This window comes from Carassius auratus, chromosome 16, assembly GCF_003368295.1.
Source record: "Carassius auratus strain Wakin chromosome 16, ASM336829v1, whole genome shotgun sequence".
Lineage (NCBI taxonomy): Eukaryota > Metazoa > Chordata > Actinopteri > Cypriniformes > Cyprinidae > Carassius > Carassius auratus.
Genome location: NC_039258.1, coordinates 23,906,211 through 23,973,711, shown reverse-complemented (window position 1 = coordinate 23,973,711; position 67,501 = coordinate 23,906,211). Strand labels below are relative to the sequence as shown.

At 39.2% G+C, this 67,501-nt stretch overlaps 1 protein-coding gene across 1 annotated transcript; it reads right to left on the bottom strand.

Moving 5' to 3' along the window:
- Nucleotides 1-6,781: 6,781 nt before the first annotated feature.
- LOC113116585 (lysophosphatidylcholine acyltransferase 1-like) lies at nt 6,782-53,645 on the bottom strand. The gene is made up of 14 exons (XM_026284825.1): nt 52,484-53,645; nt 37,310-37,449; nt 29,555-29,769; nt 28,016-28,128; nt 27,315-27,375; nt 26,526-26,584; nt 26,234-26,268; nt 26,036-26,090; nt 25,113-25,195; nt 11,599-11,724; nt 10,770-10,923; nt 10,532-10,630; nt 10,279-10,420; nt 6,782-9,897 (listed from the first exon to the last, which is right to left on the bottom strand). The coding sequence occupies exons 1-14, from the start codon at nt 52,592-52,594 to the stop codon at nt 9,746-9,748; spliced, it is 1,545 nt and encodes a 514-aa protein (XP_026140610.1). The 5' UTR covers nt 52,595-53,645; the 3' UTR covers nt 6,782-9,745.
- Nucleotides 53,646-67,501: the final 13,856 nt, after the last annotated feature.

The following is a 67,501-nucleotide window of genomic DNA, read 5'->3' as shown; positions in this document are numbered from 1 at the left end:
AGTTGTCCTGGTCATATGGTCATACTTCCTGGTTCTAGTAAGAACTCTTGCTGCTGCATTTTGGACTAGCTGTAGTTTGTCTACTAAGCGTGCAGAACAACCACCCAATAAAGCATTACAATAATCTAACCTTGAGGTCATAAATGCTTGGATTAACAATCCTGCATTTTACATTGAGACGCCGTAATTTAGATATATTTTTTAGATGGAAAATGCAGTTTTACAAATGCTAGAAACATGGCTTTCTAAGGAAAGATTGCGATCAAATAGCACACCTAGGTTCCTAACTGATGACGAAGAATTGACAGAACAGCCATCAAGCTCTGCTACAAAACTAGAAGGAAAACCTCGAAACAATCGGATTACCCAATGCTGACCACTGCATGGACCACGACTACGAATTAGCGAATCCGAACTGGCTATCCTTGAAGTGAACATCAGAGGACTACGGTCCAGTACTGGGGATCTTGCCAACTGTTGCTCAGTGAAGAAACCCTCCATAGTCATCATAGTTGAAACATTCCTTGACTCCACCATTCCAGACGGGGCTGATTCCATCCAGATCCCTGGCTACTCACTCAACTGTCGCAGAGACCGCACTGGAAAAAAACTGTGGTGGTATAGCAGTATACTGTCTAGAAGGAATATCCATCTATCATAATCCAGCTAGAGATCCTGATGACTTTGAGCTCATGTGGTTCACTGTTGCTCTGAAAACCAGGACACTCCTGATAGGTGCTATATACCGCCCCCCCAAGCGCCTCCTGTGAAATCTTGGACTACCTTGACTACCAACCTAAGAGCCAGCGTATTGCCCTTGTATACTTGCCTGTATGCCCAAAGTCAAGCTCCAGTTGCCCCTGTATACCCCTCTGTACGCCTAAAGCTAAGAGCCAGCGTATTGCCCTTGTATACTTACCAGTATGCCCAAAGTTAAGCTCCAGTTGCCCTTTGTATGCCCTTCTGTATGCCCACCGCTAAGAGCCAGCATACTGCTCTTGTATACTCATCTGTACGCCTCAAGCTAAGAGCCAGCGTATTGCCCTTGTATACTTACTGGTATGCCCAGAGTCAAGCTCCAGTTGCCCCTGTATACCCCTCTGTATGCCTAAAGCTAAGAGCCAGCGTATTGCCCTTGTATACTCATCTGTACGCCCAAAGCTAAGAGCCAGCGTATTGTCCTTGTATACATACTTGTATGCCCAAAGTCAAGCTCCAGTTGCCCCTGTATACCCCTCTGTACGTCTAAAGCTAAGAGCCAGCATATTGTCCTTGTATACTTGCTTGTATGCCCAGAGTCAAGCTCTAGTTGCCCTTGTATACTCACCTGTACGTCCAAAGTAAAGATCCAGTTTTCCTTCTGCATACTTACCTGTACGCCCCGAGTGAAATACCAGTGCATCGCCCTTGCATACTCACCTGCAAACTCCATCCGTAGGGTTAACCTGGACGAAAATCAAAGTTAAGGATTGTGTATCTTTCTTGCATACTTGCCTATACACCGAAGGCCCAGACCCCAATATATTCACCTGCATACTTACCTGTGGACCTTTTAGACATTTCCAACCGTGGACCCAGAATCTCGTGGCGAACGGCGTCAGGTACGCACCCCACCCAATTCATCAGAATTACTTACCTTCTTTGCTCTGCGTGCAGGGACTGGAATGGCCCCACCGACGGTTCTCCTGCAGGAGAAACACAAAGGCACTACTGAGAAAAACCCTGTTGAGTCACGTGAAGGAAAGGACACAAATTACTGACAGGCTTACCTGAGACTCACGACATCTGTGGTCCGCTCCGACCTGTGACATGTGCTCTTCTAGGAGTACTGGTTGAAAAGCGAGCAGCAGCATTTTGTACAAGTTGCAGACGGGAAAGAGATGTTTGACTCAGACCAACATAAAGAGCATTGCAATAATCAAGTCTTGAACTAATAAAGGCATGTAAAGCTCTTTCCAAATCGTGCCTTGTAAGAAAAGGCTTAACTTTACTAAGCAGATGAAGTTGGAAGAAGCTAATTTTTACTACATTGCTAATCTGTGTATCAAATTTCATGCTGCAATCGAAAGTCACGCCCAAATTCCTGACAGTTTGTTTGGCACATGGAGTCAAAGCTCCCAAACTTAAATTTGAATTTACTGACATGCATCTTGTATTGAAAACAATGCATTCAGTTTTATCTTCGTTTAAAGTAAGGAAATTATGAGAAAGCCACAGCTTAATTTGATTGATGCAATTTTGCAAGCAGTTTAATGCGACACTGTCATTTGATTTTAAAGGCAGGTAAATCTGCAGATCATCTGCATAACAATGAAATGACAGATCATGTTTATTATAGCCCCTAGTGGCAACATATATAAAGAAAACAGGGTGGGGCCCAGAATTGAACCTTGGGGCACACCACAATAGAGGGGGGCGTACGATGATGAGCAATCTCCCATTGTAACAGCAAAACTCCTATTTGTTAAATATGACCTGAACCATTTAAGTGCGGAGCCTTGAATGCCTACACAATGCTCAAGATGTGCAAGAAGAATTGAATGGTTCACTGTATCAAATGCTGCCGTTAAATCCATGAGCACTAATACAGTAGGGTCCCCTGAATCTACGTATAGTGCTATATCGTTTTGAACCCTTAACAGTGCCGATTCAGTGCTATGACGTTTTCTAAAACCAGATTGAAACTTCTCAAACACAGAATTATGTTGTAGAAAAGCTTGTAACTGATTAAAAACAAGCTTTTATAACACCTTCGAAATGAAAGACAGATGTGAGACTGGTCTAAAATTCGACAAAACATTAGGATCAAGATTTGGTTTTTTAAGCAGGGGGCTAACCACGGCATGTTTAAATGCATCCGGGACTGAGCCAGAACTGAGACAAAAATTTTAAAAACGTGAGTAAACTCGGTTCAACAGTGATAAAAACTTCCTTGAGCAACCAGGCAAGAACAATATCTAAACTACAACTGGTAGGTTTCATATGGTGTACAACCTAAGAGAGCAACGACAAAGAGATAGGTGTAAATTCCCCAAAAACAGCTGAGTGCAAAGGATCATCAGGCACAAACTCACTAAGATCAACACTGGCATTTTGCCTAACTGAAGCTACTTTATCAACGAAGTAACATAAAAACTTTTCACACATACTGGTTGAAGACTCTGTCAAAGCTAACGTACGTGGATTTAAAACAGAGCTTATAGTGTTAACAAATTGTGCTTCGCAACCATTTCTGTAGTTGAGAAGCATATAAAAATCAACGCATACCTAAAGGAGGAAAGTTGTAACAAAAAAAAAAAACAAAAAAAAATAAGTAAACCTGAAAATAAATGAAAATTAAAATGTTTAATAATAATAATAATAATAATAATAATAATAATAATAATAATAATAATAATAACTGAATCATAAAAACTAAGGTGAAAACTGAGTTTTAAAGTTTATTTTAAATTTATAATAAAAAGTATGCAAAATAAAAAAAAATACTAATATAGCACTCTTTAGTACCTTCACAAAATGGCATGGTAATGTATAAATAATGGTGTTTATCAAATGGAACAGGCGGGTGGTAATTCATATCCCAGCATGGCCTTTGAACAAATATTGTAATCATTAGTTGCTGACAGGGCTAATTCAATAATCAACAGCTTTCAGAGATTAATTTTCAGCACACGCCATCTGCTAACATGATCAAGCACATTGAAGGTTGGATGTGGACCTATAGATTTTACATTTAATGCCAAACCGAGTCTCTCGCTGCTCGGGTCTTAAAGAGTTAGTTCACCCAAAAATGAAAATAAGGCTTTGTGTTACTCACTCCTGAGGTGTCCTATATGACTTTCTTCTTTCAGACGAATCTAGTTGGAGTTATTTAAAATCTTTGAAGACCTTTCATTGCAGTCAGTGGGCATCGCATTGCTGCAGTCCAAAAGATTTTAAATAAAATGCGCCCATCCAAAATAAATAAATAAATAAAGTGTCTCAAATGGCTCCAGGGGGTGAACAAAGGCCTCCTGTAGCAAATCGATGCATTTTTGTAAGAAAAATATCCATATTCAAAATGTAATAATCACTTCTCAAATCTATCTTGCGCTCACTGTTATAAACTAAGCATTTAAGGGGGAATGACGAATGGGATGTTGGGAAAACGCAGCCAAATTTTCATTTTTGGTGAACTAAAAATGGTTAAAAAATGTAAATAAAAATAAAACAGGACTATGACAGTAGAATGCAGTGAGTGAATGGTATAAGAATGATCTATGACAGAGTGGTCATGGTCCAGACGTCTCTTTCTCTCTCACAGACAATGAGAGATTCCTCAGAGCGACGCTCATGGTAAGACTCACTGCTTTTAAACAATCCTCCATAGAACCGCTCTCCTCTGCACACCTGACTGGAGCCAATTAAAAGAGCAGTTCATCCATCATATGATGAAAACACTTCTGTGAGAAGACGGACGCTGTGGGAGAAACTCTGTTGTCAATCAGTGATCTTTCTCTATTGATAAGATCCACTCGTGCATTTAGAAGAAAAGCAAGAAAAACACAGTGCTGAGCTTCAGGAGACGCTGATCCATGACCGATCATTCAATCACATCAGTCCTTTAAAGAAACATGACGTCCAGCATTCTATACACTGTACAAATGAATCAGTTAATTCAGAGACACATGAGAGAGAGAGAGAGAGAGAGAGAGAGAGAGAGAGAGAACAATTTTTGACTTTTTCAATTTGTAACTCCACATGGGGTTCAGAGAATTTTTTTTCCATACTAATTTCACTCTTGTCTAGTACAAATATGTGGCTTGTTTAATAATTACAGTGCTTTTTTTTTCTTTATGTACCCCATATGTGGGGCATGTCATAACATCTGGCACATTGTGGCATAACTTGGTAGCTTAAAATATAATTTATTTCAAATAAAATAATGTTGTTTTTAAGAATTAAAAGTAAACTAATTTTGGAATTTGACAATGAATACATTGCAACCAGGGTCCCATGCTTGGGATGACCCAGATCCCAACACAGCTATACAGCTCAAAAAGATGAGAAAAATAATCAGAAAAACAGAGATGAACAACTCTCACAGAAAATGAGACAAATAACAAATCAGAATTTTTCTTCATTCACCCGTTTCAGCAATATCTTTAAAAGATTTTTACATTTAGGCAAACATGTTTAAACCATAATTTTTCGATATTCCATCCATCAAAAGTGCTCAGATGAGATTTGTTGTGATCGATGGTCAAGAGAACAAAATATTTAGGAAATCTTACCCAAAAAATTATGTACAGTCAAAACCAAAATTATTCAGGATAGCAAAATTCAGTAATCTGTGACATATTATAAGAAAATAATCTTCATACAGCGGTCTTCCAGTAAAACTGATAAAAATTTGCTTTGCTAAAGTGATTTTCTTTAATTGCTATTGTTATCTTTTCACACCACAGACTGAACAAAATGAAACATTGCTTGGAAATTGGTTTCAGTTAAATTGGTATAATCTAATTGTGTTCTTGACATATTTTATTGCCATTTTCTAAACTATAGCAAAATAAACTGATAATGTGAGAAATGTTGAAGGTGTCTGAATAAACTTTGGGACATCAACTCCAGGCGGTGTAAAAGGAAATCCTGGAGGATCAGTGACTCCAGCCTCTCGTCCCACAGACCGCTCTCTCTGCTGCCCTCAGGAAGACGTCTCCACAGCATCCGATCCCACACTAGATGACTGAGGGATAGCTTTTCTGAGACAAATGAACAGTCAGAATCCTACAATACGGTATGCCACACTACACTTTAACTCCAACACAGATCAATACTGGACTATACTTACATAGTAAATACAATAATCTATCTGCTACCACTGGATACACCCAGTGCACATCCATGACATTTTGCATATCCAATTCATGTATAATCTGTTTCACCTTCACATATTTTATGTGTATGTCTACATAATGTAGAATGTGTACACACGGTGTATAATGCGTATTGCTAACTGCAAGTTTGTCTAATAGTACACTGTGTGAACTGATTATTTGTATGCGTATATTACAGATTATCATCTGTTTAAGTCTGTATGTCTTTATGTAAATTGTTTCTGCAATGTCTGCAGCATGCTCCAAATAGTTCCATTCAGCAAGGCACATGTGTTGTGGTGGATAATTATAATGCATTAAACCCTCTTATAACCCATAGGACACCCTAAAGTGTTATAAAAAACATCTAAGATTCCTTAATCTAAATTTAATTTACATGAAAAGCAAAATGACAGAAGAGAAACTAATGAAATGAAGTGAGATTAAGACTAAAGCAAGAACAAAATTTGCTACCTGCTCAGAAAAATCTAATGAATTCAAAAAGAAAACAAGTTTTAATTTCCCATTGACAGATATTGGTTCTCGTTTTAAACATAAACTCAATTAAATGTGTCAAATTTCTCAGAAAACAAGACGTCTTGTCTTTGATTCGCATCTCAGGTCAATCGATGATTTAAGGATGTTTGGATATTTTTACTGGAAAACACCAACAATACAGAGGGAGATATTCATTTTTTCTTTCAGAACTATTAGACTTAAATTTGTGGAAGGACAAATTATGACTTTTCATTATCAGCAGAAACCTCGAAAAGAAAATATAATCATTAAATACTACTTGAGCTTTTATCATTATTGTTTGTTATGATGAAGATCTGAACCCATCATCACAAGCTCTCTCCGTCTCAGAGAAAAAGCTCATCCTCTCCTCTAGAGGGAGACAGAAAAACAAGCAGAGCCAGAGAGAATGTGCTCCCTTTTTTATTAAAGAGTCAGAATAACAAGTCATTTCATAGCAGTCAAAACAGACAAACCCAGGAACCTTGTAAATATGACTCTTTTGATACATTACAAAATAAATGTCAGGGCAAAATAGAAAAGATCTACTTGAGCCAGAAGAGTGTCAGAAGAGCCATCAGAAAGACACGTGACCTGGAGGAGTTCAGCCTTTCTTCTTCAGCTCAGTGTTAGACATGCGCCACAGACACCAGAGAAATAAACACAGGACCTTTACGAACACAGAGGAGAGCAGGTCTTCTGTGAGGGATTTCAAAGAAACTCTACGCTGAACACAATCAAGTTCCACACCAGAGAGATGCTGGCTCCTCATTTCATTAGATTACAATGAAAAACAAAACTCTTCACGCTTCTGATTGTGAGAAAGGAGACCAAGGTTTGCTCAGATCACACATTTCTGATTATTACTTATGATTTCACTCAGTAATATTCTGCAAATTAAACAACTGGGATACTTTGTCATTTTCATGTCAATTTAATACACTTTGGCTGTTTGTTTTGTTATCCTCATTAGTCTAATTTAAAACAGCAATTAAACAATTGTTTAACTGAAAATAGCATTACGTTTTATCTTCTTCAAAGAAATAACACTTTGCTTTATTATGAGAATATGCATTTTGGGTAAAAGTGTTTGTTACACAAATATGAGACTCCTGAGATTCACTTCTTTCCAACATATAAGCTGGACTAGATCCAGAGCAAACCCACAATCCCCGTCTGCACAATACAGTATCATCTGTGTGGATACATATCAAAACAAAGCCCCTGTAACACGCTAACTGATCACTGTAACAGTTAGAGTTCAATCAAACACAAACTGTAACACAGTAACAGTTAACTGTAACAGAGTAAACCATCACTGCAACACTAACTGATTACTGTAACATGTAAAGAGTAACCAATTACTGTAACACAGAAAGTGATCACTGTAACATGTAACCGTTCACATAAACACCAGCAAACTGTCACATTTGTCAGAGGATTCGTGAAAAGAAAGCTTAAAAATCGAAAGTGCCAGCACGAGAAAATAGAGATCAGATTTAGAAAAAGGGAGAGAAGCATGGAGTGAGAGGAGCCATCATGAGCACAGAGACTCTGTACATCAGGCTCCAGATCCAGCGCCACTCACGACTGCTGATTGTGATGGATTGTCAATACATTCTCTTTTCATCAGTACAATTACACTCAAATTCAAGGCCAACAATAATCTTTGTGAAATCTGTAGATTCTGAAAAAAAATTAAAAAATAAAAGTACATACATAGCGCCATCAGCAGGGAAAACATCACAGTATGTGTAGAAAGACAGAAGCTAGTCGTACTAGTTCACCAGGTCAATCTGAAAATAAGACTTTAGATCACAAATCTGTCATGGCAGTGAGAGGACATTTCTTTATGTATATCAAAATTCACAAAATGCCCAGCACTCGGAATATTCAAAATACATATCAGAAATCATTTTCAAAAAGGTGGTGACATCGATTAAATATTGCTTTTCCAAAAATGTGAGTTGAATTGAGAGCCGACAGTGAAGTCAGATTTCACTGGAGAAGTAAAGTGTGACTCGAACATCTCCGATTGGAAGAAACGCAGACGTCTGAGGTGTTGGTGAAATGTTGTGGAGACTAAACTGATCAAACCTGCATCTTCACATTAGCTCAGCGACCATAAACACATCTTAATAATAGAAGAACGCTATCTTTTAGCTAAATTATCCGACAACAGATAAAATCTAAGTGGTAAATCACATTTAAGACCAAACTTTAAGAAAATAACGGCACATCGCTTAACTTGGGCCTTATTGTGTGGTTCAAAAATAAAAATAAAATAATAATAAAGTGATTTTATATAGAATTTTTTTCATTCCCATCAGGCAGTAGATTTATTCACTAAGGTAATTTTCCGTTTTCTCCAAAACATCTTTCATGAGGATTCAGACTCTGATTGTTCGTGTGAAGAAACCGGAGCTCAAACGGAGGAAGGAAGACTTTACTTGACATGAAATGCAGATAAAAATTCACTATAATTTTAGAATAAGCCACTTGTATTGGCCAAATGATTGGACCTGAAGTCAATTTTTCACTTGCCTCTATGAGTGAAAAATAGAAAAATACAGGAATATGTTTATCAAAAGGTAAACGCTCTGTTTTTGGCTATAATGGATAACATTGATCAAATTAATCTAAACCACAGTCGTTATTCTGTATTTGGTCCTTATTAATGCAAGATTTTAGCAGTTTATTTCAGTACCTGAAGTAAATCAAAATGAAACAGCTGATTGTGATGAGATCATGAAATGATTATTGGACATCCATAATTCATAATGTGCAACTGAATGTATAAAAGAATAAGAGAAAGAAAACACTCACACACTCCCAAAACAAACACCGTTAACCGCTTTCCCCTGAGCGAAGGGACGAAATATGAAGGAATCGGAGATATAATAATATAATAAAACTGGCTGATTCTGATTGAGACCAGCACTGGATCCAGTCGTGTGTGCACCTCAGATCTGACGCTCAGTCGTCCCGCAGGAGGAGACCGAGATCAGATATCTGTCACTGGCGCTCAACGATCAGATCAAATACTGAGTAATACTGCCATCAAGCATCCAGCCCATGCACATACTCACTTATCAATTCAGAAAGACAGAAACCAAAGACATGGAGGGAGCGCAGGAAACTACAAAAACATGCACAGTCGGTCAGTATCAGTCACACAGATAAATCCCCCCAAGAGAAAAGAAATAAGTGCTTGGCTTTCAAGTATATCTCTGACCAAAAACAAAACACAAATAACTAATTCCCTTCAATTTGCTTTTGAAATAGTGATGCTGAGGGGAACAGAAAACCAGCAAGCATAAAGGAACCGATCAGATGTCACGGACAGCAGGAAGTAAACGTGGCGGCGGCGCTCAGACGAGTTTCTTCTGCTCTCTGGGACTGAAGTCGGCGCAGAAGCCGTTGGCGGCGTGGGACGGGGAACTGCTGCTGAAGCCTGCGTTGTCTGAGTAGAGGAACTGCTCGCCGAAGTCTGGATGCTGATCCACAAACTCCCTGAAGCTCTCTGTCAGCGGGAGACAAGAGGTAAATAACTGTACATTTCTACACCACACATGATTCAGATGCTTCTGTTAAGAGCAGCTCGTGGGAACTAAGACAGAAGAGGCCCAGTGGTTACATATGCTTGTGTTGCCCTGCAAATCATAGCAGAATAAACCCTTTCACCCCGAAACATTCAGTGCATGGATTTACTTCATTTAATCTCAGTGATTTAATAATCATACTGAGCCATATTGTTTTAAGTCATTGTGTTAAATGCAAACTTTTTATCATCTACACAATCCTAGGTGACGTCAGGTGAAACGGAAATAATGACTTAATCTCCAGAAATCCAGGAGAAGAACAGAGAGGGCAGGTCAGTTGAGAGTATGAACGGATCTCTTACCGAAGGTGATTTTCCCCGAGTCCTCTTCATCGATGGCTCTGAACAGACGGCTGACTTTGAGCTCTCCGACACCCAGCGCCGTCCTCAAGATGCACATCAGCTCGTTCTCGGTGATCGCACCGTCCTCATCGGCCTCAAACATCTGAAGACATCACAGAAACCAGCAGACTCTCAGAGCTGAGCATCATCATCACCATCATCATCATCATCACTGCAAGTGCAGTCATTCAATCATTCAATCTACTCATCTGACCTGGAAGGCCAGCCTGATGGTGTCCAGTGTTTTTGCAGGCCGACACACCACAGAGAAGGCGATCACAAACTCCCGGACGTCCATCGAGTGGTCTTCATTCTGCTCCGAGAGAGACAAGATGGAAATATTTCATGGCATTGAGCACAATCAACGACTGAGGGAACAGACATCTGATTCACATCTGATCATGAACCATTATATATCCTGATCAGAACTGTGTGGATGGATATTCATTTACCTCGTCAAAGAGAGCAAACATGTGTCTGAGCTCGCCTGACACGGACAGCTCCAGGAACTGGGAGAAATCTTCCAGACTCAGTCTCTGACCCTGCAGTTTACGAGCACGCTTCCCATAATCCTGCAGGAGCTTCTCTGAGTTCACACGCTTCAGCCTGAAATCCAACACAAGCTATTCAGTACAAACCTCATCCAGAGTCAGCACGCATGCACTCACATCAGCACAGCCACGCAGAAATCACAATCTACTGCATATGCAAATGTTGTATGAACACATCAAGAGCAGGGCTGCACACTCAGTCAGATCATGATATGCACTAGTGTCTGTCAATATGGAGAGTAGAATGTACTCATCAGTAATACAGATAACCGTATTAAACCTTCAATTAATACTGTGATTTCTCTTTCATGTTTTGATTTTCACAGCAAGACTAATACAAAATAAAAAAAATAAAAAAAATAAAGCTTATTTCGCAGTGTCCTAAAAATGCCATTTTTATTGTTCTTTAAATAAATTGATGTTAAATTGTACGTTTCAATATTTAAATTAAATTGATATGTTTTTAGATTACAAAAACTTTACTATAACAAAAAAAAGAAAAGAAAAAAAGAATGCAATGGAAACGTATTTTTCCAATGGACAAATTCATTCAATTAAAAATTAATTTCATATACAAACAAATAAATAAATACATGAATAAAAATACAATTGAAAAATAAGAATTTAGTGAAACCTAAAATGGATTGACAGTGCCATTTCATCTTCTGCATGCTGAAGTGCGTACAGGTTAATTCTCCTCATAAATGTCTGTAATGATAACGAGACTCACCCCAGACTGCGCACCAGTTTAGCGAACTCCAGCAGACACGTGTCGATGGGCAGCCGGATCTGACCCTCTGCCATGGCGAGCTGACAGTCTTCATACGAGTAGTCTGTGACGGGGACCTGCAGAGCCCTTCAGACACAACACATGAGAATAAGACACACGCAATCGCTAAACTCACCAACATCTCACTATAGGATATTTCTGTTTTCTGTGAGTTTCTGTTCTCCTTTATTGTTTTTATTTTATTTTATTTATTTATTTTTTTTTTTTGTGCTTCCAGCACTGCCTGTACCAAGACTTTGTAACATCCAATTTATAAAATCTCACAAATGTATGTAGAGGCCCAGTCAGCTGCTGCACATACATTTTCCCTAGAGATGCCTTTATATAACACCCAAGACGTGGTCATTCCTCTTGTAGAATGGGCTCTTAGGTTTGCTGGTAATTGCTGACCCTTTGCTGAATACACCAGCTTTATAGCCTCCACTATACAATGAGACAGTCGCTGTTTTGACAGAGCCTTGCCCTTCTTAGGATTCACAGTAACATAGGTCTGGTAATTGGTCTCAGATGGTGCACACCTTCATAAGTCTACTTACGATAGGATGCTTTCCTACTGTTTCACCATTAAATCCCATATGACATGATGAAATGGCTGCCAGGTACACTTTGATTGTAGAGAAGGCTTTGCCGCCTTCTAGTATCTTTAAAGGGAGGTAAGAATGTCCAACACTGATGAAAGAAACCGTATATTTTGTCTTTTGCAACAGAAAGAACCTTTTCATATTTCCTAGAACTACTGGCAGAAGTTCCCACTTTTTTGCGTCTTTGCACCACAAGAACTAGAAATGCATTTAGTTCTAGGAACTCCATTTAGGGACGTGCTAATGCATTCAACTCTAGTGGTGCATTCATCCCCTTTAGTGAGAAGAACAGGGAACAATGGTTGTTCTCCTCTGAGGCAAATAGATCCACTCTTGCCTGAACATATTTGTCCCATATTCCCTGAACCACCTCTGGGTGGAGCCTCCAGTCCACTGGATGAGGACTCCCCTCAACAACAGGTCTGCCCTGATAGTTATTTGTCCTGGAACATGTGTTGTTCCAAGGGTCAGCAAGTGCTTCTTGCTCCATTACAAAACTCTCTTTCCCAGGGCATGTAGACTCCTCGATCGGACTCCCCCTTGCCTGTTTATTAGGGGTGCTCCGATCACGTTATGCGCATCTCGTCATTAAAGCCGGTTCTCTAATCAGCGTTTAATTCCATCAGGTGCATGATTTCACATAGAGCAGCTGTTACTACACAGAGCCATTGTTAATAGAGAAGATGTGCAAATCCACTTAATTTTCAGCGTTTATTGGCACATCTTCTCAGTTAACAATGGCTCTGTGTAGTAACAGCTGCTCTATGTGAAATCACGCACCTGATGGAATTAACCGCTGATTAGAGAACCGGCTTTACTGACGAGATGCGCATTAACGATCGACCGATCGTGATCGGAGCACCCCTACTGTTTATATATACAACCACTGTTGTGGTGGGGTGGTGTTGGTGCAGTTGATAAGGCACATGCCATTGGTGTGAGAGACCCGGGTTCGAATCCACTGCAAGACACCAATATGTCAACCCCTAGTTGCTCCAGAGGCGTGCGGTATAGCAATTGTAAGTCGCTTTGGATAAAAGCGTCAGCTAAATGAATGAATGAAATGAATGAATGATCTGACTAACACGTCAGCCTTTAATGCACAGGAGGAAGTGTTTGAGGGCAAAAAAACTGCAAGGAGTTCCAGACAACCCGTTGGATGTCGCACTGGGACGTTTTCAGGAAATTCTAAAAATAGGTTGTATGTGTATTTGTCGTCAAAATTAGGCTTTCGTTCAATTATTATTCTATAACATATTGTCTGTTATCTCTGAAAATATCTTGGCAAAATTTATTTAGTACAGAAAAATGCAGCAAGCAGAAAAGACTTTCATGTTGCAGAGGTGCTTTCTCTTAACAACACAAAAACCGTTAACCTATCAAAGTAAATAAAGTAACGTATATAATAAAGGTGCATCAATGCACATTTCCCGCCAGTCCTGTGTAAACTACAGCACGCAAAGTTTTTATTTATATTTTAATATCGTAAGATGGCAGAGCGCAAGAAAACAATGCAGTCTGGCGTAGCTGCTCATTTAGACGGTCTTGCAAATATCTCAATCTGCTCAATCTTGTTGATGTCAGTGCCGTAAAAGATGTTATAATGGACTATTAAACATCCAGAGATGAGGATCAGATGATGATGTTGCTAAAGAGAAATCAGAAGACAGTCTGTTATACAGGTGTGCTGTGCTTTCTACCTACAAGGTACACTATTCATGCTATCAAAACATACAAGGGGTGATCAAAAAGCCAGAGTCTATGTTCATGATAAATAACGAACAACTGTCCTCATCAGGGTAAAGTTAGTCTGTTTGTGTAATGATTCAGTATAGCGCTCCTGACAGACAGTGATCGTGAAGTAAAAGTGAAAGATGAACCTGTCTCACCTTAAGCCTGTTTTTTTTTTTTTTTTTTTTTATGGAAAATCATAGCAATCAGACAACTTCAGATAACCATGACTTTTGTTATGTTCAAAATGAAAAGAGTTTTGGAAAGGGCTTGAACTCAGCTTTCCTATGGCACCAAAACCTAAAAATAAATTCTGTCCATGCCACATGTTGTCGTTCCATTATCACTCCCAAACACGGTGAGGATGTGTCTGTGGTGACCACCTTGCGATTTGAGACCACTCCCATTGGCACACCTTCCATCATGAATTTCCTGTCCCGCCAGAGAAGTACACCCTCCTGTGCAGATGTCTGGAGGCATTTAATTTCAGAGAAGCAGTCCATCTCTCAAAATATCTCATAAAAAGCAGCCCCAAAGGCACTACATTTACTAACCCTAACCCTATAACTGAAGCCATGAGGTCCAGCAACCACAGACACAGCCGAAGAGACCGCTTTCCCTAGATGAAACTGATTCACACGGTTCCCTAAAGTCTCTCCTCTCTGTTTTGACAGGGATGCCTGGTAAGATACTGAATTTAGGTTTAAACACAGCAACGCCACTGACTTTGCTGGAGTTAATGGGCTCTTTTTCTAGTTTACTACAAATCCCAGAGTATTAACACTGCCCTTGTATGCAGCCTGTATTACCTAGCAAACAATTAGCCAGTCATTGAGATACGCTAATATCCTGATGCCCTGCATCAGTGTTGTGAAAATCTGGGGTGCTAGAGGCAGGGCAAATGGTAGAACACTGAAGTTGTATGTCCTCCCCTCTAATGCAATCCTTAGAAATGACCTGTGCTAGGGATGGATCTGAAATAAGCATGTTTCAGATATATTGAAACTTCATTCTCCTGTCTGTGTAGAATGAAGCAGGGACTTATGTGTCAGCCTTCTGAATTTGTATTTCTTCAGGTATTTGAGGTCTCTCTGAGGTCCAGAAAAGGCTGTATGCCTCCCCTTTCTTTGGGATCAGAAAGTACTGGCTTGTGTGATTGTTCTGCTGGCACCTCCTGAATTACTTCTTTGAGAAGGAGATCCTTTATCTCTTCCCTCAAAATGTTTACATCCTCCACTTGCACTTTTGCCTGTCTTATTCCTGAGAGCACTGAAGGTTTTCTCACAATTGCACAGTTGCAGTGTCTACCCCTTTTGGATCATGTTTAGTAACCACTGAGAGTCTGTGCATTTTCCCCAATTGCGTAGATGTACCGATAAGTATCGATAGATACAGATACAGAATTGAGTGATGGAAACTGACCAAATTAGATTGGAGACTAACAGCCAATCACACTTGACCTTTAATTTTCCGATTGGTTGATTTTGTGGCACACTTGTAATGCCGCTGTAAGTTGTGCGAGCTTGTATCAAGAGTCAAGCCCGCACAGAATTTAGAGGTTGAGAGAGAGAGAGAGAGAGAGAGAGAGAGAGAGAGAGAGAGAGAGAGAGATGGGGGGGGGGGGGACTTGACAGGAGCGCAGAGAATGCGTTTGTGAGAGAGCACCTGAGTAAACTGCGTGAGAGGGGTTATTACTGCATGTTAATATGGATAATAGAAAACAAGCAAATACATTTATTGAGCACGGAATCATTTTTTCTTTGCTCAAACAATTTTTTTTTTTTTGCAATTGATCATTTCTGTTCAAAATATAATGTAATGTGCTTGCAAAATATAGTTATCGGTGCTCAAAACGTCCAATTACTCGCTTAGGATTGAGGCACACTTTTAACGGCATAGTTTTAAAGTTATAAATGCATTTTTTTATTGTTGTTAGCATAACAAATAAACCTACATTTTATCTTTAAAAGTTTTCAAAATATGCTTATATATATATATATATATATATATATATATATATATATATATATATATATATATATATATATATATATATATATATATATATATATATATATATAAAAACTAATATGTATTAAACTTGTATAATATGTATAAAAATTTATATTTTTTATGCTGGTGTCCATCAGCGAATCTGCTGACAGACCACGTGCTTGCGTTGTCAGGGAAACATGCCAACTGAAGATGAAGAAATTGTCACTCCCTTTCCCAAGTGCATTCCAAAATGACTAATGGCACACACATGCCCTGCTCACTCCAAAGTACAAGACAGTTTGCTGCATTGATTACAAGAGACCAGTGACTGTAATTCTGCTTGGGCATGCACAGACATGCCAGACTCAGACATGCCAGGCATACTAAATGCAGATCCCGAGCTGCAAAAGTAAATCCATATCCCCTAGGACAAAGGGGGAGAAGGTGCTCTGGACTTGCTTGACTTCATAGAAGAAGCCATGTTCAACTGCTATGTTGATTTTTGTCTACTTTATATGCTTGTATATATTACTTTAAAGCACTTCGATACACTTACTGTTCTTATTTATCCAGACGCCCTACAAACAAGTGGTAACTAGTCTTTTGGATAGGATTTGAATGGATGGGACTTCCCGAGAGTGTGGGCCTGATGGGCATGATTGTATAGGGCTTCAAGGATGGCCACGCGGGAGGCATTTCCCATAGAGAGATGTAGAGCAAGTCGAGCAAAAGAGAAACAAAACACAAATGTCTTGAGCACAAATAGTCAAAGTTCACCCAATATACAAAGTTTCAGGACAGTTTTTTGCATTGTTTCCATGACAGCTGAGCACATTTTATGCTCTCAACTGATCTGTGAGTCTTCTATAATCAGAATTATACAAATATATTTATAAAGATAGAGAGAGAGATTTATCTCGTTTTAAATGTTTATTTTGTCATATATTTGCTATATCCAGCAATGTAAACCGAACGATTAAAGGGTGATTCTCAAAAATCTGTATTTTCTGCAAGCCTTTTTTCTATATTAATTTGGATGTCTTTACAAAAAAGGACCCTTACGAACACCAAAAGGACACCAAAGAAGCCCATATAAGCACATATGAAACTCGGAACTTGAATATATGAAATGTATGTGTACAGTGCAACAGCAAAGAGCCTTTTTACATTTTAGAGAAGTCTAGTTGCAATACTGAACAGGACCACATGGAGATGCCTAGGCCTGTAGCAATAGTCAATAAATTAATTAATCGCACAATAAAAATAAATTAAAAAATAGCTCAATAATTTTTCCGGCTGTGATAATTTCCATTTGCATGCTTGTTTGTTTGAACCCTCTTGTCAGTCACATGGTCTTTGTGTGGGAAGGTGGGAGTTCTTGAGGGGACTGCCAGGGGAGAGAGAAGATGCTAGTTGTGAGTTGGAGAAATACAAAAAGAAAAAGATGGGATTGGTCTCAAAGTCAAACGCGACAGCTGCAGTGTGGGAGCACTTCGGATCCAAACCGAATGACCATGGTGAACCACTTAACCTGAGCGGGCTGGTATGTCGCATTTGTTGTAAAACAGTAGCAACTAAAAGCGGAAACACAACAAAAATGCATATGCACCTAAACCCAATCATCTGTTGCAGTTTTCCCAGCTTAAAAAAAAAAAAAAAAAAAAACTACAACTACTCAGTCTTCCTGACACTGCAGAATCACTGGGGCATTTGGTCGACAAACAAAATACAGACAGGACAGTGCAAAATGGTGTGAAATCACCGACAGTGTAGTGTGCTTAATTGCTAAAGAGATGCTGCCCTTTTGTATCGTCAAAAAGCCAGCATTTTGATGACTGCTGCAAACATTTGACAGCCAGTATGAGTTGCCTGGGAGAACATACGTGTCACAAACGGCAATTCCACAACTGTAACAACAGCATAAAAGATGACATACTAAAGGAGATCAAATACATCCAATTTTTCTCTGCCACTACGGATATGAGGTATAACTGCTGACTGGAACCTGCACTCCAAGTGTTTAGAGACCAGATATGTCCCAGATAACCATACTGCTGACACCCTTGGAGAAAACCTGAAGTCTGCTGTAGCAGACTGGGGACTGGATGAGCACAAACTAGTTTGCATCACTACAGACAATGGTGCTAACATTGTCACTGCAATAAGGGATCTTTCCTGGCCCTGGCTCAATTGCTTTGGTCACAACCTCCATCTTGCTGTGTCCCATGGTCTGGACAGCAAAAAAGATCGGACAGCACATGCCATAGGACTCTGTAAAGGTTTGGTCACCACATTCAACCTGAGCTGGCTCAAGAGGAGAGACCTGAGGAAGGCACAGAGTGAGGATAATATCCCCCAAAACAGTCTAGTACTGGTGAGTGGTGTTTAATTCATTGATAGTTTAATTTGCAAAATAAAATATTTAAAGAGTTTTTATTTTTTATAGTAGCCTTTACTGTAGAATAACCCAGTATCTAGTCTTTAAGTAGGCTATGCACTGGCATTTGGGATGTTCATTTCAGTTATTTTTCCCCACTGACAACCGCCACTCGTTATCTGATTATTAACTGGAGCGCAGCCTGTAGACAGCCCGTGGGAGAAAACACCCTCTCCGATGGCACAGATGTCACGGGAGTAAAGAGATAACGTCTCGCTAGAGTGGCCAGCTTTGGGAAGCAACTTTTATTTGCTTGTGGATGTTTGCGTCTCAACTGATATTGCATTGTACTTGCACTACTGCTTTATTTTAATACATAGCATAGCATATTTTGCAAGTAACTATGTTGCCCTTTCTGTCAAAATGGTCCCACATAGTAGCCTACTCTTCACTTGCTTCATTTGGCTTGCTCAGCTAAATATGTCTGTAGGTGGTGGTTGCGTGTTTCAATGCACCCAGTGGGTTAACAAATATAGGCTTTTTTATATTATATATATATATATATATATATATATATATATATATATATATATATATATATATATATATATATATATATATATATATACACACAGTATTGTTCAAAATAATAGCAGTACAATGTGACTAACCAGAATAATCAAGGTTTTTAGTATATTTTTTATTGCTACGTGGCAAACAAGTTACCAGTAGGTTCAGTAGATTGTCAGAAAACAAACAAGACCCAGCATTCATGATATGCACGCTCTTAAGGCTGTGCAATTGGGCAATTAGTTGAAAGGGGTGTGTTCAAAAAAATAGCAGTGTCTACCTTTGACTGTACAAACTCAAAACTATTTTGTACAAACATTTTTTTTTCTGGGATTTAGCAATCCTGTGAATCACTAAACTAATATTTAGTTGTATGACCACAGTTTATTAAAACTGCTTGACATCTGTGTGGCATGGAGTCAACCAACTTGTGGCACCTCTCAGCTGTTATTCCACTCCATCATTCTTTAACAACATTCCACAATTCATTCACATTTCTTGGTTTTGCTTCATAAATAGCATTTTTGCTATCACCCCACAAGTTCTCAATTGGATTAAGGTCTGGAGATTGGGCTGTCCACTCCATAACATTAATTTTGTTGGTTTGGAACCAAGACTTTGCCCGTTTACTAGTGTGTTTGGGGTCATTGTCTTGTTGAAACAACCATTTCAAGGGCATGTCCTCTTCAGCATAGGGCAACATGACCTCTTCAAGTATTTTAACATATGCAAACTGATCCATGATCCCTGGTATGCGATAAATAGGCCCAACACCATAGTAGGAGAAACATGCCCATATCATGATGCTTGCACCTCCATGCTTCACTGTCTTCACTGTGTACTGTGGCTTGAATTCAGAGTTTGGGGGTCGTCTCACAAACTGCCTGTGGCCCTTGGACCCAAAAAGAACAATTTTACTCTCATCAGTCCACAAAATGTTCCTCCATTTCTCTTTAGGCCAGTTGATGTGTTCTTTGGCAAATTGTAACCTCTTCTGCACATGCCTTTTTTTTAACAGAGGGACTTTGCGGGGGATTCTTGAAAATAGATTAGCTTCACACAGACGTCTTCTAACTGTCACAGTACTTACAGGTAACTCCAGACTGTCTTTGATCATCCTGGAGGTGATCATTGGCTGAGCCTTTGCCATTCTGGTTATTCTTCTATCCATTTTGATGGTTGTCTTCCGTTTTCTTCCACGTCTCTCTGGTTTTGCTCTCCATTTTAAGGCATTGGAGATCATTTTAGCTGAACAGCCTATCATTTTTTGCACCTCTTTATAGGTTTTCCCCTCTCTAATCAACTTTTTAATCAAAGTACGCTGTTCTTCTGAACAATGTCTTGAACGACCCATTTTCCTCAGCTTTCAAATGCATGTTCAACAAGTGTTGGCTTCATCCTTAAATAGGGGCCACCTGATTCACACCTGTTTCTTCACAAAATTGATGACCTCAGTGATTGAATGCCACACTGCTAATTTTTTGAACACACCCCTTTCAACTAATTCAACTAATTGCCCAATTGCACAGCCTTAAGAGCGTGCATATCATGAATGCTGGGTCTCATTTGTTTTCTGAGAATCTACTGAACCTACTGGTAACTTGCTTGCCACGTAGCAATAAAAAAATATACGAAAACCTTGATTATTCTGGTTAGTCACATTGTACTGCTATTATTTTGAACAATACTGTATATATATATATATATATATATTAGGGGTGTAACGATACGCGTATTCGTATTGAACCGTTCGGTACGAGGCTTTCGATTCAGTACGCGGTACGCATTATGTACCGAACGGTTCGTTGGACTAATTAATTATATTTGGAAAATAAATAAAAAATTGTGAAATATAATGATATGCGTTCAACAAGGTATCCCAATAACCCAAACGACGTAACAGGCAACGCCCCTGACACCCCTGAAGAAAAAAAAAACCCACCAACTTATATGTTTATGTTAGGCTACTCAGTCAGGTGCTCGCTCACTCAGTACGTGCTGAAGGCTCGTTGCAAAATGGCCAATGCGTTTAACAGACCAGAAATAGTAGATCCTCCAATAACCAAAAGGTCTGGTGTTTGGGTGCACTTTACCAATCGATCGGGCATCCAAACAAGCACGGAAATCAAAATGGACTAGGACTAGGGGCGGCAGTGGCTCAGTGGTTCATGTAGGTTGTCTACAAACCGGAAGGTTGGTGGTTCGATCCCCGGCTCCACCTGACCAAGTGTCGAGGTGTCCTTAGCAAGACACCTAACCCCAGCTGCTCCCAACGAGCTGGATGGCGCCTTGAATGGCAGACACCGCAGTCGGTGTGTGAATGAGTGAGTGGATGGGTGAATGTGAGGCAAATTGTAAACCGCTTTGGATGGCCATGTGGTCTGTTGAAAGCGCTATATAAATGCAGTCCATTTACCATAAATGCAGTCCATTTACCATTTACTGGACTGTGTTCAATTTCCTGAGCAGTACGATACAATTAACAGGCCTGCACGTTATTAGATAGAAGAACTGTTATAAATAGAACGTATGCACGTGCAGTTTTGAAAACTCCACCTACTTTGCTCTTGGCATAGTGCAGCGCAAATCACGTTGTATCTGAAGGGCAACGCTGAGCCCAGGGTCCAGCACCGCGCATACCGCGTCCTGTGTGAAAGACCCTTTAGCCATTCTGCAACGAGCCTTCAGCGCGCACTGAGTGAGCCCCGTTACAATATTCCTTCACGAGCCCATTTCAGCCAGACCGTAATTCCTGCTTTGTTCCAAAAACATAAACCATAACATAAAACATAAACCCTATAGAGAACCAATTGAGTAAAAACACTCAATATAAAGAGTTATAGAGTTCCATATAAAATGTTACATCTTTGTATTTGTTCATAACTACTACAACAATTTCATATTTTTATTTTTTTTTATAAGGAGCTGTTTTTCTTTCATACAGTATGCTGCTAAGAAAACACCATAAAAGATGGGTAAAGAATAGCTCCATCATTGCTTAATGTAAAAAAAAAAAAAAAAAACATACTTTGTTAGTTTTAATAAATAAAACATTTTTTTTAAAATCAAGGAAATTTATATGCCATTTTTTTCTTTTTGCTGTATCTAAAACGTACTGAACCGTACCGAACCGTGACACCAGTGAATCGTATCGAACCGAACCGTGAATTTTATATATATATATGGGTGTAACACCCTCTCAGCAAAAAAAAAAAAAAAGAAAAAAAAAAAAAACCTTTAACTGATTAATCAGTCAAAATGTTTATTTTAAAGTTAAATGGTTAAATGGTCAATATGAGCATCCCTAACTGGCATATAAACATAATATAACATACAAACATTCAAATTGATAATGATGAATAATGGACATGTAAAAAGTAGGTATTTTGTTTAAGAATGTTGATAGACTAACTAATGAACAAGAACAATATTATCTTTCACACAGGGTGTTGTCACATGATGGGGCACTAAGCAGAAGATGGTACAGAGGGTGCTGGAGCAACTCCCAGCCATAAGATGTGTCCTGAATGAGGACCAAAAACACAGCCACCTCAATCCAACCTGGCAGGATGTTTCTGTGTCGGAGTCCATCAGTGCAGCAATAAAACCACTGGCTGACTTCACAGACATCCTCTTGGGGGAAAAATACGTGTTGGAACTGATTAAAGATGACCTTCTCTCTCCAGGCCCTGATGACACTGCACTGACAGCCAGTATTAAACAAAACATGTACAGGGTACTGACTGAAAAATACAGCTCACATGCAATCCAAGTCCTCCTGAAAAGGCCACCATCTTAGATCCAAGGTATTGTGGCAGCATGGAGGAGGCAGGTGCATTGGATGATGTCAAACATCAGCTTGTGCAAGAGCTACTGGACTTAGGACCAGAAGAAAGTGGATAAGGTACCAGTGGTGAGAGCTGCTGCACCAAGAATAAGAGGCTGAGTGACCTTCTCCAAAACAGAAGAGCTCGTAATCTCAGTCAGGCCCAGGCTGCATTTCCAAAAAGAGTGCAGGCTGATGCAGAGCTGACCAAGTTCCTTCAAGAAGATGCAGTTGATGCATCTTGTGATCCCTTGATGTGGTGACACGACAATCAAAAAAGATATGTATTTTTGGCCCAACTTGGCCATCAAAGGATGTGTATTTGTGCTACAAGCACCAGCTCAGAGAGAATGTTTAGCACAACTGGCAACATTCCTACTCCTGAGAGATCCTGCCTTAAGCCACACAAAGTCAACATGTTGGTATTTCTTACATACTGTAGACGGCAATTCACTTTTGCTTTATTTGAACAAAGCTTTATGCTGGAGAAATTAATTTTCAAAAGTTTTTTTCTTTCTTTTTGCATATGGCCTGTTGATGCTTTGTTTGTTTGTTTACAAAGGTCCTAACTGGCGCTATTTATGACTTAGCCTAATGTTTAAAATTTTCTAAGTGCAATTTTGTTTACATCCGTTTTCTTTATTATTTTTGGTATTTATTCAAGTGCATTTATTTTTTATTTTTACAGAGACTGAGAGTCCATTGCTTTTATTGTTTTTGGTTGTTTTGTTCATTTATTGTGGATTTTTAAAAATGTTTTCCATTTTCAGTGTTAAATATTCTTAAGAAATACATTTATTGATTTTTGAAAAGGTGTACCTTCATTATTATCCCATTATCATTATATTAGTTGAAACTGGTCTTAGAATGACAATATTATCGTTTATCGCAATAATTTCAATAATAAAATAATAAAAACTAAACTCACCACCTGCTGACTGCATATATATACTACTGTAAACAGATCCATTCATTACCGTGAATGTGTGGAAACAATGTGAATGTATGGCAATGTCCGTGCTGTGTATAAATACAATGTGCGATCAGTGTGTCGAGAGCACTCATACATGCATCATTAATGGACTCACACATGCTTACTGTACGACTGCTGGACACTAACACAATCGTCTTTACCTTGATTGCAGTCTTCATCCATCAAAACTTTAACTTTAAACGTAATTAGATGTAATTCAGTTGAGACCGTAGTTTGCGTCTCATCTCGCCATACAGCGGTGGGATGTTCACAATCTATTCAGTCTGTACTTCACACTGCGCGGGTGACGTGTGCGCTCTATCTCTCATGTAATCAGCCTGGTTTCCTTTATATTAGCACTGTTTTGGACTGATTGTTTGAATAAATAGCACAGAAACTGCACCTGTAAAATTACAAGTGACCTGCTTCTTGCGTCAGATCAAGGCTGCATCTCATTGCTAGTCTTACTTGATCTTTATGCTGCGTTCGACACCATAGATCATGACATACTCATAGATCGATTACAAAACTATACAGGTATTCAAGGGCAGGCTCTAAGATGGTTTAGATCCTACCGGTCCGATCGCTACCAACTTATTTAAATGGGGAGTCATCTCATTTATCACCAGTAAAATATGGAGTGCCACAAGGATCTGTCTTGGTCCTCTGCTTTTTTTTAGTATACATGTTGCCCCTTGGTAATATTATTAGAAAACGGGATCAGATGAAACTTCTAAATTACCTAAGCTAACAGTTTGTTAAAAATCTGAAAGATTGGATGACCAATAATTTTCTATTAAATTTGGATAAGATGTTACTTATTGGACCAAAACAAAAAAAGACAGTACACATATTTTACAATTTGCAACTAGACAGATCTACTGTTACTTCCTCTACAGTCTGGATGTTATATTAGACAGCAACTTGTCTTTTGAAAACCATATTTCCCATGTATACACACACACACACACACACACATATATAATATAATTGATTAACAGACATTGCAATAAATGAGCAAAAAAAAACAAACAAAAAAAAAACCTTATGCCCTATAAATAGCTTTTAATGTTATTTATGAAAAAAAAAATAATTAATTAATTCATTCACTCATTCATTCATTTTAAGGCTTATATTTTCACAGGTTCTGTGAAATTCATCAATAAAAGGCCTGTTTGCTAGCAGGTTTTCTGCTGCTGATGAATTTGTTGTTTAAAATAAATGAATGGTTAAAAAAATAGCACCACCACCACCAATAATAACAATAATAATAATAATGCTGTAAATAATGAACTACAGTAATTAAACGAGAAACAACAGATAATCTTGTAAATATTTAAAATAAAAATAAAATAATTTTAAATGGAGAGATTGAGGCCATGAGGAGCGCTGAGATCTTACTTTGCCATCAAGCGGCGCACGTTGTGAGCGAAGAGCGCTGGGTTCTTCTTCTCCTCCTCCGAGGGCGTGTATATGGGCAGATACTGAGAGAAAGAGAAAAGCACACTGAAGACACGTCTGTGTGAATCAGCTCAAGTGAAGTCCAGCCACTTTGCACAGTCTGCCCATGCTGGACTGCAGCTCACGCTCAAGCATTTTTTCTTTAATAATTTAAATAAATATAATTGTTTTAATCAAATTGCAATCTTTGAAAAGTCTATTGAACTGAATTTATACAACTTTCTCTATATTTGGAAAAAAGGGGCTCTATGAATATATATATTTTTTTTTCTGAAATTTTCTGGATTTATAATGTATTTAAAATATATTAGTGTAAAAAAAAAAAAGTAGAAAAAAAATCCTTGAAAACAAATGAAGGCATTAACAATTTAATGCATTTCTTAAAATCTGATCAAATGAAAATGATTGCATACAAAATGCTGCTCAACACAGCTTTACTGTTACAAATAAAACATGCCAGAAAATTGTGATAATCCTTACAATACAAAATGTGAAGTGTGTTCATATAGTGAGACGCAGACAAGCATCACATGTGTTTCAGTGTCACCAGCTGATTAAGTGCACAGCCTGACTTTTGAGTCGTTCATCTAAAGTTAACCAAATTCCGTGACACTTCTCTTTACACAATACACTCCATTTTATGCCTAAATACTGCAGAAATCATAGGTCTCTATCCAAACTGATGTTAGGAATTAGGGTTAGAACTAGAATCAGAATTGATCAAATTCTATCGAGGCCCAACCTTTGCTAAACCCCTGCATGCACCTCACTGACCCTCACGACACCCAATCAAACAGACACACATCTCTCATACGCTGTGGTTCAGAAGATGACCGAACACATGCCAGAGAACAGAGACTCACCTCGATCTCGAACTCATTGTGAAGCTGACACAGAGTCAACCACAGGATCTTAAACCTGCAAAAGAGCAGAGTTACACTGAGGTGTGCCGCTCTCCAGGTGAAGGTCCCTTCCTTTAATATATTCTGCTCCACCTGCACTTCTTACTGTATCTTCATCTAGCACTACAGCTATGAAAGAGCCCAGTGAAAAGCACTTACGCTCCGGGCCCCTGCCACGTCCACGTGATGGTGTCCTGTAACGAGAAGCACGACGTCAAACCATCAGCATCCACCACACACACACACAGATATCAGTATCTACTGCACATCAGTGTGTTAAATGATGACAGCTTTCATTACTGGACTAATTATTAGTTATGATGTGCACGTCCTTTTAAAGAAACACACATTACTTTGTCCCGCAAGTGTCATAAGCCCAGTCTGAGCATATTAGATCAAGAACAATCTTTCAGTTTTGTGTGTAATAACTGAATAAAGTCAGATCTCTCACCAGTTTGTTTGGGTAGCGGATCACGACGGGCTGAACAGGAACCGCAGGAATGAACGCTCCTGAATCACACACACAAACATCAACACATTAAGTTGAACAGCACGCCAGCTGCTTCTGAACACAAACACACACACACACACACACACACTCTTACACACTGGGGTTGTGCTGGTAGATGACAGATATCATGTATCAATGATTGTCAGAGATATCGCCTGTTGCTGATGCCTTTGACAATAACAAGACTATTATTATCATTATTATTATCCCTCAAAAATGGACTAGGCGCCTATCTTTAGCGAAGCAGCATGGACAGCCAATTCAGAAACATGCAGAGTCTGGTATAAACACAAGGCTGTGAACAGCTCCAGTGGCCGTGTTGGGGCTGAAACACACTGCGGACGTGTGCACTCAGTGTATTCATCACTTTCACTGATGATAACAGGAGTGTTTTTAAAGAGCATAAACTCGCACTACAATAAAGTCAGTGATGATGTTCTTTGACAATATAAATGTTCTTTGCTCGTTTTCTGTAGCTGCTGTTTGAATAACAGAAGAAATGTAAGCATTATAATTGGTAACTTACTATGTTTCTATTAAAAAATACATTAGGCTTCTTCAGCCTTACAGTGGTGTTGGTTCACTTTCCAGCAATGAAACCAGTTAAATAATTACATAAATTAGCATGATAATATCATTTATCGTGATCTCACAGAATGATGATATGAAAATGGAGCATATCACCCAACACTAGCTCACACACACACACACACACACACACACACACACCTGGTTTGAACGTAATCAGGCAGGTTCTGTTGGTGCACGTCCCTTCTGGAAATATCATTATCTGAAAACACAAGAGTTTTCTGATCGGTTCACAATCATGAATCAATTCACCAAACCAACAGTGAGTCAAATCTGGAAATAAACTGAGTCACTATAAAGCATTGCATGTGAGGAATGGATTTAAAGAGAACTACAAACTCACAAAGTCCCAATCATACACAGGGAAAACTATTTCAGTGATGGGATATAAACTAAGAAATAAGTGTAACTGCAACTCTTCCATCTCACGATACAGACCTTCTTTTGTTTTTTTTGACAAAAAATTAACACTAAAACTTTTACACCTGCACATCATCAACACATCGGTACAGTAAACCAGGAATTAATCAGATTTTCTTTTATTTATTTTTTTAAGATAAATGTTCCAAACATACATTTTCTTGAGATTAGTGTTGTAATTAACCACCTATTTTTATGTATTTGTCTTCAATATCTTCAATATCACTTTCCACCCTGTTTGTGTCACTTCCTTAACTTTCCATTATTCTGCAGGAAGTGACATCCTTTTAGAAGTTAATCTAAAACAGCACAAGCATCTGTAAATATTATAACTGAATCTGATGAAATCTGGGATGTTTAGTGGTGTTAGTTTTTAGTTCAATAATGATATTCTCATTAATAACGCTGGAGTCTCTCTGTACCTGTGGCCACTCTCCTCCTGACTGAGCTCTTCTCTTGATCTCCTCCACCGTCTTCCTCCTGGAGTCCTGATCCGAGCGCGACACGAACACGGGCCGGATGTATTTGATGAGAGCTGAGACACAGACAGACACGTTTCAGAGACGCTGTGGCTATTCTTACTCTCCAGACCCTAATGAGCCGCCTGATCGCATCCAGGACAGAGCGACACAAAGATATCGAGCCAGTCTCTCAAACCTGTCTCACACAGAACGAGCATCATTTAGCATGAAGAATCATGTTTTAGATGTGTTCATGTGTAACTAATTAACAAAATCTTTTTTTTTTCCTCACAGCATCAGATAAAAACTGAAAATGTGTCAATGAATTATTGATCAATTGCATTTAATTGATCAGTAAAGACAATTAAAATGTAACAAAAGATTTATGTTTCAAATAAATGCAGTTCTGAACTTTCTATTAATCTTTGATCCCACAGTTTCCACACAAACATTGATAATAATGAGGAATGTTTCTTGAGCAGTAAATCATCATATTATTCTGATTTCTGAAGATCATGTGACAGATCTTCCTCTTTCACTTCCCTACAGCTGCTGAGACTCGTCCTCGTCTGACGGAGAGAGACGGACGGAGATCTGGGGATTAGAGCATGATCAGCGCACACACCAAAATTAGCACTAACCAGCTTCATCTAATCAGCACAAAACCAGCCGTGAACTGATCTGCAAACCGTGCACGCATCGTGAAGCACAGGTCTAAAGCGTGGGCCAGACTCAACTGGAGTTCATGTGAACGCTGTCATGTCAGACTAATAAACCCTACAACTCTGTACAGAACAGCTGCTTGAGGAAAACTAACAAAGCTAGAAGTGTCTTCCTGAAAGTAACGGGCTGTGTTTGAGGAGAAAGACACCTGTGTATCTGTCACTACGCTGATGCACCGCTGCTTTTCTGACACAATCCCCCAAACACTACTGATTTGATACTCTACAGCTCTGAAGTTCAGAATAACTAGCATTATTTGTGTTTTATTTATATAAAAACAAATGTTTTGCTGCTTGTAGAAACTGGGAAAAAGTACATGTATACAGCGGTGGCTGTAACAGAACACTAGTATTTTTATACCAGCTAAAATGGTTTGAAGTCAGTTATTTCTATCTTTCGCTGCCATGTGTCAGTAGGAGATATCGGTTTACATTCCCAAACATTGATTATAATAATGCAGTGAGGTGTGTGTGCTGCACACAGAGATGTGATCTGGAGTCACATGAAGAAACAGAACACACTGAGACAGACTCAATCCTGTGTCTCCAAGACACTTCTAGAAGCTCCTGAGAAACTCTGCCCCGAGGGCCACGAGGATGCTCACACCAAATGTTGATTTCATTTAGTTAAGAGAAGTTAATTGATAAAGAAAAATATATTCATTGCATTGTTTTTGACAATTCAATTAATTAGTAAATTAAGCATTTCATAAAGCAGCAGTGATGGTAGGAGGAGGATGGATGGAAGATCAGCAGCAGAAGAGAACAGAGGACTTACTGCCCCACACCGGGATGTCTTTACTCTCCGCTTTCATCACGATCGAAGCCATGGTCATGGTGACAGGAATGGCGTCGAAGTAGGACGAGTGCGGGCCGAGGGTGAGGATGGGTGCTTCGGCGGGCAGAGCCTGTCTGCCCTTAATGCTGATCCAGTGGAAACCTCCGGCGAACCACATGACCCGCATGATGGTCCTGAGCACCACGTCCACCAGCCTGCAGAAGAGCCAGCACACCGCTCACACCTGACCCACAATACATCAGTGACCCCACAATACATCAGTGACCCCACCAGACACCGGTGACCCCACCAGACACCGGTGAGCCCACCATACATCATCATGTTAAATAAAAACAATAAAACATTAAAAATCGTAAAACCCTTGCAGTAATCAGTAAGTGAACCAAGTTAATAAAAAGGACCCATTTCTGATTCATTTAATTTTACTATAAAATACAACTTTTATTATGCATTTTTTTATGATTATTGTTACATAAAATATAAAAAGAAATAAAGCTATGTAAAAAGTAACAAAAATCTAAAAATAAATAGATCATTTATTGGACTCAATTATAGTTATGTGTTTGAGGAAAACTGTCTCAGGTTACATATGTAACCATAGTTCCCTGAGTAGGGAACGAGACACTGCGTCCTCTAGGGGGCGCTTTGTGGAAGTGTCTCATTCCCTACTCAGGGAACTATGGTTACATATGTAACCTGAGACAGTTCCCTTTCGAGGGAACTTTGAACTGCATCCTCTAGGGGGCACTTTGGGGAACAGTATACCCACGCCGCCATGCTGAGGGGAGTGCAGGCCAGAATCATGGCAAGCACTAAGTACCAACTCTACCATTTCCATGGGAGTTACCCCTAGGACGTTTAGACGGCTGTCTGTGACTGTACCCCTTACGGCCAAAAGGCCTAAGCTGCATACCCAACTTAATTGTTAGGGCCTCGGCCCAGGGTAGAGCTGAAGGCTTGGAATCAGGAAAGATTCCTTCAAAGGGATACGGCTAAGAACCTAGCATTTTTACCAATTCTTGCCTGTCACACAGGGGCTACCGCTAGCTTATGCATAAGCTTGCTGAAAGAGCTGTCTCAACAGTTCTCTAGTAGCAACACCCTGTTTAGACAGGTATCCGAGGATACATACAGTATTGTTCAAAATAATAGCAGTACAATGTGACTAACCAGAATAATCAAGGTTTTTCGTATATTTTTTTATTGCCACGTGGCAAACAAGTTACCAGTAGGTTCAGTAGATTCTCAGAAAACAAATGAGACCCAGCATTCATGATATGCACGCTCTTAAGGCTGTGCAATTGGGCAATTAGTTGAATTAGTTGAAAGGGGTGTGTTAAAAAAAATAGCAGTGTGGCATTCAATCACTGAGGTCATCAATTTTGTGAAGAAACCGGTGTGAATCAGGTGGCCCCTATTTAAGGATGAAGCCAACACTTGTTGAACATGCATTTGAAAGCTGAGGAAAATGGGTCGTTCAAGACATTGTTCAGAAGAACAGCGTACTTTGATTAAAACGTTGATAAGAGAGGGGAAAACCTATAAAGATGTGCAAAAAATGATAGGCTGTTCAGCTAAAATGATCTCCAATGCCTTAAAATGGAGAGCAAAACCAGAGAGACGTGGAAGAAAACGGAAGACAACCATCAAAATGGATAGAAGAATAACCAGAATGGCAAAGGCTCAGCCAATGATCACCTCCAGGATGATCAAAGACAGTCTGGAGTTACCTGTAAGTACTGTGACAGTTAGAAGACGTCTGTGTGAAGCTAATCTATTTTCAAGAATCCCCCGCAAAGTCCCTCTGTTAAAAAAAAGGCATGTGCAGAAGAGGTTGCAATTTGCCAAAGAACACATCAACTGGCCTAAAGAGAAATGGAGGAACATTTTGTGGACTGATGAGAGTAAAATTGTTCTTTTTGGGTCCAAGGGCCACAGGCAGTTTGTGAGACGACCCCCAAACTCTGAATTCAAGCCACAGTACACAGTGAAGACAGTGAAGCATGGAGGTGCAAGCATCATGATATAGGCATGTTTCTCCTACTATGGTGTTGGGCCTATTTATCGCATACCAGGGATCATGGATCAGTTTGCATATGTTAAAATACTTGAAGAGGTCATGTTGCCCTATGCTGAAGAGGACATGCCCTTGAAATGGTTCTTTCAACAAGACAATGACCCAAAACACACTAGTAAACGGGCAAAGTCTTGGTTCCAAACCAACAAAATTAATGTTATGGAGTGGCCAGCCCAATCTCCAGACCTTAATCCAATTGAGAACTTGTGGGGTGATATCAAAAATGCTGTTTCTGAAGCAAAACCAAGAAATGTGAATGAATTGTGGAATGTTGTTAAAGAATCATGGAGTGGAATAACAGCTGAGAGGTGCCACAAGTTGGTTGACTCCATGCCACACAGATGTCAAGCAGTTTTAAAAAACTGTGGTCATACAACTAAATATTAGTTTAGTGATTCACAGGATTGCTAAATCCCAGAAAAAAAAAATGTTTGTACAAAATAGTTTTGAGTTTGTACAGTCAAAGGTAGACACTGCTATTTTTTTGAACACACCCCTTTCAACTAATTCAACTAATTGCCCAATTGCACAGCCTTAAGAGCGTGCATATCATGAATGCTGGGTCTTGTTTGTTTTCTGACAATCTACTGAACCTACTGGTAACTTGTTTGCCACGTAGCAATAAAAAATATACTAGAAACCTTGATTATTCTGGTTAGTCACATTGTACTGCTATTATTTTGAACAATACTGTAGGTGGAGTGGCGCCCAAGATGAACGGTGCTTTTACCAACTCAACCAACCTTACCAGCGCAACCGCGTGAAGCCCTCACCATATAGGATTTTAGAAAGAACGCAGAATACTAGCGTGCGAACTTACCACAGTGTGGATTTCAGAAAGTGTGCAAAGACTTCACGTACACACTTACCATAGCATGGATTTTCAAATACTGTTCTGAGGAGAGGCTCTCGTGGCACTCTTATAGAGCAGCTCATAGACTGAATGGTACATCTCAAAACAGCATGATTGAGAGTCATCAAATCGATCTATGGAAACAATACTGGAGCGCTCTGGGGGAAAAAAACGGAGAACTCCGAGCTCAGAGTAACGCGCTCAAAGGCGACCCTTTTTTGGAAAAAGGGGAGCGCTGCTAAATTACCACAAGAATCACTCAAGTAGCCCATCATGTTGAGGGAAGTGATGCTTGAGGTGTATAAACAAATACACACTGGCTGAATGCAGCCCAAGGAACCAATGTCTAATCATCTCAAGAAAGGGAACGAAGTGGAGCGCGTAACCCTTATCGTACAAGATTTCAGAAAGTTTGCAGAGTGCGTGCAAACTTGCCACTTGTGGATTTTTAGAAAGTGCGCAAAAATGTTCACGTGAACACTGACCACCATGTGGTTTTGAGAAAGTACACAAAACTTAGCGTGTGTACTTAAAGGTTCCTAAGCATCGCAGAGGTGCTGAATCTCACGGGAAAGGCAAGCTCAATTTTACAAACCTCGGGCGAGGGGAGCCTCACCTGAGGCCGCATATACAAGAAGACTTCTGTAACTGCCACCTCCACTTCCCGCTAGATCCGACAGCACCCCTTAGCGGCCAGGAGACCCCTCGCGGTGACCTGGCCGGACATCCATGGAATTCCCTGCAGTGCTGTGCCAGGCCTGATGATCAAGGAGGCTCCCTCAGAAACCTGTGATCTCAGCCGCCTAATACCAGAACATGAAGCCGGATGGCTGGTGCTGGCGAGTGTTTAGTAAACACTGTAACTGAGCACTTCAAAGGAAACTCACAGAGTTTATTAGTAGACATGTAACCACCAGCAATTAAATACACATTAGTATATACAGAGAGGGTTACATTTACATACCCACCCTCCTGCGCTGGAGCCCCGCTCAAGGGGTGCCTCCTTTTAGTCTGGACCATCAGTCAGGTGGTTGCTATGAACATAGAACCATAAAAACATTATAGGTCCAGCATAGGAGACTGTTATGCGAGAGGTTTCCACCTAACCTCGATCAGGTGGAGAGCTGGTGGTTACAGGGGAATTAGGAAGGGGAGGATAAAAGCAGAAGTTAAAAATCCCCAAAGGGAACGAGTAGATACCTCTGTATCACTCCGATTTGGACGAGAACGCTGCCTTGTCTAGATCATACCCCTTAGGTTCTGCTTACCTCCTCGTGACCCACGATTCCTCTAACCCCTGTCCACAGGTGGGGGAGGAGCGCGAGTTGCGACACTAGCCTTCTGTGCCCGTCTTTGATCCTCAGATCGAGACAGGCCAGGACCCCTATGTTGTTTGGGCTCAGACCTGGACCTTCGTGGAATGAAGGATCTGAAAGCAACAGAGCAAGCTCAATGGAAATACCAAAAAGTTCAGAAGACGAAACCGGAGCATCGAGCAGAAAGCATTTTCTTTCCTCCCGATGTCTGCCATGTTCATCCACATCTTTCATTTCTTTTTAATCTCTGTATGGGGATCATGCACAAATGAAAGGCTCACCTGAGCTGGAGGGCTATGGTCAAAAGGTAATTTTCGCTCAATAACCTCCGACAGCTCTACATACGCAGGGCAGGAGAATTGAGAAGGCTCAGCCTCAGCTTCTTCACCATCCTCAAATATCTCCTGCTTTTCCTGGGTAAAAACCCAGCAGAGCACTAACCTCAGTATGAGAAAGTGTTAAAGATATAACATCATCCTCCCGAGGCTCTCTCTCTCGTCTGCCGCCCTTTTTCTTTACGATTTTGCGCAAAAGGGAAAGTCCCTCTTTAAAGCATTCAGACAGATCCACCTGTATTCTCACAAGCTCATTTTCTTTCCCGCCTCAGCGTGGACAGATCCTGAACCACAGAAAAAACGCTCACAGTGCACGCAGATTGCCTCCTCAAAGACATCGCGTGCGTGCTCTTCACCCAAACAAATGACGCAAAGATCGCGTGTGTCATCGGGTGTCAAATAACGCTGACACGGATGCACACATCGTCTAAACGCTTGCTAGTTGTCACCATTATAAACAGAGAAAGATCGCCCCTACCGGTTCTTTCAGATGTACGCTTCAAACAAAACAGTTAGTGAAGAAGATAATGACGTGCTGATTTATAGTCGCGCCGGTAGGGTGACGTCATGTTTTCAGACATTTTTTTTATTCATTTTTAGAAAGCACAATATCTAACATTTTAACTTTAGTAAAAAAAAAAAAAAATCCATATTTGGATTTTTAATCACAAAAATGAAAACATATGCCATTTTGACCAGTTGTCATTTTCTGTATATATATATATATATAAAAAAAAATTAATTAAATGGCGGTTTAATAAAACATCAAATCTGAAAGAAAATGTTTGCAAATAGGCCTACAGCTAAACGCTGAAAAGAGAAAAATAAAAAAACAGAACTTCATGGGGCCCTATGATTTTGTTGTGTCTCCTTGATTGAAAGACAGATGTGTTCTTTATGTAGCATGGTGCACATAGTGTTTCTTAAATGATTTCTATGAGACATTTGATGTAAACCACTATCTTTTGTTAAGTTATGATTCTTTTTGTTAAATCCTGGGGTCTCATTTATATAACTTTTCGTACATTTCATCCTAAAATGTTATGTAGGCACGAAAGCTAGATTTTGCGTAGGTCCAAAAGTTTTCAGATTTATAAAACCATGTGCACGCCAGAACCTGCAGAAAAATCTCTTTATAAATCTCAGTCAACATGCAAATCTTACCCTTTTCTCCTCGTTATGTCCTTCAAATATAGTGATTTTTCATAATGTAGTAGAGATGACTTTACGCGACATTAACACTGTGTGCAGCTGTGGTTATACAGTAATCCAGCAGTGTCCGCCGTGATATCACAGTAAGTGTGCATCATCCATCATTGGTCTCGCTAAAATATTTCTCATAACATGTGATCTGTAGTTTAGTTTAAAGATTAATTATTGTGCACCTATAGCACTCCTTGCTTCAATAAAAATAATGTCACAGGAAAACTGTTTATTGTTAAATTATGCAATTATGCTGTTTGTAAAATTATGTAATTTCTCTTTCAATGCGAGTGGAATATTTAATGTAAATGTGTGTATCGACATGAAAACAGAGTTTAAAGTCGTTGTTTTCTTCATTCATTTTCTCATCTCATGAAAAAGAGTTTGTACTCTTGGTTTATAATCCATACAGTGCGTAAGTATTAACGAAAAGAAATAAATGTGCGTAAAGAAATGCCCGTTTATTTTAATTCTAGGTTAGTATCTTTAAAACGAGTTCGCTCTGTTTGGTTATTTGTTTTGGCTTTTCCCCCTTCTGAAGCTTATATTGCTCTTTAACTACTTCTGTTTGATAAATGTACTTTAAAACACATTTTTCACTTTAAAGAGTGTTTTTGGTGTTTTGAAGCCTTGGGAGTGAGAGGGGACTCCAGGGAGTCTGTTTGCTATGAATGTTTTTTTTTTTTCTTAAATACTCTTTGAGTAGAGATTTGACCTCATTCGTAACAAATGGGTTTCTCTTATTGTGAGCTAATTGAGCTAACTGCATGTAAATGAATACAGCACCACACTTCACTCCATACACATAGACGCACCATAATCAGAAATGTTTATTGAGCAGAAAATAGGACTGTTTATTGTTGAATTTTATCAATTCTTGTGGGATTACAAAATTCTAAAATGTTAAATATAGGTTCCAATATAATAGTAGACTTTCTGGGGTAATAAAGCTGACATCCAAGAAGCTCAAATCAGGAAAATCAAGTGTCTGAGACATTAACCTTTTGTCTTCATGCACGTCCTGACGACAGGGCAAGGTCCCAAGATAAAGGTGCCTGCTAAACTCAAGGCACAGCTGTGAAGGTATGGGTGATACTATCAGGCACCTCTGTATTTAAATGACACTGTTATGCTGACAAGATCAAAGATGAGAAAATGGCCAGTCTCAGGCTGATCCCTGTATTGCATTTGCATGCTTTGTTTAAATTGTCTCCACTTCTACTGTATGGATCCCTCCCACTTGAATGTATAAAAACTACAATGTCTTAAGGACAAGTTAGACTTTTGATGACTACAGCGCCACGCAGAGCGTTCTCAATAAAGAATCCTGCTGAAGATTACCCAAGAGTCTCCTGGTCTTCGTTTCTGAGTTCCCAACAATCTCTTGAAAAAACCCAAAGACTAACACATTTTTACAGCCTCTGTTCACCACCTTCTGTTGCGACGATGTGATGATAAATCTTTATTTGAACTAAATTACTTTCAAAAGTTGATTGACTCTATTTTGATCACTACTGTACACATCATAGTTTATATCCTAACTCTAATCTTTTATCCCAGCACTTCTATGATTATCTGAATGTCTGTAAAACATCCTGGCGGATCGATTCAACTCAATTTGATTTGAGATTTAGATTTTGCTTTTGAACCATAGTGTAATCCTAATATTTAAGAATACGTGTGTCCCTTTAACACGTTAAAATACAGACGTGAGAACATGAACGTGTTTGCTGACGCTGACTCGTTGGAAGTGTGCATTGAGTGTCAGAAACAGAAGCTGTTTGGCTGCGACTGCAACTTCCTGATTTACCAAATAGAGGATATGAAGTCAAATCCATCCCACCACAGACAAACTAGAAACTCTAGAGCGAGAAGAGTGAAGGAAATACACCAATCAGCATTGTAAATCTGACAGAATTGAAAGAACGGCTGTTATTCTCAGCTCTTTACTTTCTCCAGAAGCACTGCGGCTCCACCGCCGTCTCGGAGCGGCCCACCGAAGCGATGAAGGCAAACGGCCAGGCCAGCAGCATCATGAACGCCGCTATGAAGAGCCGGATGGGGAAGAGCGTCACCGTCATCAAACCGATCTGCAGAGAACACACACCACACAAAAACATGTTAAATGAAGCATTTCTACAGATCAGAGAGACGTGATTCCTGTTCAAAGCTGCCTAGGGTCAAACATCATTATACTATCAAAACCTTCAGAGCTCAACACTTCCTTTCAGCAACACCTTGAGAAACACGACAGGAGTCTTGAGGTCATTCTCCAGCAGACCAGTGTTACCCAAACACTCATTCACAAGCGTGTCTCTGGCCTCCGCTTCATAGTGAGGGTGGAAAATCATCACTCAAACATAAATGACGACTGATTAAACCACTTCACTGACATCCAAGGTGGATTTTAGGGAAATAATTATAAAAAATAGTATAAAATATTTAAAAATGAAATAGAAATGTGGTGTGAATGGTTTCAGACACTTTAGATGATTTCTTCAAATGTTAAACAAAGCTTCCACATCCAAGAAATTCAAATCATGCATTAAAAAAAAAAAAAAAATCACTGTTGGTCCTGAGAATATTTAAGAATTCATTAGATGTTAAGGAACATGTAACTGGTGATTGTTTTCAAATGACTTGGATCATGCATTTCCCCAAAAAAAAACTAAACAAACAATGCATAAGCATGTCAACAACACATTGCTCTCAAAATATGCAGTCATTTATTAAATGTCAATCTATTAAATGTTGTTGGGATCAACAGTGTTGCTCTTTTTGTACTTTTGCATGACAACTTCATCGGTCTGTCAGTCATATAACACCAATTTAATTTCTTTATTTGAATAATAGAATTGAAACTGATTGCTGTTTGCATTTTATGACTTTTTCAAATGTTAAAAGATATTCTCTAGACAAGAGTGCAAAGACAACCATCAAGCCATTCAACCCTGAATCAACTGATCTGCAGAAGTTACTCATATGTTTTGTATTGACAAGGCATTTAGCAGACTGGATCATGTCCTGGCTGTTATATTAGTTTATTGAAGGCTGTCTGGAAGCAGGTTAGTGTGACACAGGACACATTCAGCAGATTACAACACAAACAAACACAAGCTTCGTGGAGCCCTGAACCCGTGATTATCAGACACAAGCGGCTCTTATCAGTGCTGCAGATACGGGATATCAGCAGTCAATATTTGCCTTGCTCTTATCAGCACTCCACTGCATCTGCACACTGATAGCTTTCAGAGTGACCAATTAACAGCACTGGAGGACGATCAGGATGCCTTCATGCTTTCCACTGAGCTGCTTTCATTGAGTTGATCACAGACCAACAGGCTGCCAAATCCCGTATCAGCGAGCAGAGGCGTGGGACGAGCGCGCTAAAAATACAGCTTCACAGTGGAAATATCACTCAAACCAGCCACTCACTCACTCACATCACTCTGAAGAGCACAAGACAAGAGTCCTGCGTGAATGGAGCAGCACCGCTCAAGCTCAATGGTGCAATACAACACAACTAACTTCTACATCCATGCAGCACTGGAACTTTAAAATGCTCAATAATCTGGAATGGAAAGAAACTGCATAAAGAAGAAGTGCTGCCATGTCCGTGTTACTTAACAGCTCAGTGTGTTCTCAGTTGTATGTGTCTGTCCTCAACAGACAAGATAAAAGAAGCGAAGAGGAGACGATTCCATGTCAAAGAGGCGGAGTCACAGAGCCACACCTTCCCATTACATCATTGTCACCGACCAATGGGAGTTTGAAGGTGTTTTACCAGCCAGAGTGAAAATCTGTTATGGCAAGCCGATTAAAATCCCTAAATTTAGTTAAATTTGGCTTCATTTTACAGCTCTACGATTTCTGTGATCATTTTACGTGATTAACCCCTTAACCCCTTAACTGTGTATCACTTGAAAATGTTTTCAAGTGATATATCATTTCTGATGATTTCTAAAATGTGACAGAGAAAAAGGCAGCAAAGAAGACTTTTTTTTTTTTTTGACAAAGGCCAGAACTCCTGTTATGATGTCGATTTTGGGGTGCACTCTTGCCATAAATTAATCTATTACATTTCCTACATAATTTTTTAACAAAAAAGATTGGTAAAATATCTATTTAGGAGTCTTAGACCTTTCAAACGATATATAGTTTGTCAAGATTTAGTCAAGTAAACATAGGCGTCCTGTATATGGGAAGGGGTGACAGTTAAGGTGTTAATACAATTTGGGCTACATTCACACGAAGCCAGAGCTTTCCCTATCAGTCATTTTTTCCCCTTGTCTCAAGAAATATCTGTGTCCACACAAAACCACATAACCGAGAATAAACGATGTAGTATTCATGCCAGTCCAGTATTTGGCGCTTCAATACTCACAGAGATGCACTAAAAACAGAGAAGACTTGGACTATGTGCATAAACCTTGCACACGGTACACAAACGAACTTGGAACAACACATTGATTAATCTGTGTTCATGTTAGTTAATAAAAGACAATCGTCAGTGTTTTTTCATGTTTTTGTTTGAGTTGGTTTGAGTTGTTCCTTCATCACGTGACAGACCCATAAACTTTGACCATAGACCGTATAAAAGGAGTTACAAGCTTTCTTACAAACTGGGTGCATAGTCATTTTTTTTTTTCCTGATGAACGATAAAAACATTGACAGCCAATCAGAATCAATCCTGCTGTAACGAGCTCGAGAGTTTAAAGAGACAGACACGTGTGTGCTGTGTGTAAACAGACAAAATCATTCACTGGTGTGGACGCTAATATCGTTATCGTTCTCGGTGTGAACGGGCCCTTACATTTACTGCGTTTCTGGTCCAAAATAGTATCTTTTTACTTCTTACAGTTAATAAATGTGTGAATTTCTGTCATGATGGTTATTTTCCATACACTGAATGTTGTAACAAAGGTAATAAAGTATGGAGTCAAAATAATGCCGTACATATATACGCAAAAAAAATAATAAAATAAAATAAAAATAAAAAAGTTTTGCAAAAGAAAAAGTTTTGCAAACAAAAATTAAAGTATTGAGGAACATATTTTTTCTTTTTGCATACAAAATAAATAATTGCAAAATAAAATAAAGAATTGGGAGGAAAAAAAATAAAGTTTTTCAAACATCATTGCTTTTGCGCGGTTTCATTTATGTTTTGCAATTATTTATTTTTGTTTGCAAAAAGCAAAAATATTTTCCTCAATACTTTAATTTTAGTTTGCAAAGCTTTATTTTCTTTTGCAAAACTTTATTTTTTTGCGTATATATACAGCATAATTTTGACTCCATAATAAAGAGTTGGTTATTATTATTATTAAGTCTCTTTCCGGCTCAGACTACATTGACTGAAACAGTTGATCGAGACTAATTCCAGAACAGAATCTATGGAATTTTGCGCATGCACGACTGAATGAATCATTCCCTGAGACGACTCATTCTTCCCAAGTCACACTGAAGATTCGTTCAAAATGAACAAGTCTCTTTTTGGGTGATCTGTCTCTTTGAAGACACACACCAGTCATTCAGAAAGACCGCTGTCTTTTTAACGTTGTCCTCAAGAAACCAGCATCTCCTTGAATGACTACAAACCATCAGGCCTGAAGTGAAGACTCATTGTGCATCATCTGAAATAATCATGACTCATTTCCTCCACATCATTATGCACTGCTGTGAGCGATTCCTCGTGCTCGCCTCACCAGTGGACGCTCATCCATCAGAGGGTGTCAAACCGTCACGCATGGACAGAAGCAGACTTCCTCTCACTAGAAGAGTCAAAACCTGCACCCATCAACATCTTTCTGTGCTCAGGACATTTTCAACTGCACCGTAAGCCTGGAATTAACTAATTATTAACTAATCTAACAGTCATTCAAATGAGTTCTTGGATGATTTTGTGGATAAATATTTTTTATGTTCCAATAAGTACATAAGTTATGCTGTGTTCAAAGTAATTTTGTGTGCTCCAATACCAAAACTAAAATAGAGTAAATCCATGATTTCTATTAATTTCCTCAAAAGAAGAAAAATCTGAGTTATATTGATAACACTGATCAGAAACCAATGATATTTTCTGTTTCTCCATCAGCCCGTGTATCAGAACACTCAGTTAACACATTTTCTGTAATTCAGGACAAAGGGAATACAATACAAGATAGAAAAGTCTAGTGTTACGGTATAAATGTCCATCAATAAATAAATAAATAAAAATAAATAAATAAATATTACATATAATACAAATATTACATACACATATATACACACACACACACACACACACACACACACACACACACACACACACACACACACACATATATATATATATATATATATATATATATATATATATATATATATATATATATATATATATATATATATATACACACAAATATATACACACACATATATATATATATATATATATATATATATATATATATATATATATATATATATATATATATATATTAGTGCGCTACCGATTTTTTTTAGATTTAAACAGAGAGAGTGTGTCTGAACCCCTAACATTATCAGGAAGGCTATTCCAGAGTTTGGAGCCAAATGTGAGAAAGCTCTACCTCCTTTAGTGAACTTTGCTATCCTAGGAACTACCAAAAGTCCAGCGTTTTGTGACGGATTGTAGCATGGTAGAAGACTAGTTAGTTACACAGAAGTTAAACCATTAAGGGCCTTATAGGTAAGTTATAATTATTCTGTAACTGATTTTGTAAACATTTTAATGAGACATTAATAATACATAGTATAGTGAATAAATGAATATCATACTGCTTGAGACTTGCAATAAAAAAAAAAAAAAATTGTTTGTATCTTTTTATTTTATTCTATTTATCCTTTGCTTTTTTTATTACTGACAATTTAATTATTTTCAATAATTTTGAGGACTTTTTTGTTTGTTTGAAATTCCGCTGGTCTCTACAATGTAGATGTCATACAACCTTATTTACAGGTAATAAATATCTTTAAATAAATTATTCATAATGTTTTGGTCAAATGGCCCCCTCATAATAGTGTTACGGAATTTGTCAAACTTTGCATGAATTAATCAAAAGTAGGTCAGTACACTTAAATCATATCACGATATGGACTAAAATTTGTACAGATTAAGCCACAGAAAGACTATTTAAATATGTTGTGCAACTCTCTGTAAATGAATTGAGCAGACGTGCGGTTTTGTTTACTGCACACATATTGAAGTGTGTGTAACATTCACAGTGATATCAGCGTCTGTCGTCTCACTAAATGAGGACATAAATACATGAATTAGAGACCGACTGTTTTTTATAGAACATAAAGGCCTAACGCAGACAAAATGCACAAAATGGTGTAATTACTTGGTTTGTCCAGCAGAGCACACTCCATTGTTTGTTACTGGCGGCCTGGTAGAAACGCTTTAAAGCTTAAGTCTATGGAAAACCACTGAAACTTTGAACGGCTATATCTCAATAATGGTGCAGTAAATCCACAACAAACTTTCAAGTGTACTTCTTGAAGTCCCGTTTCAAATAAGACCACCCCTGCGTCGATAGCCCCTGGGGTTGGGGAGTTAAGGGAGGTTCAATTTGTGGTCCATCGCCGACTGATCTAGTGATCCTGGGGGATACTGACGCACTGAGGGTGCTGTTCGAGAGAGCTCATTGAGCTGAAGGGATCCCTGAATATGGTGGAGATCTTCCGCCGCGTCTGTAAGATAGTGACACCAGTCAACATTTTCCCTTCAGTAAGGACGTCTCTTGTTCAGGCAGCATTCAAGCATCGTCTTATTCGACCATAAGTGCCCTGCGAAGTGGACTAAAGTTGAAATTCCGCCATGATTCCAGTTCCACGGGAACATACATTTTACATTCAAAGGGAATGAAAGTGCGTGAGATTTGAATTAAAATTGAATGGAATTCAAATTTAATAAACTTCAACTTTACTGTTCAGTGCACTGATGTCAGACTCATTTTGGATGGCAAAGTTTATTGCTAAATTGTTAAATGCTAATGTTAAGTCCTTCAAAGTATCTTGGAGAGGGTAGGTGTCCAAGTCACAACATCTAACTACTGGTGTGCCTCAGGGCTCAGTTCTTGGTTCATTTCTTCCTGGATGATGGACCATCACCTTCAACTCAACCTCACCAAGACAGAACTGCTTGTGATTCCAGCAAACCCATCGTTTCATCACAATTTCACCATCAAGTTAGGCACATCAACCATAACTCCTTCAAAAACAGCCAGAAGCCTTGGAGTTATGATTGATGATCAGCTGACTTTCTCAGACCACATTGCTAAAACTGTCCGATCCTACAGATTTGCTTTATTCAACATCAAGAAGATCAAGCCCTTTCTTTCTGAACATGCTGCACAACTCCTTGTTCAAGCTCTTGTTCTGTCCAGGCTGGACTATTGCAATGCTCTCATGGCAGGTCTTCCAGCCAATGCTATCAAACCTTTACAATTAATCCATTGATGTTTGCCTACAAAACTACCACTGGCTCTGCACCCATTTACCTAAATTCATTACTTCAGACTTATGTGCCTCTAGAAGCTTGCGTTCTGCAAGTGAACGTCGCTTGATTGTGCCATCCCAAAAAAACACAAAGTCACTTTTACAGACTTTTAAATGAAATGTTCCCTTCTGGTGGAATGACCTTCCCAACTCAATCCGAGCAGCTGAGTCCTTAGCCATCTTCAAGAATCGGCTTAAAACACATCTCTTCCATCTTTATTTAACCTTTAACTATAACACTCACTATTCTAATTATATTCTTTAAAAATCTAACTACCTTTCTAATCTTTTTGTATTCTATTTTCTTATTTATTATGCAATTGTGTGTGTAAAGATCTCTAACACTAGCTTGCTCTATTCTTTGTTTTATTCTATCTGTTTTCTTTTTATTTATTATATTATTTAAAATCCCATGCTACGTGTACTGTGTTAACCTAACTGAGACTTGTTATAGCACTTATATATCATTGCTCTTTTTGTTGTTTTTGATTGCTTCCACTGTCTTCATCTGTAAGTCACTTTGAATAAAAGCGTCTGCTTAATGAATAAATGTAAATGCCCTGCCTCCATTACATTTCTCTGTCACATCATTATAAGTGTTTGATCACCACCATTTGAGTGATCATTGCAAAAGATCCTGTTCTCTGTTCCAGTTTCGAAACAAAAACACAATTATTATAAAATGCCTTGCACTATATTTGTGTCGGTATATATGCCATCTCATTCTCTGCCAGCAGGAGGCGCTTGTAGAGCGCAAGGAGAGGTTTCTCTGGTAATGGCTGTAATCAAATGAGCGCTGCAATCAAAAATAATCAGATAAAACACTGCTCAGCCATTACAGGCAAGATTAAATAAAAATGACATCCATCATTTTCTGAATTTTTTGATTTGTGCAGTGCTCATCTTTATTCAACAAAGTCAAAGGTATATATATATGGGGTGGGGAGTGCCGCCACAAATAGATTGTAAGGCTGTGGGAAACACTGATGTACAGGACCAGTTAAATGTTTGTACATACACATAGATACATACAAATGGGAAAATATCTAAACTTCTGACTGGTACCATACTACAATATACACAAAGAATATCGGCCGATATATCGATATCAGTATTTTTTTACTCTAACATGAGCAACATCTCCAGAACTGCTCTGAGTCACTTCATGAGCATCTGAGTAAAACTAGTGTCATATCATAAACACACAAAAGTGTACGGTTATTCACAGCAACCCATCAAAATAAAAGTTCTGTTTAACTTGAAGACATTGTGCCAGAAATATATAACTATTATTCAGTAGACTTTACATAGTACTATTACAACTACTTTTTCTGCATTAATTAGGTAAACCAGAACCGGAAACACTTCCCATAACACCTGATGTACTTTCTACATCATTAGAAGAATGGCATCTACGCTAATATTAGTCTGTTTCTCTCTTATTCCGAGGTCACCGTGGCCACCAGATCCAGTCTGTGTCCAGATCAGAGGGTCACTGCAGTCACCCGGATCCAGTACGTATCCAGACCAGATGGTGGATCAGCACCTAGAAAGGACCTCTACTGCCCTGAAAGACAGCGGAGACCAGGACAACTAGAGCCCCAGATACAGATCCCCTGTAAAGACCTTGTTTCAGAGGAGCACCAGGACAAGACCACAGGAAACAGATGATTCTTCTGCACAATCTGACTTTGCTGCAGTCTGGAATTGAACTACTGGTTTCGTCTGGTCAGAGGAGAACTGACCCCAACTGAGCCTGGTTTCTCCCAAGGTTTTTTTCTCCATTCTGTCACCGATGGAGTTTCGGTTCCTTGCCGCTGTCGCCTCTGGCTTGCTTAGTTGGGGTCACTTCATCTACAGTGATATCGTTGACTTGATTGCAAATAAATGCACAGACACTATTTAAACTGAACAGAGATTACATCACTGAATTCAATGATGAACTGCCTTTAACTATCATTCTGCATTATTGACACACTGTTTTCCTAATGAATGTTGTTCAGTTGCTTTGACACAATGTATTTTGTTTAAAGCACTATATAAATAAAGGTGACTTGACTTTTTTTTTTTAAGCAATAGGGCCTAATCACACAGCATTTCCTTGCTTAAATTTTAACCGTGAATCCCTTTTGATGGCCTTTTTTTAATTTTCAATAATTAAAAGATACATGAAATTAATATGCTATGCCTTCATTTCATAACCAGAAAAATCAGGCATTTTCAGAGAGAAACCTTGTATCTCCATAGTGAATAGTTTATTAGTTTTTTTCAACACTGTTGATGATGTGAAGTAATAGTTTCACCCTAGTCTGTGGGTTTCACAAATACTTCACCAATGAAAACTGTGACTGGAGTGTCAGCAAAAGAAGTACAGCACGCTGTTCGGAGAGGTACAGGGTAAATAAAGAACCGGTTCTTTGACCAACTGCTGCAGTTTGTTTACTCAAGAAACATTCGCTCTATGAAGGCTAATGTTTTATGTATTTGAGGAGCAGAGAAGAATGCCTTATTTGTCATCTATTCATAGCCAATACTGTCTTAAACAGGACTTCATCTGTTATAACAGAATATTTTGTTCAAATGTGTTTGATAAGAGGAACAACTGAACGCAGACAGGGAGTAATGTGCTCAATGAACTCAAGCACTTCTCAATAAACATGTAAACAGCTGGTCTTTTGGGAACTGAATTAATTCTATTATCAGAGGTTGAGCAGAAGACCCAGCAGCTCTCAAACCTATTCCACACATTTGAAGAAATGCCTCCTCCTTTTAAAACTTCAAGTCATGCAAAGCAGGTTTAAGTGTCCTGGTCACTCTGAGCTGCAGTCTTCCTGTCCTTTGGATCAAGGAGATCTCACAGTTTCTGATTATTGGACGTTTCCATTCACTGCTCGATCTTGCCGTGAAGAGGGGAAAGTGATCTGCTGGAAACGACGGGACGGCCGCAAGCAGAGCCATCTGGAGTTCATCTGGGGTCTCTGTGACCACAGCCTCGGTTCACAAGCAGAAAACATTGAGAGTTTCACTCGGAGCTGCATCTAGAAACGTTCCACAAGCAGACAGTTTGAATCATCTCACTGACTGAAGGACTGAGCGTTAGAGGCACGACGAGGAAGCTAGGAGATCATCATTAAAACACAGCCACAAGCACAGGAAACAGTCAGCGTGGAACTACGTGACAGAAACTTCATTCTCACACGGCTGAAAACACAACCGTTAGACTCAAACCCACTGCGATGTGCAAGAGTCAAAAACAGCTCTGCTCAAACTGGCTCTTACTGTACCTCAGCACTTACAACTAGGGATGTCAAATTTCGATTATTTCCATGATCGATCGTCGTTTAAATTAACGATCAATTAATCGATTAATCGTTAACCATAATACTGCAAAATGCGTCTATTGCAGGCACGCAGTCAGCGGTATGACAGGATGTGCAAAAGCCACACACACACACAAAACGCTTTCTCACTTGAATTAAAGAGGTTTTAGTCTGAATAAAATGCTAGTAGCAGGATTATAAAATGAATAGATGCGATTATGATCATTTGATAAAATGAAGAGAGCGCGCCATACTTTTGAGGTCATTTTACTTTGTTGACAGTTTCCAATCCCGCACGGAGAACGCTGAACGCGCATCTTTAAATGGTTTTGTGGTGCTCGTTGTTGTATTTTAAAGCACAATTGCAATGTTTTCAACTGACATTATTGTATAAAATTATCCGAAATGTGGAGCGCGTGTGACTGCGCTGCACATTAAGTGAACTACATCGGCGCTGCTGCACCAAAACACAGTTGCTCACATTAATTTGATCCTGCTGGATTCTGTCCTAGAAAATGTCAGATTTTTAAAAATCCGGCATACAGCGCATTAGATCGTGACAGTGCATGCGTGCAGACGAGGATGAGCGAGCGCGGCTTTGGCTAGATTTATTTGGAGGTTATTGCTCATGTCTCATTCGGCACAAATCGAAATGTTTCCATAATCGCAATGTATTTGAATGTTAAACTATTATTTATACTGTAAACTAGGCTTGTACTTAACACGCATTCGCATATAGACGGAAAAGATGATCCTCTTCATATGAGCAAAAACATCCTTGGCATAACAGCAGAGTGGACCGGTATACTACGGTCTATTTAAACTAGTGTAACCTTTTAATGTTTAGTTGACATTTTATTTTGATAATGAACAGACTGCGATGTAAGTTTGAATCGCTAGAATATACGTGTGCAGCAGGCTCCGGGGCGATCGAAACAGCTGAGACATTAAAAAATATATTTTTTCATTTGTGCACACTCACAATAAAAACAGAATATTTGTGCTCTTGTAAAATAAAGCAAACAAACAGAATGCGTTGTCATCCTTTTTTTTTTTGTGAACTTATGGAGCGCCCACACTTCTGTTTTAAATCCGTTAATCTTAATTATTTAAGTCCGATATATTTCGCATAGCCTATTTAAAAAAAAAAAAAAAAAAAAAAAAAAACATGAAAACAAATTGTTATTTTTATGTTGGGCCTATTACTTAGTAGGCTATACATTTTCCTTAAAGCATCCCATTTTGTCCCAGGGCTTAGAACCTGTGCCCTAGTCAGGTCCATGCAGAAACTTGTGAACGATGCTCGGCGTCACCGTTTAGTGACAGCAGTGAATGCTCCAGGAATGTGTCGGTCACAGCGCCTATTAATCGCTGTTTTGAATCCAGCAATTATTTATTTAGAAATGATAAGATCTGATTATGACAAGTGTGGTATAAAAGCTTTGTTTATTAGAGGAATAATAGGTTAACTGGAAAATGTTAGATCACGACCATGCTTTTGGACCCCATAGTCTTCATTTACGCGGTTTTGTTCTGGTTTGCCGGTTGGTCACGAATTTCCACAAATTCAGTATATTCAGGCATCGTTTCTTTTCCTAAATCTTCATAGTCTAACCCTCTAATTTCCCAGGTTTATTTTATTATCTTTCGCTTTTAATAACTGTTTTCGCATCTCTTACTGTGGTAAACATGGGAAGGGAAATTAAAGATTTCATGAATTAAGAATTTGTTCGATTTATTAATTTGTTCCCTTATTTCACTTAAATCATGGGTTATTTAGGGAACACAATTAATGAAACATGGACAATTGCCACATTAATAATTCGTAGGAATGAATTAACAAGTTGTAGGAATGAATAGACTACCTGTCCTGTCACTGTGTCCCGCAGCCCTGCAAAGCGCACGATATAAAACAGTTATCTGATGAAATGATTAGTAACTACATTTCTATTGCATTTAATGTTGAAGAACTTTTATGTTGTTTCTATTTTAATGTACTTTAAAATTATATATCATATTAAAAGCTTAATTTGTACATTGTGAATGAATGATGATGCTTTTATATATCGTCACCGTCACTCACAGCCGCTCGCACGTGTTGAGTGCGCATGAGCCGCACGCAGCCCAACATTGAATCGGTTAACCGACCATCCATAGCCTTAATCGATTGCATCTCTTATCGACAATTAATCGATCATCGATTAATCGTTGACATCCCTACTTACAACAATATAATCTGAGTAGCTGAACACGTGTTGAGTAGGGCTGTGTGATTTTCATGCGCATCTCGTTAGTAAAGGCTCTCCGTGATTAGAAGTACATCTCCAGAACCTGCGTTCAGATCAGGGTTGCCAGGTTTTCCAAACAAATCCTGCCCACTTGCTTCTCAAAACTACTTCAAAACTAGCCCAATTGCATTTACAGGAGGTTCCCCGATGAAAAATTGCGTCCGGGTTTAAAATAAAAAATTTTGCCGGGTTCCCTTGGTAAAATTAGCATTTTAGGGGCTAGACATCACGTTATTGGGGTCTCTTCAACACACGGACATGAAAAACAACCGCAGACTTGGCAACACTGATTCAGGTGGAGCGGCATTTACTACACAGAGCCGTAGTCCACCGACAAGCTACACAAAATCGCTTTAAAAATCGGCAATGAACCGCCTCCGATTTTGAAATTGATTTTGTGTGGATTTTCTGTCAACTATGGCTCTATGTAGTAAAGGCCAAACAGTGTTGCCAAGTATGTGGTTGTTTTTCACATCCGCGGGTCGAAGCGACCCCAATACCAATAGCGTGATGTCTACCCCCTAAAAGGCTTATTTTACCAAGGCAGCCCCCGCCAAAAAATGTGATTTTATCGCCCGGAACGAAACGCGATTGGGCTGGTTGTGAGAAGTAATTGGGCAGGTTTTGTTTTGAAAACCTGGCAACCCTGATCTGAACGTACGTGCTGGAGATATACTACTAATCACAGGAGTGCCTTTACTGACGAGATGCACATGAAAATCACATTTTTTACACAGCCCTAGTGCTGAGTGTGAAGAAAGTGTCTTTCTGCTCACGCTCCTCTCCACACGCACTGTTAAAGGAAATCTGCCATCAAGCCTTTCTAAACCAGAAAGACTGACTCACATTTATTCCTTCAGCAAAATCATTTTCCAAAGTTACAAATGAGAGACGTCACAAGCAATCGGTTCATTTCAGTCCGAGAGACTGGCAGCGGCGAACAGTTTCAGATGCTTCAGTCCGATTTGAACTAGTTCACTAAAAAGTGTGCAAGATCCAGTGAGATACGTTTGAACTCGCCACAGACAAACACAAAGAGTACTTTCTTAAAGAACTTTACATGTGTTTTAAACTGCATTTTAAAAAGATGTTCTTTATCTTGGACACTTTTACCACTGACTCATAATTGTCTGTAAATAAGTTACATTGTAGTCACACAAAGCTATCCTACAACTACTTTATTGCACTTTTTATATATTCTGGAGTTTGACTTTATTTTAGAATGATCTAGCCCTTTAAAACAAGACAACAGCAGATGACCGAACCTCTGGGGGAAACTGAATGAGCACTAAAACTGATGATAGATAGATGTCATAAAGACTAGGACACAGAACACATTTGCTTCCGCAGTAAAAATCTAATGCACTTATGCCATGTGTAGTTAAGTTAAATATTATATCATGATAAATCCTCAAAGAGCTGATTTACATTCACATAATAATCTAATGCAAAGCTGAGTAAGCAGAAGGAAAGCCCATAATTAGACAAAACTGCTGTGATTGTGCTACTAATGAGTCACGCAAACAGCCTCTGAGAAACGATGGGACTGCATATACTAACACAATCACAACAGAGTATCATGAATCATAAATCATATCACCCAGTGCAGAAATACTGCTTTCCAAACATATAATGGTCTAAAAACATGTGACTCTGTGGATCTAGAAGGATGTGACCGCACAGGAGCCGTCTGTGAATGAATGACAGGGTCAAGACTTCAAATACATGTGTCTGAGAGGCTGTTATACACAGTGACAGATCATATAAAATAAAGTTTTAACGCAGCCCTTAAAAAAAAAAAAAAGACTAGGGAACCAGAGATGAGAACTGGACTGCTCACTGTGAGAGCAGAATAAAGTCTTGATGAGAATAAAAGAGAAGGTCCTGCCACAGAAGGTCTTTTAATATCAGTGTCACATTAAAAACATCAGGTGTTAAAACTTACTGACAGAAAAACAGAGCAACAGACAGCCATCTTCAGCGGCTCGTTACCTGAGGCTTCACGATCTGTCTGTTAATCAGAGAGCTGAAGACTTAAAGGATTTCAGAAGCAAAGCCTTCAACATTGTGATGCTAAAGGATCCCGGAGAGGTCACTTCAGTTCATGGTAACTGCTCGGCAGTCCTTGAAAAGAAGACTGGTCACACACCTTCACATGTGCACAGTACCATGAGCATCAGCACACGCTTATGCAATAACACACCAATAACTGGCCTTTTCTTTATTGATGGCTGTAATCAACAGCATCACTACAGCTAGTGTCATGTCTGAACTCTAGCGGTTTGACCACACTTCAGGGATTTTTATGATTATTTTAGGAGATATTACATCCAAGAGTCTGAAAACACACTGAAAACCTGGAACTTTAGAAAACATATCCTATTTAAGTCTCTGCATTATTAAGTGGCCGCTAATCAATAAATACGTGAATGGGTCAGATTTATTTCCTCCCAGCGAAGCTCAAGACACTCTCTGCATCATCTCAGATCTGCAGGATCTCAGACTCAACATCCCACAGTCAGCTTTCACTCAAATTGTTCTGCTGGATATGAATAGCCTATGTAGTAGACAACATTAAATATTAAAAAAAAAATAAGTATCTGAAGTAGTGTTTACAGAATTATTTGTCAAACAGCTGAAATCTGCCTTCATCCACTGCTCCATCAGACAAACAGAACCAACGATAGATAGATAGATAGATAGATAGATAGATAGATAGATAGATAGATAGATAGATAGATAGATAGATAGATGTGGCACATGTTTGAGACGCATCTGCTGGTTCAGACAAAGGCCGCTGTGAGGCTCGCATGTGCTGCAGAGCTCCACACGGCGGATCCTCGATCCTGATTGGCTCTTCTGCCGAGCGCAACATGTAGCACAGGAAGGAAACTCCGCTTCCAGAGCAGAAGGCCAGAGAGGAGAGCACTGCTACAGCGCGCTCATCCACACCAACACACACACAGAGACACACACCGGCACCCGTCGCACCTACCTGCAGCTTCTGCGCCACCGTGAACCGCAGCTCGTGCACGAACGGGTTTCTGAACGGAGGCGGCAGCTCGCGCTTCTCCTCTCCATCCGCGCGCGTCTCGATCAGCCTCATCCTCGACGAACCCCAATCAATTACCGTCACCGATGCGCCGCTGTCTGCGTACGTCAGCCTCGAGCGCGTTATTATCTAGCGGTCCCGGAGCTCGAGGAGGGCTGCGGGATTAGGCGGAGCATGTATTTGACGATAGCGCAGCAGCAGCAGTCGCTCAGTCCCGCTGGATGTCATGGAGGGGCAGAATCAATCCTGCCGCGGTGCGCACGCGCGGGCCGCTCCTCCTCCGCTCACGCCACAAGATGATGCTCCGCTGTGACTGCGCATGCGCGGATGCTCCATCCGCTCCGAAGAGCGGCAAAGGTTGAGAGCCTCAAGGATCCTCTCATGGGAAATTATGTTTGGTTTGATTTTTAAATTCGGACGATTCCTTATCTTGTAATAGCAAGTGGCTGTGATTGTACTCTCCTGACCATCGATGAGAGACACAGAGCAGAGTAAACATTGGACATGAAATATATGGACCCACAGAGAACACCAAGCCATGTCTATTTATGCTACACACTTCCTCGATTCTAAAACAGTTTTCTTGTGTGACATTATAATTGGCTCCTGCTGCTTGTTCTGTTTCTATAGGTCTGAGAAGCAGATGCTCATGAGATAGCTAGTTCAGTATACAGGCCCTAGGGGCGCTAGAGCGTCACATACCATAACATTGAACAGGCGAGTGGAGCCTACGTGTTAAAACTGTTCAGCTGTGTTAAGATTATATCATTTTTTATGTGTAAATATGTATTAAAAGTGGTGCGGAGACGTTTTACAATGGCTTACTTTGCTAGGCTACTTTTTAAAATCACTTTCATTTATATATTTTATTGTTTTCCCCTAGTCTCAGATCCAGTCTTCCAATCTTAAAGTATGAAAATCCATTAGAGAACAAATAAAAATTAGGCTGGTATGTGGTAAAGCTATGATAAACTGAACAAAGCATGAAATAAAGTGTTTCAATATTTATTGTATTTCTATAAATTATTCAAATGTTACATCTGGCCCACAGTTATTGTATAATTTCCACCACACTGAACAATTTTGCACCTAATAAAGCTTTATTTACCAAGAAGACCACAGTGAAAGTGACAAGCATGCATGAAATATAAGATGTGAAGAAAATAAAACACTATAAAATCAATGTAGATTTCACCTCAGTGGAATATTGTTTATTGTGTCTTATTCCAATTATGTTGTAAATTGGTGCACATTTTTAATAATTTCACATCTGAGAATACTGTGGAACCCAATAACTAAATTAAGATGTATTTTATGTTTTTTTTCATTTCCACCACAACAGCTGCAAGGAGCAATTACAACGCCCTTCTCACAAATGGCAAAATGTGCACTAAATAAATAATTTCAGTGCCTACTAGATTACCAAGGAAACAATCAGCAACAGCTTGAGATAAAGTCTGAGAATGTGTGTAGAAAGCCATTTCTAAAAATCAAGAAAAAATTTACTTGTACAGGAATATGTTTCGGTTTTAAAGGATTTACAAATTCTGTTAGACAAAAGCAATGTATTTAAATACATTAATGCATAGATTTTGACTTCTATGTGATTTATCTTTATTGAACTTTTTTTATTTACTCCACTTCCTCAGTACAAACCAAAATTTGCAGGGTGGAGAAAGAAAATTGAGTCTTGAGTCTCCTCAACTTCTGCTCTTTGAACACTTTTTTTTTCTTTCTTTCTTCAGATTGACACATTTATCAGCCAATCAAAATGTTCTGTTTGTTCCTTTGGGTGTGGTCTTTTAGCTAGCTGACCACGAGTTACACAATTACACTGCATCAAATTGAGGGCTCATCTTCATATTAACACTTTTCTCACTTGTTCCCACAAGTATGGATTGCTTTCTATAGGCTTACTTAAGATAAACAAGACTATTTTTCTTCAGTTTACGCAAATATTGACATGATAGACTAGTATTCATGTCCACAGATAAAGAGGCCATTTTGTATTTCTTTACTGGTGGCCAGTGTTGGGAAAGTTGGGAAAACCAACTTTTTTTTATTTTTCTTCTTCTTCCTCATTGCAGCTTAATATTTTAAGGTTTACAAAAGCAGCACTTCTACAGTTAGAATATCATGAAGTTCATTACTTTTTTTGGAGACTTACAGTACATGTTAATAATAATGTTTGTGTCTTGAAACCTCTTGTTGATTCAGGACAGTGTGAAATTATCATACAGCTGCATTTGACACTGTAGTACATGAAAGTTGCTGGAGCATTTAAGACTGTGGGCAGGGATTCAAGGGAATGTTCTTAACTGGGTTGCTTTGCATTTTACACGGAGAACTCTCTCTGTTGAATTGGGAATTATTTCTTCCTCTTCTGCTCACATTTAATGGGGCGTCCCACAAAGATCTATATTAGGCCTGGTTTTATTTTTAATGCATATGCTTCCTCTGGCCAATATTTGTCAGAAACCCAATATATCATATCACCCTTATGCTGATGATACTCAGCTTTATCTTGCTATAAAGTATACAGTACTTTGGCTTTGCACGCACTTGTTGGTTGCTTTAATGTCATTAAGAAGTGTAAGACAGCCAATTTTCTCCACCTGAATAAATCACAAACTAAAATTATACAGTTTGGCCCTCTGAGCTCAACTAAACATTTAATAAATTAACCTGGTGTGTACACATTGAAGTAAGGAGTCTTGGTGTTGTTTCTGATGCTGAGTTCAAGTCTGATAAACATATACACCTTTACTGTCTTTATAAATATTTGGAAGTTGCTGTGCATGCTTTTATTACAAACCCAATCCCAAAAAAGCTGGGACACTGTACAAATTGTGAGTAAAAAAGGAATGGAATAAATATATTTTATTCACAATAGATAACCTATCAAATTTTATTCACAATATAGATAACCTATCAAATGTTGAAAGTGAGATATTTTGAAATGTCATGTCAAATATTGGCTCATTTCATGAGAGCTACACATTCAAAAAAGGTGGGACAGGCAGCAATAAGAGGCCGGAAAAGTTAAATGTACATACAAGGAACAGCTGGTGGACCAATTTGTAACTTATAAGGACAATTGGCAACATGATTGGGTATAAAAAGAGCCTCTCAGAGTGGTATTGTCTCTCAGGAGCCTAGATGGGCAGAGGATCACCCATTCCCCCAAGGCTGTGGCGAAATATATTGGCTTAATATCAGAAAGGAGTTTCTCAGAGAAAAACTGCAAAGAGTTTGAAGTTATTATCATCTACAGTGCATAATATAATCCAAAGATTCAGAGAATCTGGAACAATCTATCAAGGGTCAAGGCCAGAAAACCATACTGGATGCCGGTGATCTTTGGCCCTTAGACAGCACTGCATCACATACAGGAATGCTACTGTAATGGAAATCACAACATGGGCTCAGGAATACTTCCAGAAAACATTGTCGGTGAACACAATTCACCGTGCCATTCACCGTTTCCGGCTAAAACTCTATAGGTAAAAAAAGATGCCATATCTAAACATGATCCAGAAGCGCAGGTGTTTTCTCTGGCCCAAGACTCATTTAAAATGGACTGTGGCAAAGTGGAAAACTGTTCTGTGGTCAGACGAATCAAAATTTGAAGTTCTTTTTGGAAAACTTGGACACCATGTCATTCGGACTAAAAAGGACAAGGACAACCCAAGTTGTTATCAGCGCTCAGTTCAGAAGCCTGCATCTCTGACGGTATGGGGTTGCATGAGTGTGTGTGGCATGGGCAGCTTACACATCTGGAATGCCACCATCAATGCTGAAAGGTATATCCAAGTTCTAGAACAACATATGATCCAATCCAGACGTCGTCTCTTTCAGGGAAGACCTTGCATTTTCCAACATCACAATGCCAGACCACATACTGCATCAATTACAACATCAAGGCTGCGTAAAAGAAGGATACGGGTACGGAAATGACAGATGGGACCATGGACGTTGAGGAATAGGTAGTTACTTGCAGCAGAACAGAGGGAAGTTCCTTTAGGGTCTTAGACTGTGCACAAACTGTGACAAGCCTTCATATAATCTGTTATCTCTCCATTCATTGCTGGCCACCAGAAAGCATTGTGGATAATTTTTTTGGTACAATAGATACCTGGATGTCCTGAGTTGATGGATGTATGGACCCATTGCAGGACCCGCTGTCCTAGTACCTGGGGAACATATTGCTTGTTGGGTGGGCACCTGGCAGGTGGAGGATCCTGTTGAGTGGTCAATAGAGGGGCAATAACAACTGAAGGAGGCAAGATGGGTTTTGGTAAATTATCTTGGAGGGGTGGACCATGGCACCTGGAGTGGGCTTCTGCTTTACTATTCTTGCTTCCTGGACAATATGTGTCAGTAAATTGGAATCTTGAGAAGAATAAGATGGGGCGACAGTGGCTCAGTGGTTCTTGTAGGTTGTCTACAAACCGGAAGGTTGGTGGTTTAATCCCCGGCTCCACCTGACCAAGTGTCGAGGTGTCCTTGAGCAAGACACCTAACCCCAGCTGCTCCCGACGAGCTGGATGGTGCCTTGAAAGGCTGACACTGCAGTCGGTGTGTGAATGAGTGTGTGAATGGGTGAATGTGAGACAAATTGTAAAGCGCTTTGGATGGCCATGTGGTCTGTTGAAAGCGCTATATAAATGCAGTCCATTTACCAGTAATGACCATCTGGCTTGACATGGATTTAGTCTTTTGGCACTACATATTCAATGTTTTTGTGATCTGTGGTAACCTGAAACAGAAGAATGGCTCCCTCCAGCCAATGTCTCCACTCCTCGATTGCAGCTTTCATGGACAGTAACTCCTTGTTACCAACATCATACATCATACCATCTGTGGTCATTAAAAATCCCAGGATGTCTTTCAAAAAGAGTAGAGGTGTGACCTCGGCATCCTGGCTAAATTCGAGTGTCTAGAAAAGCGCTATATAAATGTAAGGAATTATAGTTTCTCTCAGCAGAAGTAAGTTAACTTGAAAAGAAAGCACATGGATACAACTTAGCTGGTTGACCATGAAATTGTAATAATACTCCCCCAATTCCACAGTCTGAAGCATCCATCTCCAGTACAAATGGCAGGTTAGAGTCAGGGTGTTTCAAGATAGGGGTCAAAGTGAATTGATTTGAGATTTGTGAAAGCGATGTTTGAGCGGTGTTAGCTTCGTTTGACCATCTCAACTTGGATGGTTTCCCCTTTAGGAGCGATGTCAACGGTGATGCAATCATGCTGTAGTTACTGATGAAACAGTGATAGAAGTTCTCAAAACCTAGAAATTGTTGAAGTTCCTTAATTGTTGATGGCTGAGGCCACTCCATAACTGCATGAATTCTGTAATTATCCATCTCGACTCCATGATAACAAAATGGTGTGCTGTACATGGAATTCACTTTTCTCTGCATTCACAAAGAGCTGGTGTTCTTGAAGAAGAGAAAGGATGGTTCAAACATATTCAATGTGTTCATCTTCAGACTTGGAATATATAAGGAAGACGTCTATGTAGACAATCACATACTGGTTCAACATGTCCCTGAATATTTCATTGATAAATGACTGGAACACAGATGGGGCATTGACTAGCCCAAACAGTGTCACAAGTACTCATAGAGACCTCCCGTGGTGAGAAAAGCTGTCTTCCACTCAGCCCCTTCTTTGATGGAAATTAGATTATAAGTACTCCTCAAGTCTAGCTTGGTGTACTAAATCTTAGCCTCTCGAAGCTGTTCTAATGTGGCAGTAACAAGTGGAAGAGGATAGCAGAATTTTACAGTAACATTGTTGTTGAAGGATGCAAGGTCGTAGACCTCCATCCTTCTTCTGAATGAATAAGAACCCCGCTGCTGCTGGAGAGGTTGAGGGCTTAATAAAACCAAGGTTCAAAACCTCTTTAATGTAATCTTCCATAGCCTTGGATTCATGGTGTGATAGTGGTTATAGCTTACTCTTGGGTGGCATGGCATTGGGCAGAAGATTGATGGTGCAATCACAGGGATGGTAAGGTGGTAGCTTTGAAGCTTTGCTCTTGTTGAACACATCTGAAAAGTTCTGATAGTAGGCAGGGATTTTAAAACTGGAGGCAGAAGCTGGATCCTCAGCAGATGTTGCAAGGAATAGTTGAAGCATATTGATGAGCATGCAGTGGTTTCAACAAAATTCAGACAGTGAGTCAGTTCTCCACCATTCCAGGATAATACAGGATTTTGAGTGGCCAGGGGTATCCTAGAATGATTTAATATGGGGTGAATCAGTGATATAGAGGGAAATGCTTTCTCTGTGGAACAATCCAATCTGTAACTGAGCAGGTACCGTTTATTGTTGACATCGGTGATGCAAATGGTGGGCACACAAAGTGGTGTGGTTAAACTGTACTTCTTGAAGATAATCCTTGTTGACCAGATTTAAGGCTGCACCGGAGTCAATCAATGCAGTAAAAGTAATGGGACCATCTTTAGTATTTAGCCGAACAGGAATGAGAAGGCAGAGAGAATTGATCTACAGCCAGCTGGTAACAAAGATGGACATCCGGGCTTTGTGTAGGCACTCAGCGTGATGATGGCCTGTTTGACAGCATTAGTAGCACAGATTATTTTGGCAGCGCCCAGTTCTCACCTCATCTGATAAATGAGCATAATTTATTTGCATGGGCTCTTGGTGATCAGAGGGTGCAGTGAGGGAGTTAAAAAATGGCTGTCGAGTGGATCTTCTCTTGGGTGTGTTTCTCAGCAAATTGTCAATCTTGATGGCCATGCTGATGAATGCAATGATGAGTGTGGGCGAACTCAGCTTAGAGCTCCAAATTTAAACTCTGTTTGAACACAGCCTTCAATGACACATAATTCCATCCACTTTGAGCAGCAAGAGTTCTAAGTTCAATGGCGAAATCTGCAGCGGAGCGGCTCCCTTGTGACATGTGAAGCAATTGCTTAGATATATCCTTGCTCCCCTCAGGATATTCAAATACTTTACAAATTTGTTGTAACATATACTCAAAAGACTATCAAAAGTGTGAATCCGTCTCCCAAACCGCTGAAGCCCAATCAATCACTTTGCCAGATAACAAAGACATTAAGAACATGCATTTACTTCACTCAGAAGAAAACTGATCTCTTTGGCTTTCCACATACGCAGATACTGACTTGATGAATAAACCAATGACATTTTCCTGCTGAACCATCAAACTTATCTGGCAACGCCAGTTTTACAGTTGAGGTGAAGGGCGAGGGACGTGAACGAATATAATGAGTTAAAGTTTTCCTGGTAATTCCTGGTAACAACTCAGTTTGATAAGAAAAAGCTGCTTGGAGCTGAGAAACCTCAGCTGGATTCATTGTGGGCAAAGTATTCTGTAATGGAGTTGAGGCGGAAGCTGAAGTAGAATCCATATGCAGTGTTTATTAAACAGTTCCACAAATCCAATCTCAGTGTCTGTAAAGGCAAGCGGTGAGGTCGATACACAAGAAGGCAGTCCGGACCGGCAAACAGGCAAAACTGCAATCCAAAAGAGTAATCAAGAAAAACAGGAAAACCGGTCATACACAGGAAAACTAGACAGTGAAACAAACGCTTGGTAAGGCAAAGATGCAATATGGTGGCCAGGGTAATATTGTCACAGTGTCTGGTTTGTGTTCACTGGGTGTCCACTAGAGGTCTCACTTTCCCAGATCATCACCCCACTTCAGGAACTGCATTTCACACAAGCCTTATCTGGACTAATCACTGCTCATTGCACACAGCTGTTCCCACTCACATTGTTTGCACCTGTCTATAAATACCCTGTTTGTTTCTGTCATTGTTATGGAGTCCTTGTTTCATGTCTCCCTGTGTTTCGTGTTCCTTGCCACTGTTATGTTTCTTGTTTTGGACTGCTCTGATGGATATTGACCATTTGCCTGTCTGGATTTAGATTTTGGATAACCCCATAAACACTGCAATTGGATCTACCTGTTTGTGTGTGCGTGTCGTGACAGAAGGACTCCATCATGCCTAGATCCAGCGGTGTGGGATTTCGTATCTGTTCCCCAGCCACCATGGAGGAGCGGAGGGGGAGACTCTTAAATTTGATACACCAACCATACCCATCTCTCCAGACTAAATGACCGAATCTACGCCTGTGTCTCCAGACAAGATGGCCGCCATCTCAGAGCCACAGCACAAGATGGCCGAATCTACACCTGTGTCACCAAACAAGATGGCCGACTCAACGCCTGAGTCCCAGACAAGGTGCCACCCACTCGCCATCATAGAGGGTGGAGGAGGAGGAGACAGGCGTCTACCGTTCCTCAAAGCCTGGAGGAGGTTCCCAAGCAGCCTGCTGCCGTCCCGGAGGCCGTCCCCGAGCAGGCCGCTGCCGCTCCCGAAGCGGTGCCCGATGCGGTGGCCGAGACGGTTCGTGAGGCCGAGGCGGTCCCCGAGGGCGAGGTAGTGGGGTAGTGTCACACTGTCTGGTTTGTGTTCCCTGGGTGTCCACTAGAGGTCTCACTTTCTCAGATCGTCACCCCACTTCAGGAACTGCATTTCACACAAGCCTTATCTGGACTAATCACTGCTCATTGCACACAGCTGTTCCCACTCACATTGTTTGCACCTGTCTATAAATACCCTGTTTGTTTCTGTCATTGTTATGGAGTCCTTGTTTCATGTCTCCCTGTGTTTCGTGTTCCTTGCCACTGTTATGTTTCTTGTTTTGGACTGCTCTGATGGATATTGACCATTTGCCTGTCTGGATTTCGATTTTGGATAACCCAATAAACTGCAATTGGATCTACCTGTTTGTGTGTGCGCGTGTCATGACAAATATGGCCACCAAACAGGAAGTCATGGTCAAAACTCAGACGAGAGCTCCCTCTGCTGTCATGGTGTTACATTGTGTGAGGTCCACTTATAATGTTATCAAGATTTTTACATATAAAAACATTGTAATTAATAAGCAATAGGCTATTGTCAGTCCTGTTTTGACCCCTCATCAGAACACTCTGCTTGAACAGGCGTGGGGGATTGTAGACTCAGAAGTAAATTAACCCCTACTATGATTGAATAATCGTTGTGTATGTTTGACAGCGTGCATCATACACAAATGGAGAGGACTGTGTTTTAGGTCAATAACGCATAACTAACTTAATACATAGCAAATAACCTGTAATAACAGACAAAGCAATAGTGATCACATAATGAAAACAGTCACACTTGTGTTGCGACATTACTGTCAGATCCAATAGTCACACAGCATCGTCTTTTAGTTTCAGTCTTTCTGAATATCCTTCAGAAGGATCCACAAGGTCTCATTTTGGCAGGTTGGCTTCAATATAAGCTGTTTTTAGACTAAAGAGAAAAATTTGAGTTCTGATTAGAATGTTTTAATAGCACAATGACCTCTAATAGGTCAAAAGATCAAGGGAATTTGGGGAATTTCTAATTACCTCATTTAAAATCTTGTTTACAAAAGGGCACTGGACAAGACAGGACTTAGTTAAACATCAAAAAAACATTTGAACATAAAACAAATACATTAATTCACACAACAAAAACAACAACAACAACAAACAAAACAAATAAATACATTATCATATCAGTCAAAACAATTACAATCATGTAAACCAAAATGAAATCATTTAAAACACACTTGAATTAATTTAGTGAGATCCACTCACTTATCTTGTAACTGGTTATAACTAAATGGCCTTTTACCTTTATTTGTTTACCTTTATTACTTCTGGGATGTTTTGGAAGATAACAAAATCTTGTGAGCAAAGACCGTCTTTCTTTACACCATTTTGAATGATATACTGCTGTGAAGAAGAGGGAAACAAATCCATAATAACTGTATAGATAAATGTGTACTTATATGTAAGTCTACAGGATGACATCTAACCCAAGAGTACAGCAAACAATGATGGGTCGGGCTTTTGAATTAGTAATAAACCTCAAAGCTCCATGAACAGAAGCAAACACTTGTAAACAACTCTTAGGCGCCTGCATATAGATAATATCACAGTAATCCAAAAACAAAGACTGGACTTGACTCTGAAGAAAAAAGCCCCCAAAGAGAGGGAATCATCAGATAAAAGTCCCACATTTTCAGAAGTTTTACTTTCACTGTCCCTCAATGGAGGAATGATCTTCACAAGCCTCCAGAGCATCTCACATCTTCTGAGGAGACTTGATTTCTTCAGCTCTCCATCAGCACTGGATTCACTGCATTAGATGTTTGGATCATTTTAATCTCATCTTAGTTACTACTAAGACATATTGGAGTGACAGCATGATATTTAGATCATTTTATGTTAGTATCTGCTCTACTTTTATAAAGATCTCATTGATTTACATCACAAACTTCACGATTTAATCAAATACATATCAGCATCTGCAACAAATTCATATTGTTGCTCAGTTTGGACCTCTAAATGAAATTGACCCCCCTCCCCCCTTCATATTCTCATTATATCAGACTGTATGAGACATAAACAATGGATGCATCAAATGTGACAATCTCAAAAACATATTTTTAAACAAACACAATTTGTATTTATGTTTTGCCTGAAGGTTCAATAAAATGTATCAAAAGTAGCAGCCAATGCACGTGTTGTAAAGAGTGTCCTCTGGTGTTAACATGGAGAAAAACCATGTGTTCAGTGAGAGCTGATGGTTTTTGTGCAGGCTTTGGCGCCCTCTTACGACAAAGACAGTGATGCAGTTAAATAATGTCAGCCACAAGAGGGCGCCAAAGGCTCTTGTGCTGGCGGAGTGAAATGTTTTCAAGTAGAGACTGAATGCCTAATATTTTCTTGCTTTTAACTCTGTGAGTAAGTCGTTATGTATGAAGAGGAAATTTGTGCACACAGGCCTCCAGTTTGAGACTGTTCTCCAAAACCTACTAACATTTCAGAAATCATTTGCTTTTAAATTCTGTTTAAAAAAAATTAAAAAAATAAATGATGCCATAACCCATTGCAGAATAAATGTAACGACTAAATTTAAATAAGGACCCAGAACCCAGATATGGAGGATTTAACCAAGCTTTAATAAAGTACTTACAAGATTCTTCTGAGTTTTATTTTTATTTATTTATTTATTTATTTATTTTTATTTTTTTAAAGAACTTGCATCATAACTATTAGCAGGTAGATGACCAGGTAGATGCCATAAATAGTGCCATAAACGTATTTAATGTATTATTTTATTTTATTATTTCATAAAATAAATCAAATTATCATTTAGTTTTACTTGATGTACTAAAATAACTAAAATAAAAGTTAAAAGAAACTATAGAAGCATTAATAATAATAATAATAATAATAATAATAATAATAATAATAATAATAATAATAATAATAATTAATCTAAAGGAAATGACCAAACAACAAAATTACTAAAAGTTTAAAAATAAAATAAAATAACATAAATAAAAACATAATATCTAAAGGATACTAAAATAACATTGGTGGAAAAAACTGATGGCAAAAACTGAGAGACTCAGGAGGAGTTTCTTCCCCCAGGCCATCAGGCTCTTAAATTCTAAACCAGCTTCTTAACATCTTCATGCCTCCACTTAATGTTCACTTTATCTTTTTACTATATTCACTACCTCACATAGACACACTGACAGTGTCGCCCTGTTTTGCACATTTGCTTCTTGTACATTCCTGGGTATCTTAATATTTAAGACTACAGTAAAATGCATATATGCACATTGTACATCCCTGTACATCTTAATATTTAAGACTACAGTTTACACTCATGCACATTATTTTGCGTTCTATATTTAATTCTACAATATATATTTTTTATATTTTATTCTTATATTTTTATTGTATACTTTTATTTCATTCTTACATAGCTTTATTTATGTATATTTTCATCTGTGTTGTTTTCTTTAATATTTGCACTGTCCATGGAGCGGACCTGACTCACATTTCACTACTGGTTATATATGCTATATATAATTTTGTATGTGACGAATAAAAATCTTGAATCTTGAATCTTGAATCTTGAAAGGTCCGGTCATCATATTTCTGCATTTATTTGCAGAATCATCTTTCTGATCAACCACAACATCCTCTGAATCCTCAGCTTCACTCATGGACACACACGTGTTTGATATATGGACGTGCCACTTCTAAAATAATCATTCCCCTTCTCATCTGAAAATCATGTTTGAATATACAATATAATATTTCTATAAGTATTCCTTGTTTATCACATTTACTGTGGTGCGTGATCAGACTCGTGATGATTCTAGAGGATCTGTGGAGGAACACACATGAGGTCAGTTCAGTCAATCTCAGACTGCGGCTGTGTAAAATGGCAATATTACTGCAGAACATTTTCTTTACTCTTGTAAATGAGAAGCGGATCGGACAGCCTTGCTAAAGCCATGTTCTCGGCTGCTGAAGTGGAAAACAGCGCTATATTGAGTTTTAATATCATGCGGGTGTCAGTGGCTGTCGCTGCTGCCCTCGGGTCGGGACTTCTGCATTCGGTAAGCATCCGAGAGGCCCGTCGCTCTCCTGCCGCCGCAGGAATTAAAACGGAAGAAATGCAATTTAAAGACATGAAGTAAACAATCACCTAACACTTGTTTGGAGCGCGGACACAATTTCCCGGGCCTTGTCCAATTCCGTGGTAGCCCGGGGCGCGTGTGTTCCTCTACACGTGGTTCTACACCACTGATTAGAATGGTAATGCAGGAGCCGAATCAATCCCTGTGACATTTCACACAATCAAACCTTGTGTTTTATACACCGCAGCACTTCTGTTCCCTCTCAGAAACAAACTCCAGGAGTTACTCTCTGCAAGTTAAGTGCACTACAGCACAATTAATAGCAAACCATGCAGTACTGGCCGTGCTTGTCCCACAAATTCAAATTAAAGTTTACATTTAAGGTGTGTTTTATTGTCTATGTTTTATTAAGCATGTAATAAAAGCATTAGTGTTCTCAGGTTTCATAGAGAAAGGCCAGATGGATTTGAAGCCTGACTGTGTGAACTGTGCTGTGCATTTTAAAGTAAGTTCTCATAAGTGTTTAGATAAGGTCACTTTGATTGTGTTCTGAGGCTCTTCAGAGATTACCGTGGTAAGGGTGTATTCCAGTCATCTGTTCTGGCACACTGAAGCTCAGATGTGAACGTGTCTGTGAGTCTGTGTTAACACAATCATATTCCAGCTGTGGAAAACAGCAGAAAGCACACAAGATTCCTCTAGCTCCAACAGCAGAGCTGGTAAACACACACGTTAAAACACTGTTTCCACAACGCACGACAGTACAAAGGTGCACTTCAGCACATTATTTGTTCATTAGTGTATTGGTTTATAAAGCCACTGATCCAATACCTCTTGTCCAGGATGAAAAAGAAGGCAGAAATAAGCAGAGAAACAGAAGTTGTGTCAGTCAGAGCTGTGTTTGTGCTTCAGCCTCAGGCCACAGACGGACTGATGTAGTGTTTTACCAGCCGCAGCCGCCTGTCAATCAAACACTGCCCTGGTCTCAACACATCCAAACACTAATATCAACATGCATTAGCTGCCGGCTCCAGGGAGTGTGTTCCCTGCTTTTACACAGAACGTGTGTTAACAAATAATGTTCTCTTAACAAACAAAGTTGAGCTGTAAAAAGTACAAAACAAACTCAAAATCTAATCGAATGTAGAGATGAAGTGTGTCACTTTCTGATGTTAAAATTCTCTCTCCTTCTCTCTCTCTCACACACACACAAACACACACACATATATATACTGCATATAATGTGTGTGTTAAATATAATGTTAAATGTTTTTTTTTTTAATTATTAATTTGTTTATTTATTAATTACATCAGTGGGATATTCCAGAAAGCAGGTTACGTCAAGGTGATGTCAAGTTTATTTATACCAAAGTGCTGCACAATATACCAAACAAAACATCCTCGTACCATACAATTTAAAGAATAATAATAAAATATGAAAATAAACCAAAATAAAAGAAATACAATAAAATTAAATTAATATTATCATTTTTAAATCTCAAATATTGTTTTAAATAATATCAAATTACACATATGCCTGAGAAAAAAAGTAGGTTATACGAGCGAGGCAACCGAAGCCTTGATGTCACAGAGACGAGGCTGTTGTTGGACAAGAGAGATCTTTGTGGAGAACACACGTGTTTGGCTGTGCGGTGACATTCCCGTCTGTCAGCCCCGTCCCGCCTCCGAACACCTGTGCGCCGTAATGTTGAAACGCTCAGAGATGGCAGATGAAAGGCCGGCGGGTCGCTCTCCAGCTCACAGGTGTCATGAAGAAACATCTCGTCTGTGTCTCTCAGGTCCACGCTGATGTGCTTGTCTGCTTTTTCTTCACCGTTTCTTCTGATCCTGAAGACATGAGCGATGCCACATTTTTCTTTGTGTCCGGAACAGAGATATTTGGTGCTGTTTTCAAAGAAATATGAAATGATAGTTCAGTCGATACGTATGTTACTTGAGGTCACTGAAGTGCTGAAACCTCTGAGTATTAAGTTCAGCGTTTGTACTGCAGATGTGAATGATCCTCAGATCATGAGGGATGTTGAAGAAACTCTGACTTCTGACCTGAATTTTCACCTGAAGAAGACAAAGTTACTGCAGCCAAAGCAGTCTGACATTTTAAGAAGAGATCCTAGTCAGGGTTATTTTTATATTATTAATATACAATTATAGTTTTTGTTATTATTTTTAAATAGATTTTTCCAATAAATTAAGATTTATTTTCATAATCATTAATTGTTTTTGAAATTACTTTTATTTTAGCATAACTGATATATACTATAGTTTTTGTTAATATTTTGATTTAGACTTTACTTTTTTCAGTTTTCATTTTAGATTTAGGTAATGTTTTAGTACATGTACTGTATGTATCTTTTCATTGTATTTCGTTTTTTAAATTGGTCTTTTTTATTTTGTTTATTTGTTTTTATTGTTAAATTTGT

Bases quoted from the DNA above. Each gene is read 5' to 3' on its own strand.
- LOC113116585 (XM_026284825.1), bottom strand. From the start codon at position 52,594: ATGAGGCTGATCGAGACGCGCGCGGATGGAGAGGAGAAGCGCGAGCTG. The intron at 26,585-27,314 runs GTGTGTGTGTGT...TGTGTGATTCAG, and splicing joins CCTGATTACGTTCAAACCAG to GAGCGTTCATTCCTGCGGTT. The intron at 11,725-25,112 runs GTAAGATCTCAG...TTGTGTCTGAAG, and splicing joins GTGCGCCGCTTGATGGCAAA to GGCTCTGCAGGTCCCCGTCA.